The following is a 72,089-nucleotide window of genomic DNA, read 5'->3' as shown; positions in this document are numbered from 1 at the left end:
TTGAGTCAAAACTCCGGGATAAAATGAATAGTGGGGGATTTACTAAAACTTGAGCACACAGAATCCGATACAGCTGTGCATCCTAACCAATCAGCTTTTAAATTTTATTGGCAAAGTTTAATTGAACAAGCTAAATTTAGAAGCTGATTGGCTACCATGCACAGTTATAGTGAATCTCACCCATATTGTCTAAATCCATTGGTCATCTGTATTCTTTTTGAATCTCGGTGTGCTTTGTGCATTTCCTCCAGATCTGTGCAGTAATCCAGTGTGAGACTTCCTGTAATAAAGACCGCTCACTGCTGATCTCTCTCCTTGTGCAGGGGGACTGGTCTTGTCGCCGCCTCCTCCTGTAGTTTTTTTGTAGTAGGTGGAACCTACTGGGCCCCTCCCACAGCTCTGTTCTCTGCACAGGCTACATACAGCACAGTGATGATGTCACTGCTACTTTTACAAGGTAATATCTGGGTATGCACAGGCATTTCGAACACACTAGACATGTGCAATTTGTTTCATTCCAAAATAGTTTTTCTACGAAATTCAACAAATAAATTAACTCTGAATTATTAGAATTAACAAAAACCCATTTAATGAATTTTTCCAAAAGTTCGTAAATTCATAAACCCGAAAATTTGAAAATCTGAAATAGTAATAGTTATTATTATTAGTTAGTTATTAACTATTAAATTATAGGTATTGGAATTTCCTTTCAAATTTGGCTGTTTGTGAAAGTAACAAATACGAATTTATCCGAAGTTACGAATTATCCAAAATAACGAATGCCGCATTTAAATGAATAAAATAAATATATAACAAAAGAATAATAATAATAAATAATAATAATAAAACCTTTTTGTTATTATTATTATTTATTACTATTAATTTGTTACGTTCCATTCATTTAGATGCGGCATTCGATATTTCAGATAATTCGTAACTTCGGATAAATTCGTATTCGTTACTTTCACAAACAGCCAAATTTGAAAGGAAATTCCAATACCAATAATTTAATAGTTATTATTAGTTAGTTATTATTTCAGATTTTTTAATTTTCATTCTTTTGAATTTTCCAATTTCATGTTTTCAAATTTTTGGATTTCTGAATCTCCAAATTTTCAAATTACCGAAATTTCGATCATAACGAATGACCCGAAAAACGAAAAAAATAAATAAAACGAATGAAATGAAGATGAAAAGAACAGATTTTTCGGCAGTGCACATGTCTAGAACACACAATGTGGGGTTTGTATCCTTTGTGAATATTGAAGAATGGATGCAAATGAGTTTTTGTGCCCGGAGTTCAGCTTTAAGATTGCCCATGAATACAGAGACCTCATTCCCCTGTAGAGGTGGTCGGTGTCTGATGGGTTTGGTGGTGATTTTTCTCTGGAGATGGTCAGCGATGTCTTGGTGGAGTCACATGTTGCAGTTCAGACACTTTTTGGTGACTTTATCAGCTGATAAGAAATGTTCATACATCAGCGATTCTACAAGTACAGAGGTTGCTACATTTCCCTCCCCCACCAACAACAGTTGGTGACACAAATACGTGTGACACTTACATACCTCCCAACTTTTTGAGATGGGAATGAGGGACACCTATCAGCAAAAGTATGCAGATATAGGACACACCCCTTGCCACGCCCCGTTAAAGGAGAATTGTACAAAAAAAATTGGTTAAACCCACAAGTGCTTTTTTTACCACTACAATTCCTTTATATTGGCTTTTGGAATTTACAAATGTAGCAATTTAGTAATCAGATGAAAGGTTTAGCGCTGGAAAACACTTTTTGATACTTAAAAAGTACATTTTCTATACAACTAATATAGATCAGACCTAAATGAGGGACAAATGAGGAGGAATGAGGGACAGAGGGACATTGCTCCAAATCAGGGACAGTCCCTTGAAATCCGGGACAGTTGGGAGCTATGCACTTAAGGTTCAGTTCACATTGGAGAGATCTGACATCTCAAATCGCATTGACAAGTCGCACCCAATTGCCAGCAATGCAGAGGTGGTCAGAGGATGCGGACATGCAGGGCAGGACTTAGGGTGGTGGGGGCCCCTGGGCTTGAGTCACTTTCGGGCCCTACCTTCTATACATTACTTTAAATAGAACAAAATGTTGACTGGTACCGTAGACAGTGTTACATGTTAAAAAAACGTAATAATCTATTTATATGACCACTGATTGAAGCTTGGAAAATGTGACACTGATGACAGATGACACTAATATGTGGCACTGATGACACGTGGCACTGATGACAGATGGCACTAATACGTGGCATTGATGACACATGGCACTAATACGTGGCACTGATGACATGTGACACTGATAACAGATGGCACGTGACACTGACAGGTGGCACTGATGACAGATGGCACTGATACGTGGCACTGATGACAGGTGGAACTGGGGACAGGTGGCACTGATAGGTGGCATTGGGGATAGATGGCACTGGGGACAGATGGCAATGGGGACATTTGGCACTGATAGGTGGCACTGGGGTTAGATGGCGATGGGGACATTTGGCACTGATAGCTGGCACTGGGAACAGATGGCACTGGGGACAGATGGCGATGGGCACATTTGGCACTGATAGGTGGCACTGGGGACAGATGGCACTATGTTGTGTAGTGTAACTGTAACTAGTGTGAGTGTTCACTCACCGCTGCAGCACGGAAGCTCTCCCTCCTCACACGCTATCTGTGTGTGAGAAGGGAGAGCCGGTGATGAGAGATGATCTCATATGTTTACATATGAGATCACCTCTCATTGGACACTCCGATCGAGTGCTAAATGGCCGCTGTGATTGGCCATTTAGCATGATCTGTGATTGGCTGTGTCCAAGGGACACAGCCAACACAGAACTTCCCTGATGCGCGATCACGGTGGCATGCAGAGGGGAAGTAAACAGGAGGACGTCCAGGGACGCCTTCCCGGCAATTGGTGTCCGCGCTGTAGCGCGGGGCCCATCGGCTTGAGCCAAGTCAAGCCTAATAGTAAGTCTGACCCTGCGGGCATGGTACAGAGATGGTCAGAGGATGCGTACAATACAGAGGAGGTGGTCAGAGGACACCGACATGGTACAGAGGTGGCCAGAGAATGTGGACATGGTACAGAGGTGGTCAGAGGATGTGGACATGGTACAGAGGTGGTCAGAGGATGCGAACATGGTACAGAGGAGGTTGTCAGAGGATGCGGACATGGTACAGAGGTGGTTGGAGGATGTGGACATGGTACAGAGGTGGTCAGGAGATGTGGACATGATACAGAGTTGGTCAGAGGATGCGAACATGGTACAGAGGAGGTTGTCAGAGGATGCGGACATGGTACAGAGGAGGTTGTCAGAGGATGCGGACATGGTACAGAGGTGGTTAGAGGATGTGGACATGGTACAGAGGTGGTCAGAGGATGTGGACATGGTACAGAGGTGGTCAGAGGATGCGAACATGGTACAGAGGAAGTTGTCAGAGGATGCGGACATGGTACACAGGAGGTTGTCAGAGGATGCGGACATGGTACAGAGGTGGTCAGGGGATGTGAACATGATACAGAGGTGGTCAGAGGATTCGCACAGAATACAGAGGTGGTCAGAGGATGCGCACATGATACAGAGGTGGTCAGAGGATGAGCACATGATACAGAGGTGGTCAGAGGATGAGCACATGATGCAGAGGTAGTCAGAGGATGCGCACATGATACAGAGGTGGTCAGAGGATGAGCACATGATACAGAGGTGGTCAGAGGATGCAGACAGGATACAGAAGAGGTGGTCAGAGGATGTGGACATGGTACAGAGGTGGTCAGAGGATGTGGCAATGGTACAGAGGTGGTCAGAGGATGTGGACATGATACAGAGGTGGTCAGAGGATGTGGGCATGATACAGAGGTGGTCAGAGGTAGGGATGAGCCCGATGTTCGAGTCGAACGTAAGTTCGACTCGAACATCGGGTGTTTGCCTGTTCGCCGAATAGCGAACAATTTGGGGTGTTCGCGGCAAATTCAAAAGCCGGAGAACACCCTTTAAAAGTCTATGGGAGAAATCAAAAGTGCTAATTTTAAAGGCTTATATGCATGGTATTGTCATAAAAAGTGTTTGGGGACCCGGGTCCTGCCCCAGGGGACATGTATCAATGCAAAAAAATGTTTAAAAACGCCTGTTTTTTCGGGAGCAGTGATTTTAATAATGCTTAAAGTGAAACAATAAAAGTGAAATATTCCTTTAAATTTCATACCTGGGGGTTGTCTATAGTATGCCTGTAAAGGGGCGCATTTGTTTCATGTTTAGAACAGTCCCTGCACAAAATGACATTTCTAAAGGAAAAAAATTCATTTAAAACTACTCGTGGCTATAATGAATTGTCTGGACTCGGCAATACAGATAAAAGTTATTGAAAAAAATGGCATAGATTCCGCCCCAGTCCATTACCAGGCCCTTTGGGTCTGGTATGAATATTAAGGGGAACCCCGAACCAAAAATTTTAAATCAATTGCGTGGGGGTCCCCTCAAATTCCATAAAAGGGCCTTCAGATCTGGTATGGATTTAAGGGGAACCCCGTGCCAAATTTTTTTTTTAAAATGGCGTGGGGGTCCCCCCAAACATCCATACCAGACCTTTATCCAAGCATGCAACCTGGCAGGCGCAGAAAAAGAGGGGGGGACAAGAAAGCACCCCCCTCCTGAACCGTACCAGGTCACATGCCCTCAACATGGGGAGGGTGCTTTGGGGTAGCCCCCCAAAGCACCTTGTCCCCATGTTGATGGGGACAAGGGCCTCATCCCCACAACCCTTGCCCGGGCATCAGAGGGGGCGGGGCCATGCATTTACATACCCAGGTGGCCCCGCCCCCTCTGACGTTATGGGGAAGCCATTGGGAAGTCCCCGTGCATCAGAGGAGAGCGGGGTCACCCATTGACGTCACCGTGTGGCCCCGCCCTCAGTTATAAAATAACTGTCATCGTCGCTGAAGCGTCATATGGCGGGTGCCTCCTATGGAGGTGGATCTTTTTTATTTTATTTTTCGGTCCGTCGGAGGAGCCTCAGAAGAAGATGAATGGACTTTGTGGGACTTTTTTAATTTCTTTATTTTTTAATAAAGGACTTGTTTTTTTAATAACATTTTGACACTTTTTTGTGAAATGGTACGGGTACAATGTACCCAGTACCATTTCACACAGGGGGGAGGCTGGGATCTGGGGGTCCCCTTGTTAACGGGAGCTTCCAGATTCTTATAAGCCCCCCGCCCGCAGACCCCCACAACCACCGGGCAAGGGTTGTGGGAATGAGGCCCTTGTCCCCATCAACATGGGGACAAGGTGCTTTGGGGGGCTATCCCAAAGCACCCTCCCCATGTTGAGGGCATGTGGCCTGGTACAGTTCAGGAGGGGGGGCGCTCTCTTGCCCCCCTTTTCCTGCGGCCTGCCAGGTTGCGTGCTCAGATAAGGGTCTGGTATAGATTTTTTGGGGGGCCCCCATGCCATTTAAAAAAAAAAATTGGTGCAGGGTTCCCCTTAATATCCATACCAGACCTGAAGGGCCTGGTATGGAATTTGGGGGGACCCCCACGCAATTTTTTTTTTTTAATTTGGTTTGAGGTTCCCCTTAATATTCATACCAGACCCAAAGGGCCTAGTAATAGACTGGGGGGATCCCATGCCATTTTTTCAATGACTTTTATCTGTATTGCCGGGACCTGACAATTCATTATAGCCGCGAGTAGTTTTAAATTATTTTTTTTCCTTTAGAAATGTCATTTTGTGCAGGGACTGTTCTAAATACGGGAAAAATGTGCCACTTTACAGGCATACTATAGACACCCCCAGGTATGAAATTTAAAGGAATATTTAATTTTTATTGTTTCACTTTAAGCATTATTTAAATCACTGCTCCTGAAAAAACGTCTGTTTTTAAAACTATTTTTGCATTAATACATGACCCCTGGGGCAGGACCCGGGTCCCCAAACCCTTTTTATGGCAATAACTTGCATATTAAACCTTAAAATTAGCACTTTTGATTTTTCACGTTCATGTCACATAGACTGTAATGGTGTTTGAAAAAATGTTTTGCCTGTTCGCATGTTCTGCTGCGACTTGAACCGGGGGGGTTGTTTGGCTCATCCCTAGTCAGAGGATGCGGATAGGATACAGAAGAGGTGGTCAGAGGACACAGACATGGTGCAGAGGTGGTCAGGGGATGTGGACATGGTACAGAAGTGGTCAGAGGATGCGCACATGATACAGAGGTGGTCAGGGGATGCGGACATGATACAGAGGTGGTCAGAGGATGTGCACATGATGCAGAGGATGCGTACATGATGAAGAGGTGGTCAGAGGATGCGCACATGATACAGAGGTGGTCAGAGGATGCGCACATGATACAGAGGTGGACAGAGGATGCGCACATGATACAGAGGTGGTCAGAGGATGCGCACATGATGCAGAGGTGGTCAGAGGATGCGTACATGATACAGAGGTGGTCAGAGGATGCGCACATGATACAGAGGTGGTCAGAGGATGAGCACATGATGCAGAGGTAGTCAGAGGATGCGCACATGATACAGAGGTGGTCAGAGGATGCGCACATGATACAGAGGTGGTCAGAGGATGCGCACATGATACAGGAGATAGCAAGACAGATTGTGAACATGTCACCACTGCCATTCTTGCCTGATAACTGCTGCTTGTGGGCATCACAATAGATGGCAGCCAGCCAAGCAATGGATTGATGGATGCAGGCCAGGGGTCCAGTGATGGGAGTCTCCAGAGTCCACTCCAGCAGCCAAGGATGGATGGTGCAGGCAGGACACAGTGCTGTGGTGGTGGTGGGAATCCCTGACTCTGAACAAGCTCCTCCAGAGTCTAGCCATAGTGCGGCGCAGCGGCAGGCTGGGGTTCGGTCTCCTGCCTGCTCCTCTGATGAAGTGCTGAGATGCGGCATCCATTCAAAAATGGCGCCATTAGATCACATGCTCACTGCGCATGCGCACGCCCAAAAAAGGCCAAGTGTGTATGAGCCCGGCAGACTTTACAATGGCGCAGCCATATTTTTTACAGGCACCGCTGCCTGTAAAATTGGCTGAAATGTATGGCCTTCCTATAAATCTATGGGTGGTTGGCAACACTACATTGGAGCCCCCTATCTTACAAGAAGCCCCCTTCACATCAGAGGTCTCTCATCATGTCAGAGGTTTCCTCCATCACATTAGAGCTCACCCTCCTCATCCCATCAGAATGTTACTTAATGGGGAACCTGAGCCTGGGACAATGCACACAACCATGATGAAATTAACTTCACATCAGAGGTCCTCCCATAACATCAGAGCTTCCCCATCACATCAGAGGTCCCCTCATCACATCAGAGGTCCCCCAATCACATCAGAGGTCCCCCCATCACATCAGAGGTCCCCCCATGCCATCAGTGCCCCCCCATCACATCAGTGGTCCCCCCCATCACATCAGAAATCCACCATCACATCAGTGCCCCCCCATCACATCAGTGCCCCCCATCACATCAGAGTTCCCCCATCACATCAGAGCCCCCCCCAATCACATTAGAGGTCCCCTGAAATCCAATGTGAAATTGTGAAATCCAATTGGGTTTGCTACCGGTACAAAACTCCGTAATAAAATGAATAGTGGGGGATTTACTAAAACTGGAGCACACAGAATCCGGTGCAGCTGTGCATCGTAACCAATCAACTTCTAGATTTTTTTTTGGCAAAGTTTAATTGAACAAGCTGAACTTAGAAGCTGATTGGCTACCATGCACAGTTATAGTGAATCTCACCCATATTGTCTGAATCTAGCGGTCATGTGTCTTCTTCTTGAATCTCGTGATCTTTGTGTATTTCCTCCAGATCTGTGCAGTAATCCAGTGTGAGACTTCCTGTAATAAAGACCGCTCACTGCTGATCTCTCTACTTGTGCAGGAGGACTGGTCTTGTCTCCGCCCCCTCCTGTTGTTTTTTTGTAGTAGGTGGAGCCTACTGGGCCCCTCCCACATGATGTCACAGCTACTTTTACAAGGTAATATCTGGGTATGCACAGGCATTCTGAACACACTAGACATGTGCAATTTGTTTTGTTCCAAATTCATTTTTCAACGAAATTCAACAAATTTGTTAATTCGGAAATATTAGAATTAACAAAAACCCGTTTAACAAATTTTTCCGAAAATTCATAAATTTTAAAACCGAAATTTTGAAAATCCGAAATAATAACTCACTAATCGTAATAACTATTACTAACCATTAAATTATAGGTATTGGAATTTCCTTTCAAATTTGGCTGTTTGCGAAAGTAACGAATACAAATTTATCCGAAGTTATGAATTATCTGAAATAACGAATGGAACGTAAAAAATGAATAATAAAAATAAATAATAATAATAAAAACTTTTTATTATTATTATTATTTATCACTATTAATTTATTTTACGTTCCACTTGTTTAGATGCGCCATTCGTTATTTCAGATAATTTGTAACTTCGGATAAATTCGTATTCGTTACTTTCACAAACAGCCAAATTTGAAAGGAAATTGCAATACCTATAATTTAATAGTTAATAACTAACTAATAATAATAATAATAATAATAATAACTATTACTATTTCAGATTTTCAAATTATTATTATTATTATTATTAGTTAGTTATTATTTCAGATTTTCAGACTTTCGCTCTTTCAAATTTTCGAATTTCAGATTTTCGAATTTTCAAATTTTTGGATTTCTGAATTTCCAAATTTTCAAATTTCCGATCATAACAAATGACCTGCACATGTCTAGAACACACAATGTGGGGTTTGTATCCTTTGTGAATATTGAAGAATGGATGGAAATGAGTTTTTGTGCCCGGAGTTCAGCTTTAAGATTGCCCATGAATACAGAGACCTCATTCCCCTGTAGAGGTGGTCGGTGTCTGATGGGTTTGGTGGTGATTTTTCTCTGGAGATGGTCAGCGATGTCTTGGTGGAGTCACATGTTACAGTTCAGACACTTTTTGGTGACTTTATCAGCTGATAAGAAATGTTCATACATCAGCGATTCTACAAGGGCAGAGGTTGCTACATTTCCCTCCCCCACCAAAAATAGTTGGTGACACAAATACGTGTGACACTTACATACCTCCCAACTATTTGAGATGGGAATGAGGGACACCTATCAGCAAAAGTATGCAGGCATAGGACACGCCCCTTGCCACACCCCATTAAAGGAGAATTGTACAAAAAAAAAACAAGATTGGTTAAACCCACATGTGCTTTTTTTTACCACTACAATTCCTTTATATTGGCTTTTGGAATTTACAAATGTAGCAATTTAGAAATCAGATGAAAGGTTTAGCGCTGGAAAACACTTTTTGATACTTAACCACTTAAGGACCGAGCCTCTTTTTGAGATTTGTTGTTTACAAGTTAAAAATAGGTTTTTTTTTTGCTATAAAATTAATTAGAACCCCCAAACATTATACATTTTTTTTCTAACACCCTAGAGAATAAAATGGCGGTCGTTGCAATACTTTTTGTCACACCGTATTTGCGCCACGGTCTTAGAAGCGCACTTTTTTATGGAAAAAATACACTTTTTAAATTAAAAAATAAGACAACACTAAAGTTAGCCCATTTTTTTTTATATCGTGAAAGATAATGTTACGCTGAGTAAATTGATACCCAACATGTCACGCTTCAAAATTGCGCCCGCTCGTGGAATGGTGACAAAATTTTACCCATAAAAATCTCCATAGGCGACGTTTAAAAAAATTCTACAGGTTGCATGTTTTGAGTTACAGAGGAGGTCTAGGGCTAGAATTATTGCTCTTGCTCTACCGATTGCGGCGATACCTCACATGTGTGGTTTGAACACCGTTTTTATATGTGGGCGCTACTCACGTAGGCGTTCGCTTCTGCACGTGAGCTCGGCGGGATGGGGCGCGTTTAAAAATGTAAGATTTTTTTTTTCTTTTTTATTTTACCTTTTATTTTTTATTTTTACACTGTTCTTTTTTAAAAAAAATAGAAAAAAAGCATGACAGGACCTCTTAAATATGAGATCTGGGGGGGTCAAAAAGACATCAGATCTCATATTTACACTAAAATGCAATAAAAAAATAAAAAAATAAAATAAAAGTGTCATTTAAAATGTTTTTTTTTTTTTAAATGGTCCTTTAAGAGCTATGGGCGGAAGTGACGTTTTGAATTCGCTTCCGCCCTGCAATGATATGGAGACGGGTGGGGGCCATCTTTCCCCCTCACTCGTCTCCATGCCAAGGAAGGAGCAACATCCGATCGCCTCCGCCTCTACCGACGGCCCTGGTATGCGACGGAGGGCACCGGAGCGCGGCGGGAGGGGGCCCCTCTCCCGCCACCAATAAAAGTGATTCCGCAGCAAATACACCGCAGAGACCACTTTTATCTGAAAGCGGACCGCCGGCCGAAGAAGAGGATACCGGGGTTATGGCAGCTAGCTGCTGCAATAACAACGATATTCCTCTTCAAAGTAAGGACGTATATCGACGTGCGGCGCCCCGTAAGTGGCTAAAAAGTGCATTTTATATACATCTATATAGATCAGACCAAAATGAGGGACAAATGAGGAGGAAAGAGGGACATTGGTCCAAATCAGGGACAGTCCCTCGAAACCCGGGACAGTTGGGAGCTATGCACTTAAGGTTCAGTTCACATTGGAGAGATCTGACAGCTCAAATCGCATTGACAAGTTGCATTCTATTGCCAGCAATCGCACTGTTCAAATCGGTGTGACGCCGGCTTTGCAGTGCCGCATCGATTAGAAAAAGCAGTACATGCGCTACTTTTCAGGTGCGACTTGCATAGACATCCGCGCATGAAGCCGCATCAGATGTCCTGAAAGTCGCTCCCAAAGGCGCACGATCTCAAAGCCTCAGTCAATGTGAACGAGGGGCTTAACTGCTTGCCAACCGCCCGCCGTCTACTGTGACAAGGTGGCACGGCTGCGTGACTCAACGCACCTGTACGTCGTTTCGTGCACTAGCCCCGTGTGGGGCACGCACTCATTGGCCAGAGGCGGTAGCAAATCAGACGCAATGTCCGTCGGCCACCCGCGATCCTTTCCCACAGAGGCAGAACGGGGATCCGCCGATGTAAACAAGGCAGATCGCCGTTCTGACAGGGAGGACATAGAGATCTTGTGTTCCTGCTAAGCAGTAACAATGATCTCTGTGTTGTCCCAGTCAGCCCATCCCCCACACAGTTAGAAAACACTCCCAGGGAACACACTCAACCCTTTCATCGCCCCCTGGTGTTAAAGTGATTGTAAAGGTAATTTTTTTTTTTTAAATAACAAACATTATACTTACCTCCACTGTGCAGCTCGTTTTGCACAGAATGGCCCCGAACCTCCTCTTCTGGGGTCCCCCGGCAGATCTCACAGCTCCTCCCCACATCAGATAACCCCCTATGAGAGTAGTGCTTCCCCCGAGGGGGTTACCTTGCGGGCGCGCTCCTGAGTCCAGCATTCGGCGTCCATAGAGGCCCCCTCGGCACCTGTGTCATTGGTATGGATGGATGAAGAGATCTGGACAGCCGCACACCGGAATAAATTGTGTTCATCTTTATTTGTGAAACAGGATCATGGGGTACACAGGGCACCACTGTGGGTGGTACAGAGCAACAGCTGACGTGTTTCACACTTACATTAAGTGCTTACTCATAACTCAAGCTATGAGTAAGCACTTAATGTAAGTGTGAAACGCGTCAGCATACCTGCACTAGCAATTGCCAGCACCGGGGGCTCTCTCTTTTTGGCGGGAGCCAATGGCTGTGCTGCTATCAATCTATCCAATGAAGAGCAGAGAACCCCAGGCAGAGAGACAGCGCGTCCCCGCCGGGTCAAGTTCGAGGGCTCAGGTAAGTAAAACGGGGGGGGCTGGGGGACCGGTCACTGCCAGTTGTTTTTTCACCTTAATGCATAGGATGCATTAAGGCAGGCATGTCCAAAGTCCGGCCCATGGGCCAATTGCGGCCCGCGTTCCGGTTTCAAACAGCCCAACTGGTAATTTGGATATATTTTTTTTGTGGCCCCCAACAAATCCCTTAGCGCCACGGGGGCCACATAAGATATATACCCGTATTTATCTGTGACTCGGAGGGGGCGGGACGAGTGCCGACAGATTAAATACAGGAGAATCTCCTGTTTGCTCGGTGGCCTCTAATAGGAAGTCCTGCCTCCTGGGCTGGCATTGGACGACTCTTCTGTCTATCATAGGAGGAGGGACTTTGAATTAAAGAGGCCGTCAAGTAAACAGGAGATTCTCCTGTATGTAATCTACCTGCGCTCATCCCGCCCCCCTCCCTGTCCCCTCCGAGGCTGCAGATGGGCATGGATCAGGCTGCACTGATGGCAATGGTGAGGCTGAATTCATGGCAATGGTGAGGCTGCATTTATGTCAATGGTGAGGCTGCATTTATGTCAATGGTGAGGCTGCGTTCATGGCACTGGTGAGGCTGCGTTCATGGCACTGGTGAGGCGACATTCAAGGCACTTGTGAGGCTGCATTTATGTCAATGGTGAGGCTGCATTCAGAGGTTACATTCATGGCACTGGTGAGGCTGCATTCATGACAATGGTGAGGCTACATTCATGGCACTGGTGAGGCTACATTCATGGCACTGGTGAGGCTGAATTCATGGCAATGGTGAAGCTACATTCAAGGCAGTTGTGAGGCTGCATTTATGTCAATGGTGAGGCTGCATTTATGTCAATGGTGAGGCTACATTCATGGCACTGGTGAGGCTGCATTCATGGCAATGGTGAGGTGATATTCAAGGCACTTGTGAGGCTGAATTTATGTCAATGGTGAGGCTGCATTCAGAGGTTACATTCATGGCACTGGTGAGGCTGCATTCATGGCACTGATGAGGCTGAATTCATGGCAATGGTGAGGCTGCATTCATGGCAATGGTGAGGCTGCATTTATGTCAATGGTGAGGCTACACTCATGGCACTGGTGAGGCCTTATTCATGGCAATGGTGAGGCTGCATTCATGACACTGGTGAGGCTACATTCATTGCACTTGTGAGGCTACATTCATGGCACTGGTGAGGCTGCATTCATGGCAATAGTGAAGCTATATTCAAGGCACTTGCGAGGCTGCATTTATGTCAATGGTGAGGCTGCATTTATGTCAATGGTGAGGTTGCGTTCATGGCACTGGTGAGGCTGCATTCATGGCACTGGTGAGGCTGCATTCATGGCAATGGAGAGGCGACATTCAAGGCACTTGTGAGGCTGCATTTATGTCAATAGTGAGGCTGCATTCATGGCACTGGTGAGGCTGCATTCAGGCACTGGTGAGGCTGCAAGTTTTTTCCTGAAACTTCCCTCTTAAAGTGAAGGTTTGTGTTATATGCCGATAAATACGGTATATCCAAATAACACGCCCGACCTCATCCTTAGTCCTGAGCGGCGCTCGGGGATTCGTTGGGGGACACAAAATATATATATATCTCCAAATAACACGCCCGGCTCATCTCTTCACCACACACAGCCACAAAGACAGGAGGATTCTCGTTTGGCTGTGTATTTATTGCTCGGACAAACACACTTAGATCAAATTTTAATGGTTCAAAGAACGTCAGGCAGAATGGTCGGCCCTCACACACGTTCACTTCATCAAACTTGGACCTCTTTGAAAAAAGTTTGGACACCCCTGCATTAGGTTGAAAAAACACGAAGGTTTACAACCCCTTTAACCCCTTCCCTGCCAGTGTCATCAGTACAGTGACAGTGCATATTTTTAGCTCTGATCACTGTAATAATGTCACTGGTTCCCCAAAAAAGTGTCAGTTAGGTGTACGATTTGTCCGGTGCAATGTCGCAGTCCCACAAAAAAAAAATCGGTGATCGCCGCCATTACTAGTAAAAAAATATAATTGATACAAAATTTCATAAAAATAGTTTGTAGATGCTATAACTTGTATAACTTTTGCGCAAATCAATCAGTATACGCTTATTGGGATTTTTTTTTTACCAAAATTATGTAGAAGAATAAATATTGGTCTAAACTGATGAAGAAATTTGATTTTTTTGCAGTTTTTTATTTATAGTGTTTTATAGCAGAAAGTAAAAAATAGTGTTTGGGGTTTTTTTTACAAAATTGTCGCTCTTTTTTTGTTTATAGCGCAACAAATAAAAACAGCAGAAGTGATCAAATACCACCAAAAGAAGCTCTACCTGTAGGAAAAAAGGACGCCAATTTTGTTTGGGTGTAGCGTCGCACAACCGCGCAATTGTCAGTTAAAGAAACGCAGTGCAGAATCGCAAAAAATGGCCTGGTCGGGAAAGGGTATAAAATGTCCTAATGTGGTTAAAGGTGGTCAGGACTATTTTGGAGCTTTTCATCAGATTTAAAAATGCTGACAGAGACTCTGAGGTGTCAGAGAAGGCGAAGTGTACACAGTGTCCTTTAATTATCCCCCTCCCCCACTCCTCTGAGCGCAGCCTGCTGTGTAAATCACCCCCTCCCCCCCTCCGCCAGGCAATAGTCAGTGAGGCCCCACCTTGTTCTGTCCATCCTTTCTTCTAGAAGCTCCTCACAGGTCCTCCTCTTACACCCCATTCACACTTGTCATGCGACTTTGAAAATCAGAGTCACATGACAAGACGTACCCCATGTTTTCCAATGATAACCATTTAGGTGCGACTTTCATGCAACTTTTGAGGCTGAACATTGAAGTCTATGGCCCTCAAGTTGCTTGAAAGTCAAACCAAAGTAGTGGATCAACGACTGACTGTAAGGCTCTGTTTCCGCTACTGCAACCCCAAAGTTGCGTGATTTAGGCTCGGTTTCCACTAGTGCGACTTTTCATGTGAAGAGTCGCATGACAAGTCGTACCCCTATGATTTCCAATGAGTACCGTTCATATCTGTGCGACTTCAAGACGCAGCGACTTCAAAGTAGTCCCCGCACTACTTTGGTCCCACTTTGATGCGACTTGAGGTCCATAGACCTCAAGAATACACAGGCGTTGCTTCAAGTCGCGGCAAAAAATTGCGGTAAAAAAATTGCGGTAAAAATCACGCGACTTTGGGGGCGCAGTAGTGGAAACATGGCCTTACAGTGCAACTCTGCAATGCAATTTGTGATGCGATGTCATGCGACCGGTGAAAACCACATGAGAACAAGTCACACCGATGTCGGGACAAAGTAGTGCAAAAAACCTGATTTGGAGTCGCTGTGACTTGAGGCGCACCGATTAGAACGGGGACCATTGAAATACATGGGATTTTGACTTGTCATGCGACTTTTCACATGTGTCAAGTCGCACAACTCGCAGTAGTGGAAACAGAGCCTTAGGCTTTGTTTCCACTATTGCGTCGACAAAGTTGCGCGATTTTTGACCGCGACTTGAAGAAATGCCTGTGTATTCTTGAGGTCTATAGATCTCAAGTTGCATCAAAGTGGGACCAAAGTAGTGCAGGGACTACTGTGAAGTCGCACAGATATGAACGGTACTCATTGTAAATCATGGGGTACGACTTGTCATGCGACTCTTCAGTCCCAAATCGCATGAAAAGTCGCACTAGTGGAAACATAGCCTAAGTCAAACATATCTGATGGGTTTACTTCCTCTTTGTTTCCCTGCAAAGGTAAAGCATAGTAGCCCATTATGTGTCACTTAGAGTTGCTACCTCATCCCTTTAAACCCGAACAAATATTAATTACACGGGTTCTGAGGCTAATTGAATGCAGGGAAGGCACTAATTGAGTTTAATTACCACCTTAATCAGCCACAGAACCTGTGTAATTAGTGTGTGTCCGGGTTTAAAGTCTACAACCACTTTAAGGCGTCAGCAGACCAAGATATTTTAGACAGTTTCATGCTCCCAACTTTGTGGGGACAGTTTGGGGGACGGCCCCTTCCTGTTAAGAGTTCCCTTCACTGGAACTAAGGGGGCCAAGCCCAACCCCTGAAAAACAAACCCCCACACCATAATCCCCCCTCCACCAAATGGTTTGGACCAGTGCATTCAGGCACCAGGACACAACTTCTTCTTGCAATGGAGACCTGAATTAAAGGACAACTGTACTGTGGACATTTTGCCCTCTCTGGCTCCTCCCTCATCAACTTGCTATTTACATTGTTAACTACTTGACCTCCTGGAAGGCTCCAGTCACACTTGTACATTGTACGACTCCGTGAAGTTGAGCAGTTTTGAATTGCAACTTTGATGCAACTTTGGATGGGTGCGACTTGGATGTGACTAGAGTTGCCACCTCATCCCTTTAAACCCGAACACCTTTGAATTACACAGGTTCTAAGACTAATTTAATGCAGAAACGCCACCAAGTGAGTTTAATTACCACCTTAATCAGCCACAGAACCTGTGGAATTAATATGTGTTCAGGTTTAAAGGGATGAGGTGGCAAACCCTAGATGTGACTTGCCCCTCTGCAAAGTTGGACCCGCTGTTGTTGCATGTAAAACATTCAGGGTTTACTTCCTCTTTAAGAGTTCCCTTCACTGGAACTAAGGGGCCAAGCCCAACCCCTGAAAAACAACCCCCACACCATAATCCCCCCTCCACCAAATGATTTGGACCAGTGCGCAAAGCAAGGTCCATAAAGACATGGATGAGCGAATTTGGGGTGGAGGAAATTGACTGGCCTGCACAGAGTCCTGACTTCAACCCCATAGAACACCTTTGGGGTGAATTAGAGCGGAGACTGCGAGCCAGGCCTTCTCATCCAACATCAGTGCCTGACCTCACAAATGCTCTTCTGGAAGAATGGTCAAACATTCCCATAGACACACTCCTAAACCTTGTGGACGGTCTTCCCAGAAGAGTTGAAGCTGTTATAGCTGCAAATGGTGGGCCAACTCAATATTGAACCCTACGGACTAAGACTGGGATGTCATTAAAGTTCATGTGCGTGTAAAGGCAGGCGTCCCAATACTTTTGGTAATATAGTGTATATGAAAACAGATGTCGTCATCCCTTTAGTATTTACACTCGGAGCCTCGAGGAAGGTGCTGTGCCGATAAGCCTGAACTCCATTTATCTCCCCCGGCTGTATATTGCACAGGAATCCTTTATAGTACTATGTGTCCTTGGTTAAACTCTGGTGTAAAGTTCACCATACAATAATAAATATGAGATAAAGGGTAGTTGGGGTGAGTATGGGACAACATTGTCCATGGAGATTAGAAGGAAAAGCAACCCTTGTACTGTGCGCTCATTACATAGATATATAGTAGGTGAGGTCCAAAAAAGACACAAGTCCATCAAGTCCAACCTATGTGTGATTATATGTCAGTATTACATTGTATATCCCTGTATGTTGCAGTTGTTCAGGTGATTATCTAATAGTTTCTTGAAACTATCAATGCCCCCCGCTGAGACCACCGCCTGTGGAAGGGAATTCCACATCCTTGCCGCTCTTACAGTAAAGAACCCTCTACGTAGTTTAAGGTTAAACCTCTTTTCTTCTAATTTTAATGAGTGGCCATGTGTCTTATTAAACTCCCTTCTGAGAAAAAATGTTCTCCCTATTGTGGGGTCACCAGTACGGTATTTGTATATTGAAATCATATCCCCTCTCAAGCGTCTCTTCTCCAGAGAGAATAAGTTCAGAGCTCACAACCTTTCCTCATAACTAAGATCCTCCAGACCCTTTATTAGCTTTGTTGCCCTTCTTTGTACTCGCTCCATTTCCAGTACATCCTTCCTGAGGACTGGTGCCCAGAACTGGACTGCATACTCCAGGTGCGGCCGGACCAGAGTCTTGTAGAGCGAGAGAATTATCGTTTTATCTCTGGAGTTGATCCCCTTTTTAATGCCAATATTCTATTTGCTTTGTTAGCAGCAGCTTGGCATTGCTGAGCCTATCATCTACTAGGACCCCCAGGTCCTTTTCCATCCTAGATCCCCCCAGAGGTTCTCCCCCCAGTGTATAGATTGCATTCATATTTTGGCCACCCAAATGCATTACCCAGTGACTCTGCCCCTTATGACGTCACCGCCCCAGCATGCCCCGGGTGGTGACGTCATAAGGGGTGGGGTCACCAGGTGACATCACCCGGTGACCACGCCCCATGCCTTTATAAGTTGTTGCGCACCACGCACATGGCATTACAACGGGAGAGAGCTTCGTGTCAACATCGGAAGAAGAGAAGAGGGAAGAAGACAACGGAGAAGACCGGACCACCGCTAGCAACAGAGCAGGCAAAAGAGCAGAAGATAGCGGAGGAGCCCGGCAGAAGATACCGGAGAGCGGGAGAAGAACCGAAGAGAGAGCGGAGAAGAGGCCTGAGAGCGCGGAGAAGTCGAAAGAGACCCTCGGAGCTGCCTAATAAATTACTTTAAAAACCTGTCTAGTGTGTTTTTTTAATTGACACTTTTTCCCTCCAGATGAATGGGTAGGGGTACGATGTACCCCATACTCATTCACATAGGGTGGGGGCCGGGATCTGGGGCCCCCTTTATTAAAGGGGGCTCCTGGATTCCGATGAGCCCCCCGCACGCAGACCTCAAAAACCAACGGCCAGGGATGTCGGGAAGAGGCCCTTGTCCTCATTAACATGGGGACAAGGTGCTTTGGGGTGGGGGGGCCGCAGGGCACCCCCCTGCCCCAAAGCACCCACCCCCCCATGTTGAGGGTATGCAGCCTGGTACAGTTCAGGAGGGGGGCCTCGCTCGTCCCCACCCCTTTTCCTGACCGGCCGGGCTGTGTGCTTGGATAAGGGTCTGGTATGGATTTTGGGGGGACCCCCATGCCGTTTTTTTTTTGGCATAGGGGGTTCCCCTTAAAATCCATACCAGACCCAAGGGCCTGGTATGCTCTTGGAGGGGGAACCCATGCTGGTTTTTTAATTTAAAATTTGGTGTGGAGTTCCCCCTCAAGATCATCAGAGCACAAGTCGCATGCCAAAGTCGGATCATGCAAGACGGCGATCCGACTTTGATCCGACTTCAATGATAGTCAATGGGCTGAAGTAGGAACAAAGTCGGATCAAAGTAGTACAGGGAGCATTTTCAAAGTCGGACCGACTTGTGTTGGACCAGTTAAGACGGCTCCCATAGGGAAACATTAATTTTCACACGTCATGCGACATTATCTCCCGATGTCAGAGTGTTTGTCGTACCGGTGTGAACCCGGCCTGAGGGCAGGGACTGATGAATATATAATATATGGAAAGTGCTGCATAAATTGATTGTGCTATATAAGTTCCTGAAATAAATAAAATGTGTGCGAAAAATAAAATAAAGGATTAAAAAAAGATGAGGGGTTAAAGTTTAATTCCAGCCCAAAGTTTATTTGAGTTCTGGATGGAGTGGGGTAGGTTAGATCCACTGTCAGGTGGTTGTTGCCGGGCAGATTTCCTCCTATAGGCACACATTCATAAATTACCATAATGGATACAAAGGACACCATATAGTCTGCGCCGGGGCGTTGAAGTTCTTGGATGTTGCAATCACCGGCCAATGTGACCAGTCATGTGCAGGCTCCGGCGCTGGTGATTGGTGGGTGAAGCTGTTGACCAGTGGTGACCCCGCCCCTGTTTTTGTGTTTATAGCTGGGAGGAAGGATACAGAGTCACAATCTGCGGACTCATCGTTGTGATAACACTCAGATTGCAGAGGAGAGCAGGTAAGTGATCAGGAGGTCGGCCAGTGTGGGGGGTATAGATCTCCTTTGTATAGCACTTTGAGAAGATACCTCTAAAGCTGTTCTATAAAAGAAAGTTTATTATTAGATTCGATTATTTCTAGATTGTAAACTAACGAGCCGAGCCCTCCTGTATTGGTTTGTATTGTAAGTGTAATGTCTGCCCTCATGTTGTAAAGCGTTGTGTAAACTGTTGGCGCCATATAAATCCTGTATTATTATAATAATAATATTATACATGTACCCTGCTGGAGACAGTGTGGGGGAGGGGGGAGCACTCGGGAATAAAGAGATCTGTGTGTGTTGGGGGAGGGGTTCAGTAGAGGGAGAGATCAGACAATGGAGGGATCTGACTAATGCCGGCCATACATGAGTCGAATTCCGAATGGGTTTTCTTTTGGAAATCAGATATTTTATGATCTGATGATACCACCATTCTTTTCGAAATTCAACCAAACAAGCCTTCGATTTCTCCTCATGTTGTTACAGAAAATAATTTTTGTGGCCGGGAATCTTCTTCTCCTTCCAGGTCACAGCTCATGCAAAGGAGAGATCTGACGATATGGGGGAGGTCATCAGACGGAGAGACCTGAAGATATGGGGGAGGTCATCAGATGTAGAGATCTGAAGATATGGGGGAGGTCATCAGATGTAGAGACTTGACGATATGGGGGAGGTCATCAGACGTAGAGACCTGACGATATGGGGGAGATCATCAGATGTAGAGACCTGAAGATATGGGGGAGGTCATCAGATGTAGAGACTTTGACGATATGGGGGAGGTCATCAGATGTAGAGACCTGACGATATGGGGGAGGTCATCAGACGTAGAGACCTGACGATATGGGGGAGGTCATCAGACGTAGAGACCTGATGATATGGGGGAGGTCATCAGATGTAGAGACCTGATGATATGGGGGAGGTCATCAGACGTAGAGACCTGACGATATGGGGGAGGTCATCAAATGTAGAGACCTGACGATATGGGGGAGGTCATCAGACGTAGAGACCTGACGATATGGGGGAGGTCATCAGACGTAGAGACCTGACGATATGGGGGAGGTCATCAGACGTAGAGACCTGACAATATGGGGGAGGTCATCAGATGTAGAGACTTGACGATATGGGGGAGGTCATCAGACGTAGAGACCTGACGATATGGGGGAGGTCATCAGACGTAGAGACCTGATGATATGGGGGAGGTCATCAGATGTAGAGACTTGACGATATGGGGGAGGTCATCAGACGTAGAGACCTGACGATATGGGGGAGGTCATCAGATGGAGAGACCTGACGATATGGGGGGACAGATTGACTGACGGATCTGACAGTGGGGGGAGATTGGCAGATTTGGGGGGTAAAGGGGCAGATGGGGAGACCTGATGATGGGGGGGGGGGGGGCAGGGAGATCAGGAGGTCAGCCAGGACTGCAGTGTGGGGGATATAGATCTCCTTTGTATAGCTACCTCTAAAGGCGTTATATAAAATAAAGATTATTATTATTATTATAGAAGTACCTTGCTGGGGGCAGTGTGGGAGAGGGGGCTACTGGGGAATAAAGAGATCTGTGGGGGGATCAGGCAATGGAGTGATCTGACTAATGCCCGGTACACACGATGAGATTAACGGACAAATGATTGTCCCCTTTTTTTTTTGCATTCTAATCTCAGATCGAATCTGATGAGTTTACTAAAGTCACGAAAATTCTTGTATGAAAGAATAACAATTCGGAAGTGATGTCATGTGTTGTAATACATTTGTATTGCATTTTCAAATGACAGCTGTACTGATTAAACGAAAATTGTATGACATTTTTTGTTTTCGTGCATGTCTGATTAAATATCGGATGAACTGTCCTGATTGGCTTTTGAAAGCTCTGTACTAACGATCAGCTTATCGTACGATCGCTTCCAAATCTGCATTTTTTGTATGATTTTCTGATCGCGTGTATGGGGCATATGAAGAGAAGATCGGCAGATGGAGAGAGCTAACAATGGGAAGTGGGGGGGGGGGATCAGCAGATGGAGAGAGCTGATGGGCGGGGGGGAGATTGATATATTGGCAGATGACAGAGTGATTGGGCTTATATAAATATATCACTAAATAATAGTACTAAAGTACACAGGTTTGCTTTAAAGAAGAAATATTTTTTTCCTAAAGAGGAAATTTTTAATATATTACCCAGGGGGACCAGGTGCATATAGCAGATGCTGAGCAGAGTGGTTGGACAGCTAGCGCCCCAACACATCACTCCAAGCTGTCCAATCACGCTTCTAGCAAGAAGACGAATATGTAATGAGGACTGATTGGCAGCCTTTGTCCGTAGCTGCAGACGCATGCCGGGGAGCAGCACCGTCCTTCAGCTTCATTCGTAGATCAGCTCAATTAATAGAACAAGCTAAAGTTCTATCAGCTCTGTGGTGTAGTGTATGTTTACCGGCAGCCGCAGGTCTATCACACAACCCCGCACAGCAGGATGTCAGGATATTGGTTGATCTATAGTAATATGTTACTTGGTGGTAATATCTAGTGGGTGTCTTGGTGTACATGCTTGGACTCCAGTGGGGTATTGTAGATTGAGGTCTGTGGACCAGAACATACAACCTGAGGAGATATCCCTCATGCTCCCTGTGTATAATCACTCTTCATGTTGTCTCTTCAGGGATCGGATACTTATTTGAAGATGTTTTCAGTAATGCTATTCCTCGGCCTCGCCGTCCTGGCCACCTCCATCCCAATTGAGGACCCAGAAGATGGTGGGAAGCACTGGGTGGTCCTGGTGGCCGGCTCCAATGGTTGGGAAAACTATAGACATCAGGTGAGAGCTCCCGATATCACCTTCTCTCATCAGGGACTCAAGATAACAACACTAATTTTCAGATTTTGCAGATATATATGAACTGGCACATGTCAAAACTTACACTACAGACCGCCTTTCTTTTGCATAGAAAGGAAGAAAATCTATTGGCATATTAATTACAACTAATCCCCCCGATGCATAGATATGTATTAGGCGTCACGTATCGGCACTTTACTACAGACAGCCCCCCGATGCAAAGATATGTATGAAGTGTCATGTCTACTGGAAGGGTATATTTTTGCCTAATTCACAAAGTTCAGTAATAAGATTTTATATCAAGTAGCTAATATCACATGTCCAGGTAAGTTCTGCTCTGTTGGATAAGTAATTAGTAGGGATGCACCGAAACACTTTTATTTTTATTTTTTGCATACGCCGATACCAATTACTGATACCGGCCGGTGTTCTGCCGAGGAAGTTCCGCTCGGCGTATAAGTTCCCCCCTCTACTGCACCTGCGCAGTAGGTATTGGCGGAAATAGCCAAAGCAGAACAGCTGAAAATCAGCTGTACACGGCGCCTGTAAGAGGGCCCCTCGTGGGCTCACTTCGCTCGCCACGCTTCGGGCATGGCCTCGCTGCACTCGGCACTTTTAGATTCCCCCTCTAGGTCCACTTGGATGGTGGGGAAGGAACCTGGACCCAGAGCGCAGGCGCCGTGTACAGCTGATTGAAGCATTTGAGCTTCGGCTATCTCCGGCGGCTGAGCGTAGTATGTACTGCGCAGGCGCTGCGCCTGCGCAGTACAGGGGGGGAACTTATCCGCCGAGGGAACATTCTCGGCAAGACACCGGCAACTGTTTTGTTTACACTTCAGCTGTCAGCAATGATACAAAGTATTGAAAAGTTATTTACAAATGAAATACATTTATTTATTTTTAAATGTTGCAATTTTTTTTCAATGTGAAACATGTAAATATATGTTAAAGGTGTAAAAATATTAAAGAGCAAAGCAAACAAAAAAAAAAGGTTTAATTATTAATAGTTTATAAAGTGGAAGTAAACAAACGAAAAATCAGCAGGAATGTAATAATTAAAGGGAGAATAAGAATAAGTAGTTAATTAAGGCTGATTAGAGTAAATTAAGGGTTAACCATGTCAGCCCCGGAAGGTTTTACCCCATTAATGACCAGACCATTCTTTGTGATACGGCACTGCGTTACTTTAACTGACTATTGTGCGGTCGTGCGATGCTGTACCCAAATAAAATTGATGTCCCCCCCCCGCAAATAGAGCTTTCTTTTGGTGGTATTTGATCACCTCTGCAGTAATTTTTTGCGCTATCAACAAAAAAAATATTTTGAAAAAAAAAAACAATATTTTTTACTTTCTGCTATAATACATACCCAATAAAAATGTAAAAATCTAAATTTATTCAACCGCCCCTACTCCCCAGGGGAGTAGGCCCCTACACATAATTGACTACTCAACTGGCCCGGGAGGGCAAAAGTGTGAAATGCTTCAATACGCAAATACAGATTTCATTCCTGACGCCGAGACTTCGCACGAGCTTCAGTATGGGTGCAGTAGGCAGGACAGGGCAGAGCTGAGCACTGAAATGTAGGCACAGATTTCATCTCACACTTGCCTAGTTGGCTGCTTAACCACTTCCTGCCCATAGGACATCATGTGACCTTAGGTTGAAGTGGTGATATCTGGATGATGCCTGCAGCTACAGGCTGAATTTATTTTCAGCCTGTTATTCCCTCTATAGTAAAAGCCATCCTAATAGCTTTTACAGGCAGTGGGAAGGGACGACCCCCCCCGTAGCCCTCCGATGCCATAGATCTGGGGCAAGCTGCACCGTGACCAGGAATCCCAGGTTAGGTGGCTCACCTCATGCACAGTCGCTCCCCAAAGCAAAGATGGCCGCTGCTCCGGAGCTAGGCCAAAGCCGCAGCCTTTCCTAAGGCTGAGGCAGTGGCACGCTCCGCGGAGCGCATGTGTGCCGACCCGAACAAGCTGAACCGTTCGGATCATGGATCGGTGACGTGCCGTTGCACCCCTAATAGTTTGGGGAGGGCCCCTTCCTGTTCTAACATGACTGCTCACCAGTGCACAAAGCAAGGTCCATAAAGACATGGATGAGTGGGTTTGGGGTGGAGGAACTTGATTGGCCTGCACAGAGTCCTGACCTCAACCCCATAGAACATCTTTGGAATGTATTAGAGCGGAGACTGCGAGCCAGGCCTTCTCATCCAACATCACTGCCAGATCCCCACAATTGTGCTTCTGGAAGAATGGGCAAACATTCCCATAGACACACTCCTGAACCTTGTGGACGGCCTTCCCAGAAGAGTTGAAGCTGTTATAGCTGCAAAGGGCGGAGCCAACTCAATATTGAACCCTACAGACTAAGACTGGGGTGCCATTAAAGTTCATGTGCGTGTAAAGGCAGGTGTCCCAATACTTTTGACAAAGTTCCTGGGTTCTCCCGTTCCTCCGGGGAGCCCGGGAATGCAGGAAGCAGCTTGGCCATTGAGAGCAGGAGGAACTCCAGGGACATCCGTTCTCTTTTTCTTTATAATGTTGATAACATACAAATCCCTTTTATTTTTTTTGCATGTTTGGTATTTATTTACTTGACACAACCCAATCTTTTCTGTTTTACCAAAAAAATTTGGGTATAATGTGTTTTGTTTACACTAACATTCACTTTATTGTATTTTCTATATCCTGAAAATATGCATTTGATAAATGTCTGCATAAATATTTGTGCGACATAAAAAATGCAGCTCCGCACCATTTCATTCTCCAGGGTCTCTACTTTCAGAGAGTTTATTCTTTTTAGCGGGTTTACATAAAAAAAGATGCAAACTGTAACGTGTGCAAAATAAATCAATAATTTGCCCTGGTAGGCGAGTGGTTAAAGTGGAGTTCCACCCAAAAGTGGAACTTCCACTCATTAGATTCCTCCCCCCCTCCGGTGACACAGTTGGCACCTTTCAGGGGGGAGGGGGGTACAGATACCTGTATATTACAGGTATCTGTACCCACTTCCGGCGTAGATAGCCGCAGAATCTGCGGGTATTTACGCCACATCCTGTTCCCCCCCCGCTGCCTGCTGGGAAACACACGGGTCCCAGAGGCAGCAGGGACCATTCGTATTGCGCTGCGCGACTCGCGCATGCGCAGTAGGGAACCGGGAAGTGAAGCCGCACGGCTTCACTTCCTGATTCCCTTACCGAAGATGGAGGCGGCAGCACCCGAGGACGGAGAGACGCTTCGGCCTCGGGTGCCGACATCGCGGGCGCCCTGGACAGGTAAGTGTCCATGTTTTAAAAGTCAGCAGCTGCAGTATTTGTAGCTGCTGACTTTTAAAAAAATTTTTTTCGGTGCCGCTCCGCTTTAAGCTCTGGGGGAAGGGGGAGATCTTTGCCCCTCCCCCATGTTGTCCTTTCTATGGTCGGTGAATGATTGTTGGACTCTTTCTGCTATAACTGTATATAACATTTACCTCTGACGTTGTATTTCCAGGCTGATGTCTGCCACGCGTATCAAATAGTCAGGAAGAACGGCATCCCCGACGAGCAGATCGTGGTCATGATGTATGATGATATCGCGTATAATAGAAGGTAAGTGTTCTGTACTATAAAACTAGAGAACCGTCTGACTTTCTTCTTCATCTGGAGTTCCACTTTAATAAGTCCATAGAAGAGAATGTTGGTCGGTATTGGGATTGGCTCCCACTGCTGTCAATCACAGCCAATGAGGAGCGGGCGAGGGGCGGGGCCGAGCCGTGGCTCTGTTATTATGGGCACACAGAGCAGGGCTCAGGAGTGAGCATGCACCAGTGCCCCCATGGCAAGTGGCTTGCTATTGGGGGCACTGCTTATGGGGGAGGAGCCAGGAGTGCCAGCGGAGGACCTGTGAAGAAGGCCGGGGCCGCTCTGTGCAAAACCATTACACAGAGCAGGAAAATATGACCTTTGTCGACTTTTTTTATAAAGAAAAGCAAATTTTTAATAACCCTGTAACCCCTTGATTACCCCGAGATGTTAACTGCGTCCCAGCCAGTGTCATTAGTACAGTGACAGTGTCTAGTATGAGCACTGATCACTGTATTGGTATCACTGGTGATGTCAGTGGCAGTTAATCAGTCCCCCCCAGTCACCCGCATCTAATTTCTTGGGGGGGGGAATTGCCACGTTGCCCCCCCTGGATCCGCCCCTGCCCCAGTTTCAGTTAGTGTCAGATTGTCCGCCGCACTCTCACAGTCCCACTATAAATTTGGCCGTACATTATACAATTCTCTTGTTCAGTTTCCTTTAGATTTACTTTCAGCTATGTAGGGGAAGGGTCTCCCTGATTGTGTACAAATTGAAAGTGTTCAGGTTTGACCTCCTATTATATGGTTTTAGTAAATCTAAAGGAAAATTGTATAATTTATGGCCAGCCTAAGTCGCTGATCGCTGCCATGAGGCTCCATTCACACCTATGCAGTTTGCTTTTGAGTGTTTCTGCAGTGTTTTTTTCTTTCCCACGGTTTTAGTTTTGTGTTTCTTTTTTGGGGGGGGGGATTTGTTGTTGGGCAGATTTAAAATCTGCAAATCAAAGCAAAATTGTGGTAAAAATGCACTACATGCTTTTCTGCAGCTTCTCAATTGAAGTCTATTGAACCAAAAAAGCAAAAAAAAAAAAAAAGCACCGTTTTGCATTTAGAAAATCCCCGAACCTTTCCAAAAATGCAGAGGCACAAAAATGCATTGTTGTGAACGTGTTCCATAGGGACCCATGTTAAAACAAATGTTCTGCAAAAATATTCAATATGCACTTATTTGGGTTTTTTTTTTTTTTTTGCAGCAGAATATATTTTGACATTTATAAAGAAATTTTATTTTTTGTTAATTTTTCTTTTTATTGGATATGTTTTATGGCGGAAAGTAAAAAAAAAAAAAAAAAAATATGAGCGAGACTCTATGTCTCTCTCTATGTGAGATCCTTTTTTCTTTTGTTTACTTTTTCAAAAAATTTCTGTCTTTTTTTTTTTTTTTTTTCGTTTATATATTAAAAAAAACAAAACCCCAGAGGTGATCAAATACCACAGGCAGAAAGCTCTATTTGTTTAAAATAAAAATTTATACAAATTTCATTTGGATACAGCGTTGCATGACCATGCAATTACCAATTTAAAGTAGCGCAATGCTGAATAGCAAAAAAGTGCCTGGTCTAGACATGTGCACTGCCAAAAAAATTTGTCAGTATTCGTTGTGTGGTGTTTTTTTTTATTTTTTTTTTTCGGGTCATTTGTTATGATCGGAAATTTGGAAATTCGGACAAACTAATAATAAATCTTAAATTATAGGTATTGGAATTTCCTTTCAAATTTGGCTGTTAGTTAATGTAACGAGTACAAATTTATCCGAAGTTACAAATTATCGGAAATAACGAATGCCGCATCTAAACGAATGGAACGTAACAAATTAACAACAATGAAAAGACAGTATTATTATTTATTAATTCATTAGGTTCCATTGATTTAGATGTTGCATTTGTTATTTCGGATAATTCGTAACTTTGGATAAATTCGTATTTGTTTTGTATTCGTTACGTTCACTAACCGCCAAATTTGAAATGAAATTCCAATACCTATAATTTAATAGCTGGTAATAGTTATTATTAGTTAGTTATTATTCGGATTTTCGTTCTTATTTTCGTTCTTTTGAATATGCAAATTTTTCATTTTTGGAAAAATGAGTTCAATGTTTTTTCGTTAATTTTGAATATTTCTGAATTAACAAATTTGTCAAATTTCGTCAAACAACGAATTCGGAACGAAACAAATTGCGCATGTCTAGCCTAGTCATGAAGGAGGAGGGGGGGGGACCTTCCAGAGCCGAGGTGAATATGAACCAAATTCCATGTCGGGAATCTCATTGTTCCTAGAACAGGCCGCATGTGATTGGTTTGTGTGCATTCCCTGGGAGGGAAAAATGAAGGATACAGGATTGAGGATTCTTGGGGGAGGGGGGATTAATTTTTTTTTATTTATTTATTTTATTTTTTTATTTTAGGCAGTTGCACAAAACCAATGATTATTACAGAATTTAAAAAAGGTCACAGCATTTAAAACTTAACCTAACCTAAAAAAAATAGAATATATTACAACCTACCAATGTGATGGCTGTATTAGTTTTCTTCCCCCCTTTTTTTTTTTTTTTTTTTTTTCAGGCTTTTCCTTTTTACTTTATATTAACCAGTAAAACATTTGCTTCTGTAATGTGACAACATTCACTCACTTCCCTATATCCAGGGCCGCTGATAATCTTTCAACCAGTCCTGTAGCTAATGGGGCCTGGGCCCAGTACAAAACGGGGGGGGGGGCGGGGGGCAGCTTCATTATTTGTTTCTGCTTAAATGAATAAATGGATTTTACTAGACCACACCACCGCCCCTACATGCTTACCAGGGCTTAAATTCCATTTCCATGGGCCCCACCAGGTCAACAGAGGGGCCCAGGATGTGGGGGAATGGGAGGGAATTTATTTAAATTTTTTTTTTTTTTTTTGATGTAGGCAGATAAAGTCAGTCCTGCTGTTCTGCTGCACCCTGGGGGTGGGGGAGGGACGGTGTGCGGGTGGGGTGAAGGCGGGGATTGGGGGAAGCCAATCAGGAAGGCTGTACGGGGGCCCCATGATTTCTAACAGTGGCCCTGCCTATATCTATGGAGGAGCAGTGATGTCCTCCTAGGTTGAGCAAAATACATTTTAAAGTTATAAAGAAGTGTGAGCGGCATGCTAATAATATTCAATGTATTTTTGTGTCCAGGAATCCGACCGATGGAGTCATCATAAACCGGCCCAATGGGACAAACGTGTACCCCGGAGTACTGAAGGATTACACAAAGGAGGTGAGACTCACAATTTTGGTGCTGCAGTGGTTCCCAGCCACACTTCCCACTCGGGGTCAAGACTAGGGGGGCATCATAATAAAAAGGAATGTGCAGAGCAAAAGATGGAGATGGAATGGCAAGAATGCTTCTCTGACATTCGTATAATTTATTTAATTTTTCTTCGGCACATCTGCAAACACGTGCGTGAACACACCATGATTAGGAAGGTATAAGAGTCTATGGGGTTGATTTACTAAAGGCAAATAAAGGCAAATGGACTGGGCACTTTGCAGTTGCTCCCCTATAAGGGCAGTTGCTCCAGAGCTTAGTAAATGAGCAGAAGCTCTGCTGACTTCCATCATCCAATCATGTGCAAGCAAAATGCTGTGTTTTTTTTTTATTTTTTTTATTTTCTTGCACGTGATTGGGTATTGTTTGCAAAGTGAAGCTTTTCCTCATTTACTGGAGCGACTGCAAAGTGCACAGTTTATTTGCCTTTAGTAAATCAACCCCTTTGTGTCCGGTCCCCACATGAGTCTAATGCCTCGTACACGCGATCAGACTTTCCGACAACAAAACCGTGGAATTTTGTTCGAAGGTTGTTGGCTCCAACTTGTCTTGCATACACATGGCCACACAAATGTTGGCCAACAATTACGAATGTAGTGACGTACTACACGTATTACGTGGTTTTTCAGCTCTTTAGCGCCACCCTTTGGGCTCCTTCTGCTAATTTCGTGTTAGTAGAAGTTTGGTGAGTGTTGATTCGCGCTTTTCTTTTTGCGTTTTTCATTTAGCATTATTATTATTATTATTATTATTATTATTATTATTATTATTATTATTATTATTATTATTATTATTCTTGATATCACTTGAAAAAAAAGTCTTTGAAAATTTGTTTTCAATAACTCCATCAGTATCACCAGCAAAGCAGCTTCATTATTATCCCATTAAAGAAGAAGAGAATTGTGCGCTGCGTTTGTAGATTTCATAATTTGCCGCGTCACGAATGTTAATTCTCTATTACAAGCGCTAGTTTACAAGACCGACCGCTTCTGCTTCCGAGCATGCGTGAACTTTTGTGCGACGGACTTGTGTACACACGATCGGAAAGTCCGACAACAAAAGTTTGTTGGTGGAAAATTTGAGAACCTGCTAGCCAACATTTGTTGGCGGAAAGTCCGCCAACAAATGTTCGATGGAGCGTACACACGGTCGGACTTTCCGCCAACAAGCTCACATCCAACATTTCCCGTTGGAAAGGCCGATCGTGTGTACGTGGCATAAGGATTGACATGTGCGCAGATCAAAGATAATTTCATGTACCTTCCTAATCAAAAGGCACCCATGCAAGTGCAGATCTGCCACAGGGCTCTGCCAGGTCTGAAGGCACATATGTGCATTGTCCGGCCCATTAAAGATGGAGGAGTTAGGGGTGGGGGGTCTGCGGCTGCTCATTCTACTAGTGTATGGCCAGTATAAGCTTCCCAAAGGCATCATGGTGCAAAGGTGTGGTGTTTTTGTTTTTTTTTTTTTGTTTTTTTGTTTTTTTTATGGGGTAGGGGGTAAATAGTGGAGAATGATTAGAAAGACGGAGGGAGAAAGTCTAATAGGGGAGATTGAAGGAAAGGCGTGGGGGGGAGTCAGGATGTGGGGGGTAGAGGTGGTAAAAAGGGGAGAGAATACTGAGATTGTGGGGCCATTCATTATGGGGGGGTTGGGGCCGCAACAATTCCTTGCTATATTTTAAATAGAAAGTGGAAATCCTATCGGTATGGCCACCTTCCGCTAACCAATGAAGGTCTGGATTACTCAGAGCCATTTGGGCCTTTGGGAGACACCAAGGCCAACTCTTCTCGTGGTTTCTCTGTCTGAAGGAGCCATTGAAGATGAAAATGGTTTTACAAGGTCCGGCTATCCAGTCCCAAGTGTGACCTCTATTGCCATGCTGATGATCTCATTGTTCCTGCAACATGCTGCACATGATCCCCCCCGTGCATAGTCCTGTAAAAGGAAAGCTGAACTGGTGTCAGCCTTGAAAGTGAACACAAGCAGCTGATCCCCAGGCTTTTTCCTCCCACCATTAGACCAGTAATGGTCCTACTCTAGATTCTGGGGGACATATCCACCAAGACCCTTCACATTTGTAGAATTTGGGTTGCAGTGGGACCACAGGTACACTTTAGAGGGATGTTGTTGGGTTTCCAGTTCTGTTCCCAGCGGGAAGTCAATGCACCAGACCCAGATCTGTAGGTGGCATTAGGAATCTTCCATTACTTTCCTTTGTTCTATGTTATAGATCCTGGGAAGTAATTATGGAGAATTATTTAACCCTCCGTCATAGCCCTACTTAGATTTCCCTGTCAATATTCCAGCAAAGCTCAGAAAACTAGTTGGATCGCCATGAGAATTTAATATATTTTATTGAAGGACCTTTTATCCCGTGTTGCTGATGATGTGTCTGTTGTGTCTTTGTAGTTCGTCACTCCTAAAAACTTCCTGGCGGTTCTCCGAGGTGACGCGGAGGCGGTGAAGGGACAAGGATCCGGGAAGGTGCTTAGGAGGTTGGTGAATTATTATTCCTCAGTCCTTTGGATTGGGGTCACACATGAGATGGCTGCTGGGGTTGGAAGAGGGAATACGGGCTTCCTGTATGCATCTATGACCCATCCAACAAAGTTGTCCATACTTCTGAAATGTGATGTCCCCTGTTGCCCCTCTCGTTAAAGCTGAATTGCAGGCTTGGCAGTTTTTACATATTTGGACCAATGGAAGTATGTATGTTCCGTGCCTGTGGGATCTTCCTGGCAGCTGGAAGTTAATGTAGTAGACACTGTTACTACAGTATCCACTAGCTTCCAGGTCCTGTGCCAAGTGGCTGCCCTGCTGTCTCCTGAACACAGGAACACGGGCACCATTCAAAGAACCTCCTTTTCTTTCCTTTTTTATCAATTATTACAAAGAGTTCTCTGATTGGATGAGGTAGAAATCTAAACATTCCCCACCTCATCCAATCATAAAATGCTTTGCATTTATAGTAAAGTGAATGGCACCCGTGGCAAACAAGAGACCTCCTGTGTTCACAGGGCAGCCGCTCAGCACGGGACCCAGAGGCTAGTGGAGATCACTGTAGTGAAGTTGTATTGGCAGTGCCCGCTACAGTGATTTCCAGGTTCCAGGGGTCCTAGAGGTATGGTACATAAATGGTTACATTGGTCCAAGCTAGGCCAATGTCACTATATAAAAAATGTCATATCTGGAAATCAGATAAATCTTTAAAACGGAAATTCATTTTTAATAATCAAGGAAAACTCCCCCTCCATCCATGTCTCCATGCTTTTATTTTGCTGATAAATCACTTTGAAACCCCCCCTTAGCATTTCTAGTGGTGGCCATCTTAAGCAAGGCCAGATGATTCATGTGGGGCTTACTAACTGAAATCTACCTGCCCTTAGCTCAGGGATGCCAGAAAAGGAGGGCGTGCTTAGCTGAGAAAGACCCTCCTCCAGATAAAAGGGAAAAAAGATGCCCATGAAGACTCCTGGGACGTATGACCTCATTTTTGCCTAGGCCAGAAACCAGCAAGACTCTGGAGAAATGTAAAAAAAAATTTAAAAATGTAAATATAATGTGGCAACTCTGCTTCGAATAGTAACTCTGCACAGCTTTCAGCTATAACATGACATCACATAATTTGGGTAAGTCACTTTTTTTTCTGTTCTCTTGCAGTGGACCGAACGACCATGTCTTTGTCTTCTTTTCTGATCATGGAGCTCCGGGTTTGCTGGCCTTTCCCAATGACGATGTAAGAACCACCTCAAACCACCACCCCGCCATAGCCACTTCTACCGTTTCCCTACACCGAATCCCATTCTCTTTCATTTCTGCTGGGAGGAAAACCAAGGAAGACACTTTTTAAAGCTAAGACCCAGCTGCTGCTTCTCATAACCCTTTCATGTCCTCCTTATATTACTTCTAATAGAAGATCATAGTCTGCCCCTATACTGCCCTAGCCTGCCCCTATACTGCCCCAGCACGCCCCTTGGATTTGAACATAATGGTATGTCATCTAAATTTTGCATATGGATAAGGTGCTGTTCCATGTAAATCTGACTTCCTGATAAATTTAATTTTAGTTTTAATTATCATTATATAAAATAATGAATGTGGGGGCCTTTTGGTGGGATTATTATTATTATTATTATTATAATTATTATTAATATTATTTTTTTGGGGGGGGCCTTTTCATTGGACCCATCTTGTCTTGGGCCAGCCCTGTTGTGAAGCGTCCTTTGACATAATTCATACATTGTGTCTTTGTTTGTAGTAATCCTTAGACTTGTTGTTCTCCATTGCAGCTCCATGTTGAAGATTTGAACAAGACAATTCAATACATGCATGAAAACAAGATGTACAAAAAAGTAAGTGCCCGATGGTGTCCTAGGAAGTGGCCAGTTTTTATGATCTGCAATGGGGGGGTATTTACTAAAACTGGAGAGCACAGAATCTGGTGCAGCTGTGCCTGGGAGCCAATCAGCTTCTAAATTCAGCTTATTCAGTTAAGCTTTGATTAAAAAAAAAACAAAACTTGAACAGTGGTTCTCTACCTGGGGGTCAGGACCACCTCAGGGGGCAGAATGATAATTTGCCAGGGGTCACCGAATCCTGGGCTGTTCCTGAAGCCCGCACTGATCTCCTAGTCGTTTTGCGCCCGCCCAGCAGGGCTGTCCCTGGAGCTCGCGGCCGCCCACTCAGCCTCTTCGCAGCAAACCCACTCAGTTCACGCCATGGCTGGGGGGCAGAGACTAGAGGTCAGTTGACTGGTAAGAATGGGAAGTGGGAGGGGCTGGAGGAGACCCCATCTCCTGATTTCAGCATAGGTGTCACTGTTACGAGACACCGCAAAGTCGGAGACACAGTGGAGTCAGGAACACAGTGAGTAACACTACCTGTGATTACAGTTGCCATTAAAAGTCCCCACTACAGTTCTAAGATCAGCAGATGACCTTGTTCAAGAGCACCTAAGTTGGCTGATCCCAACTCCCCGCCAGCACGGCCACTGACCCCCACCTCCCCGCCAGCACGGCCACTGACCCCCAACTCCCCGCTGGCACGGCCACTGATCCAATTTCCCCCCCTACCAAAGAGTAAAAATAGAGAATACATAAAAAGGAGAGAACAAGAGGGGGAGGAACAAAGAAAGGAAGAGACAGAATAAGAGAACAAGAAAGACAGCTAGAGAGAGGGATGGGGAAAAAAAACAAAAATTTAGGATAGAGAGAGGTGAAAGGGATAGAAAAGAGAACAGAGTGGTACATCCTAAAATGTACCATAAGGGGTTTTAATACTGTACGAGTGGAAGGGACTCAGGGAACGCTAAAAGTCCATGGGTTAAGGGCGCAAATTACTTGTCTTGCCTTGGGTGCTGACAATCCACGCTACGAAAATAATTTTACTGTTAGGGGTCCCCACAACTTGGGAAATTTTATCAAGGGTTTACAGTACTAGAAAGGTTGAGAACCACTGACCTAGAAGCTGATTTCTGCACTAAATGTTGAACTCTCCGGGTTTAGTAAATCTCCCCCAATGTATCGGTGTGCTGAGTCTTCTATAGCAGAACCTGTTGGAGTGACATGGAGATATTTCTCTTACAGATGGTTTTGTACATTGAGGCCTGTGAGTCCGGCTCGATGATGAATCACCTACCTAACAACATCGATGGTAAGTGCGGCTGGCAGGGCCGTTTGAAGGAATTTGGGGGCCCCAAGCAAAATGGACATGGAGGCCCCCCCCCCCGCACGCAAAGCCTACAGGAATCACAGCATAGCGATACAGTTGAAGTATGTATTAAAGCTTTTTGCAAAAATTTACAAAGCAGAGAAAAGACTCTACAGTAGAGTGTACTGTAGAATCTTTTCTCTGCTTTGTACATTTTTGCAAAAAGCTTTAATAAATATTACCTGATTAAAAAAAGAAGCAATAAGATGGAAATGGGATGGTAAAGAAAGAAAATGGAAAGAAAGCTATGGTAATCGTTTTTATTATGGTTAGCAAACTACTATATTTTTATTACTAAATGGGTCTTGATGACTGCCTCCCCCCACTGTGTTGTTCTTTTTAACTCTCCCTCCCTACCGCGTACCGCGCGCAGGAGATTCAGTTTTCTGTTCCTGGCCGGCCGGACTGACAGGAAGCGAGCACTCGGTTTGTGCACACTTCCTGTCAGTCCGGCCGGGAACAGGAAACTGAATCTCCTGTACCGCGCAGACTGCAGGAGGAAGGAGGAGGAGCTCGGCTACGCTCAGGGCCATCTTTAATGTTGATTGGGCCCTGGGCAAACATTTTTTTGGGGCCCCCCCCTCCATTCTGAGACAAAATCAGTTTACTGCAGCAGATCACGCAGCGATTGCAATTGTTTGCCAGAGGTTACATTCTACAATAGGATAGAATATAAAATAAAGCAATAGTGATATATATATATATATATATATATATATATATATATATATATATATATAATTTTTTTTTTTCTATGCTTTTCTTTTCTATTATATTCTATAAGTCCTTTCAATTCAAATTCATGCTATACGAAATTCGAATTTCGGAACATGGCTTCTGAAGTTCGAATTTCGTATAGAATGAATTCGAATTCGAATAATAGATAGTAATAATAACTACTAATATTTAGTAATTACTAATAATAGACTAGAAAAACAATAGAACAGAATAAAAAAAATTTCTATTCTTTTCTATCATTTTATATTCTATTCTGATCTTTTCTATTCAATTTTGATTTCAGTCTATATGAAATTTGAATTTCGAAGATGTTATATAATTTTTTCTATTCTGTTCCATTGTTTTTCTATGCTATTCTTTTCTATTCTATTCTAAACTTTTCTATAAGAATTTGAATTCATTCTATGCGAATTTCGAAAGATGGCTTCTGGCTTCTGAAATTTCCAAATTTCGCATACAATGAATTTGAATTTGAATAGAAAAGATTAGAATAGAAAATAATAGAAAAGAATAGACTAGAAAAACAATAGAACAGGACAGAATATAATATAATATAATATATATATTTTATTCTATTCTGTTGTTTTTCTAGTCTATTCTTTTCTATACTGTTCTAATGTTTTCTATTCAAATTCATTTTATACGAAATTCGAATTTCGTAAGATATAGAAGAAAAAATCCGATGGATTCTGTTGTCGGAATGTCCAATCAATGTCCGATCGTATGTACAGGGCAAAACAGTTAAGCAAATTTGAAAGGAAATTCCAATACCTTTAATTGTTTATAGTTTTTTTTATTAATAAATAATAATAACTATAATAATAATCACTAATTTAATTATACTAGATATTATGAAAAATGAAATGACCTGAATCTAATCGTTTTGTTAAATCGGTTGAATCGTTTTACGTTCTTTCGGGTTTTTCGTTCTTTCGGAATGTCGTTCTTTCCGAGAATTAATTTTCGTATGCATTCACCAAGAGTCTTTCGTTCATTCGGATGCTTACTAACGAACGTGCCAATTTTCACCCGCAAACGAATTTGGAACGAAACGAATTGCACATGTCTATTACAGAATCTTACTTCGAGAATAGTAAACTAATTTACAGCTTTTAGACGATCCCTCAAAACCCCTCTCTTCAGAGAAGCCTCCCCTACCCACACCTAACAACTGTTTTTTTTAATTTTCTCCATCAGCTCATCCCCCACAGTTATTACCTTTTTTGTTTCCACTTGACCCTCCCTTCTAGATTGTAAGCTCTAAGGAGCCGGGCTCTCTGATTCCTCCTGTATTGATTTGTATTGTAAGTGTAATGTCTGCCCTCATGTTGTAAAGCGCTGCGCAAACTGTTGGCGCAATATAAATCCTGTATAATAATAATAATAATAATATAGGAAAATATAGGATTGTCACAGCAGTCAGGAATTCTGAAGCTTTTATTATAAAATGATTAACATATATTGCAAATTTTGCCTAATGCCGTGTACACACGGCCGGACTTTTCGACCGGACTGGCCCAACGGAACAAATCTGTCGGACAATTAGACCGTGTGTGGGCTTCATCGGACCTGCAGCGGACCTTTTCTGTCGGAAATCTGACGCACTTTAGATTTGAAACATGTTTCAAATCCTTCCGACGGACTCGAGTCCGGACAAAAAATCCGGTCGTCTGTATGCTAGTCCGACGGACGAAAAACGATGCTAGGGCAGCTATTGGCTACTGGCTATCAACTTTCTTATTATAGTCTGGTCGTACGTCATCACGTACGAATCTGTCGGACTTTGGTGTGATCGTGAGTAGGCAAGTCCGTTCGTTACAGAGTCAGTCGAAAGTCCATCAGACCTTTGATGCCGAAAAGTCCGCCCGTGTGTACACGGCATAACACTTCTGTTTTGTGTATACAAACATGTAATGTATGGGAAATTATTTATACTGTATAACGGACTGTGACCTGCTGTGTGTCTGAAAATCCTTCCCCAGGACAGATATTGTGAAGTATGGATCATTATCTCTTCTATATTTACATCTTCACATTATATTTTGTAGTTTACGCCACAACAGCCTCCAACCCTCATGAGTCCTCCTATGCCTGTTATCAAGATGACAAGCTAAACACATTTCTTGGTGATCTGTACAGCGTCAGCTGGATGGAGGATTCAGACATGGTGAGTTTTTTTTGTTCTGTACACTCATTAAAATGTCTCAATTTACACCACCAGCTCATCAAGTATCTGGAATAAGAACTGTATGAGCTGTCCAACGGCAGCCAATCAGCTTCAGTGTTTCTAAAGACCATCGGGCATAGATCATAAATTCAGAATATATAATAGAATGTAATCTAGATTGAAACAGAATAACTGCTTAAGTTTCTAATTGTTTATCAATCGAAGATACAAGACACCGTGCCTATGGGACCATAGTCAGCTTGGCTGACAAGCCTCCCCCAGCTCAGCTCAGCACAGTTTGACTGACAGTGGCTCCTAGCAGGAGGCTCCTAGGCTGTGCTTAGTGAATGTAACCACTCCCCCTGCACATGTAACCACTCCCCCTGCACATGTAACCACTCCCCCTGCACATGTACCTAGGGTTGCACCGATAACCCCTTTTTTAAGACCGAGTACAAGTACCGATACTTTTTATAATGTCATGTGACAGTGGCACTAATATGCAGCACTGATGGGGTGTGGACTGTGTCAGTAGTTTTTATTTATTTTTTTTCTAATGCTTTTTATATAATTAATTAAAAAAAAAAAAAAAAAAAATTATATATATATATATATATATATATATATATATATAATTTATTATTATTATTTTACAATGCCTTCTTCTTTTGGGGAAGTGTTGTTTGTTTGTTTGTGTTTTCAATTGTGAAAAAAAAAAAAAAAAAAAAAAAGTGTAACTAAACCCAGTAATATGAAAACCGTTCATTTGCCCACAGCTTATAAACCTTTTTACATAAAAATATTCCTACTATATACTTATTTATTTATTCTATTTATTGCTGATCTGTATACCACAGTCACATGATAAACTGCAGAGTTTCTCCACTGCTGAGAGTTCAGGTAGGAGGAGATTTCCCCTGCAGCCTGTATACACACCCACATGTATGATGTCAATATCATGTGACCTGACTATCTCTGAGAACAAGTAACTGTTCTCTCCAGCAGAAAAGACACAACTGAGCATGTGCAGGTTGGCTATTGCCTGTGTGTTAGCTGGCCTTCCCAAACTAGACTTTGCAGGAGGGGAAGGATCTGTGCATACAGGATAAAACAGCCTTTTTACACAGTGCAGAGGATTAACCCCTTAAGATCCACAGTGAGTATAACAAGCATGCTATGCTGCATATACGGACTGATTTTACTGTTGTGGGTTTAAACAGACCCCTGACATGTCCCCTTTGAGGCCACTTTTGAGACAGGGACTGAGGACACAGATTCCCCAGTTCCTTTCTCAGCTGCACTGAAGATGAATGGACAGGAGACAGAGGCCCCTCCCCCGATGCTCAGTTACAAATGGACAGTCGTGATCACTGACTCTGTTCTTTGTATAAAGGAAGGAGCCGGTAAATTACATATTTACTGGCTGCTTCATCTGCTCTCCATCCTGACAGATCTGGGACAAGGGAGGGGGTGCCGGAGGCGGACATCGGTGAGCTGGAGGAGGACTCGGGGGACAGTCGGGGTTAATTGGTGCAGCGGTGGGGATCAGTTACAAGCATCGATCTCCCTGTATAGCTTTCAATGAAGCAGCTGATGGCCACGGGAGGGAGAGGAGGAGAAGTGGCTGTACAGGGAGATCGGTGCTTGTAACTGGTCCCCACCGCCACACCGATCACCCACAGCTGTCCTCCGGGTCCTCCCCTGGCTCCGGTGTCCTACCTCCTGCTGGGAGGTATAAGATTAGGCGTCGGATCATTTTCATGAGTACAAGTACTCGTGCAAATCCTTGGCATCAGCACTGATATGACACTAGTATTGGTATCGGTGCAACCCTATATATAACCATGCCCCCTGCACATGTTACCATTCCTCACACATATAACCACACCCCCAGGTCAGTTTGATTAACAGCAGCTCCCAGCAATATCCTTGCTGTCACAACAGCAGCTGTACTTGGTGATAGTATCCTCGACCCCTGCACATGTAACCACACCCCCTGCTTGGTTTGATTGACAGCAACTTCTCCCAGTAGGCGCGCTGTCATAACAGCAGCAGTTTTTAGTAATGTAACCACACCCCCTTCATGTGTAACCACGCCCCCAGCTCAGTATGATTGATAGTGGCATCGAGCGGGAGCCGTGCTGTGAGAACAGGTGCTACCCCTAGTTAATGTAACCACGCCCCCTGCACATTTGACCACACCTCCTGCTTAGTTTGGTTGGAAACTTCTCTCAGGAGGCTCGCTGTCATAAAGGCAGCAGTGTCCAGTACATGTAACCACACCCCCTTCACATGTAACCACACCCCCAGCTCAGTATGATTGACAGTGTCTTCGAGCCGTGCTGTCACAACAGGAGCTGCCCCTAGTTAATGTAACCACGCCCCCTGCACATGTGACCACGCCCGCTGCACATGGAAGGAATATTAGAAGGAATGCCCATTGCTGTCACCTGACCCCTAAACAAAAGTGTAATTTATAATAAATCGCCGCCATTTCTATGATTATTGCTTAGTGATGACGCGTTGCATTGTTTTCTATAGATATGATGAAGTGTTTTCTGTTCTATGACTTCATATAAGATATAATGTTTCTATTCTAGGAGGATCTGTCACAGGAGACATTACATAAACAGTTTTTATTGGTCAAGCAACGCACTAATATGAGTCATGTGATGCAGTACGGGAACCGGGTGAGTGATGGAGACATTCATTGTTGGGTGGAGCTCTACACACGTGTACATTGTAGTCGTCTACAGAAATCTCTTCTGGGATTTATCTTTAATATTTTACCAACAATGTTACTTTGTATACTTTGTGTGCACAAGGTTGCAGCAAATGCTATCCATATACTTCTTTATTAAAATGCTTAACTTACGCAGTCTTACCCGAAGGCCTCGATGCGCAAAAAGAAAAGGAGATTGACATTAAAAAACCTTAAGAGAACCAACTGTAACGACACCCCGAGTATGAAAGGGTTTAAAGTCGTTTAGGACATTCCATACCCAAACACAAAGGCAGCTACCGAACACTTTAATCAGCCGAACAAGGAACCCATACAAAAAATTCTTCCCCAAGTACGAGACAAGGCTCTGTCTTGAGGTTCAAGCTGGAATGAAACTTTATTCAAACACATGCTATACAGATCCCACTTCAAAACGCTTCCCCCCACCCTTGGAAAACAGGGCGGGTTAAACTGTCCAATGACAATGGACACACAGGTCAGGTGTGTATAACTTCTCATCAGTAAACAGTCTTAACAGGGGGCTGCTGGAGGAATCCCCCTCCCTCTTTCCTCATAGCAAGACACTTAGACATCCCATAATAGTTGAGGCAGACAGCCACAACAGACAATAGAATACAGTCACACCCCAACCATCACAGCAAATAGTACACAACATAATGAGACAGCACACATTATGTATACATATATACAGCATTGAGTCTGACTAGCACAGATCATAGTGGGGTTCTCATCCACCTTGTGCCCCTATTGGTGACTCCCGTCATAATGGCATATCCAGGGTCCCCAGAGTCTGTGTTTCTTGGGGGACATGGACCTGAATCTAAAGTAACACCACCTCCAGGGTCCCCAGGCATACAGCTCAGAACGAGCACCATTCCTCCAAATGCCAGGGCCCATAATCAGTAGGCAAGAGGCTAGCATTCAGTCCCCTCCAAAAGCCTCTGTCCCGGCTAGGTCTGTCACATTTCTCCATTTTCGGCAGGAGACTAACACAGGAGGAGACTCCAGACGGGTTGACTCCGAAGTTATCAGTAGTTCCAGTCCTCTAATGCTGGTATCCACCCAGTACCCCGTATAAATTGTTCCAAACAGTCTTCACTCTGTGTTTCCTCCAAACGCCACTCCCATTCACTCCCAAAGTCAGGGTCCCTGGACAGCCTCCAATACAACAATCCCAGGCCATCATAGTCAAAGCCTTCCGTGGGGCTGTCATCCGCTGACCACGGGCACTCTTGGGCTACATACCACCGGAGGGCTCTGTAGCTCTCGTCCAACCGCATCTCTGCCCGGATATTCCTGCTTAACTCAGCTGTCCACTCCTGCTTTGGCTGTTCCCACAATAACAGCATTCGTACTTCATACTGCGACCAGTACCTTACATGAATGGAGGGGAGAAATTTTCCCTGGTGTCACTGCTCGAGAGCTAGTGCTTTCTTCCAGAGTTCGCAGTGGATAGAATCAGACCATCCAGGGCCGATCCTACCCAGGGTGCGAAGGGTGCTTTGCACCCAGGCGCCTGCAGAGGTGGGGGCGCCGAAGAGCCAGACTTCTCCCCTCCCTCCTTCTCTCCTTGTGAGTGTCCGTCCAGAACTCCAGTGTGAGCGTAGGGCAGCCCGTCCAGCCTGGCAGTGCTCGGGGGAAGGGCGCTCCTCTTCCTGACATGAGGGTTCTAGTCAGTGGATGCTGATGTGCTGGAATAAATTCCTCACACTGGGATCCCACACTGTCTCTACCAACTCCAGTTGGAATGCCTCCCCCTCCCATCTCTATCTCGGGCTGCACGGAGAGAGAACTGAGGTGAGTCAGTGTGCTGTGTGTAGGAATGGCATCCCCTACACACCTTTAGATGTGCTCTGGGCTGCCCCTGCTAGGAGATGTTTTATGGAATGATAGATTACATAGGATACACAGACCCTGTCCCTTCCTGCACCTCAGTAGTTCATTTACAGATGTGATGTTTAATGAGATGTACTAAGAGCCCTTTCACACTGACAGTGCAGGGGCATCGGTGGTAATGCGCTGCTACTTTTAGTGGCGTTTTACCGTCACTTTAGAGGTACATTTAACCCCCACTAAAGGATTCAAAGGCGCAACTGCTGAGGCGCTTTGCCGGCGCTGCCCATTGATTTCAATGAGCAAGGGCGCTTTAGTAGTGGTGTATACACCGCTCCTAAAGCACCTCAAAGAAGCTACTTGCAGCAATTTTTTGGACGTCCTGCCAGTGCTCTGCTCCAGTGTGAAAGCATTCGGGCTCTCACAGTGGGATTGCAGATAAGGCTTTTTCCGGGTGCTATTTTTAACACTAAAGCACCTGAAAAACGCCTCCAGTGTGAAAGGGGTCTAATGGACCATCTCCTGTACTATGTCTGCAGTAAGGATGAGCTCCGGCGTGTTCGCAAGCTGCACGTGCCGAGCCCGCCAGGAACTGGGCACTGCACAGCGCTAATCACAAGCAGTGAGACATTTCCTAAGGTGCGGCTGCAGAGATCGAGAAATGTCTCACTGCTTGTGATTAGCGCAGCGCATTGCCGACTTCCTGGCGCGTGCAGCTTGCGAACACGCCGGAGCTCATCCTTAGTCTGCAGTCTCTGACCATCTCCGGTATTATGTCTGCAGTCTCTGATCATCTCCTGTACTATGTCTGCAGTCTCTGATCATCTCCTGTATTATGTCTGCAGTCTCTGACCATCTCCTGTACTATGTCTGCAGTCTCTAACCGTCTCCTATATAATGTCTGCAGTCTCTGACCATCTCCTGTACTATGTCTGCAGTCTCTGACCATCTCCTGTACTATGTCTGCAGTCTCTGACCATCTCCTGTACTATGTCTGCAGTCTCTGACCATCTCCTGTACTATGTCTGCAGTCTCTGACCATCTCCTGTACTATGTCTGCAGTCTCTAACGTCTCCTATATAATGTCTGCAGTCTCTGACCATCTCCTGTACTATGTCTGCAGTCTCTGACCATCTCCTGTATTATGTCTGCAGTCTCTGACCATCTCCTGTATTATGTCTGCAGTCTCTGACCATCTCCTGTATTATGTCTGCAGTCTCTGATCATCTCCTGTATTATGTCTGCAGTCTCTGATCATCTCCTGTACTATGTCTGCAGTCTCTGATCATCTCCTGTACTATGTCTGCAGTCTCTGACCATTTCCTGTACTATGTCTGCAGTCTCTGATCATCTCCTGTACTATGTCTGTAGTCTCTGATCATCTCCTGTACTATGTCTGCAGTCTCTGATCATCTCCTGTATGATGTCTGTAGCATTTTTGGGGGCTTTTTCTAACAGACTCTCTAACAGAAGCGCTATCTGTCTCCATCAGAGAGGCCCCCCTCCAGGTCCCAATAAAGTACTCTTGCTTCTCTTCCTGTAATTTGTTTATTGTACCTGTAAGGATCCCAGGGTAATGAAGACTTCGTGGTGGAGCTGCCATAGAAATATTTGTAAAGGGGAGGAGTTACTAAAATGACCACGCCCATGTGGGGGCGCCAGAAATATTTCTGCACCCAGGCGCCTGTGACCCTAGGATCAGCCCTGAGACCATCCCAGCAGGACCTGCTCTGATACTGGTCCTATGTGCTGTATCTGCATCTCTCGCAACTTCCTTCTGAATTCCTCTTCCATGGCGGCTGGTTCCTGTACCTCTCCTCTCCTTTCAGTTGGTGCTGCTGTGACTTTTGCTGCTGCAGCACCTCTTTGCTGTAGCCAATTTGCATCCACAGCCGCTATAACTAGGTCTATGATCTCCGCTGTAGGGTTAGGACCATAATGTGCCAGCCTTATGTTAACAGCCCGATCAAAACTTGCCTCTTCTTGTGTCCTGCTTGTTATGGTGGGCCTTTCAGTTATGTTGGGTCTTTCGGCTCTATCCATTTCGACTAGTTCTGCGATAGTGTCCCTCTTCTTACGGTTGTTGTTGGTTCTCCAGTAAGTCCTTGAGGGAAGAGCATTTTAGCCATTCATACTGTGCTTCCATTGGCCTGTGTCCTCTTTTAGCTGTCCTTCTGGGCTGTGGGAATCATCCCGCTGCTTGCCACCAGTTGTAACGACACCCAGAGAATGAAAGGAGTTAAAGTCGTTTGGGTATGGAATGTCCTAAACACAAAGGCAGCTACCGAACACTTCCATCAGCTGAACCAGGAACCCATGTAACTTCTCATCAGTAAACAGTCTTAACAGGGGGCTGCTGGAGGAATCCCCCTCCCTCTTTCCTCATAGCAAGACACAGCCATCCCATAATAGTTGAGGCAGACAGCCACAATAGACAATAGAATACAGTCACACCCCAAACATCACAGCAAATCGTACACAACATAATGAGACAGCACACATTATATATACAGCATTGAGTCTGACTAGCACAGATCATAGTGGGGTTCTCATTCATCTTGTGCCCCTATTAGTGATTCCCGTCACAATGCCATATCCAGGGTCCCCAGAGTCTGTGTGTCTTGGGGGACATGGACCTTAACCTAATATACCACCTCCAGGGTCCCCAGGCATACAGCTCACAACGAGCACCGTTCCCCCAAATGCCAGGGCCCATAATCGGTAGGCAAGAGGCTGGCATTCAGTCCCCTCCAAAAGCCTCTGTCCCGGCTAGGTCTGTCCCACCAACAAACCAGCATAGCAAGATACAAAATAAAAGCTAGGGCCTCTGTCCATTACACCCCAATTAAAAATTAGGTGACTCCAAAAGCTTGTACAAAAAGTACGGTTTTCAATTTCTTTCGAAATTTCAAAAATTCATTCTCAAGTCTCAGTTTCAGAGGCAAGGAGTTCCAAATTTCAGCTCCTCCGTACTTCACTCGTTCTCCCTTTGCATGTTTCCTTTTTAATTCTGGAATCTTTAGTATGGCCAAGTTCGTCGATCTCAAGGATCGGGTAGGCACATACTTGACAAATTTTTCCTTCAGATACTCTGGGCCATATCCATGCAATGCCTTATGGACAAGACATCCGGTTTTAAACAGAACCCGTTCTTTCACGGGCAGCCAGTGCAGGGCTTTAAGGGATGGAGTGATGTGGTCACGGCGACCAACACCTGTCAGTAACCTTGCTGTGGCATTCTGAATCAACTGGAGCTTGTAGATGGTACAAGCAGGCAAACCCAATACAGGGCATTACAGTAGTCCAATCGACTGCTGATAATGGCATTGACCATGGCGATCTTGTCAGAGTCTGCGATATAGCGAAAAGTCGACCTCAGGAGTCTCAGGTAGAAGTGACATGAACTCACCACCTGATTTACCTGAGGGTGCAGGTTATGCTTCCTCCTTAGTAATGCTGCACAGTGGTTGTGTTACAGATCCTCTAGCTTAATGCAAATGTTTCATTGTGCTGATTGGCTGAAAAACAATACGCTCTGTGTGACTTTTTTTTTTTTTTTTATCTTAGCAATGATGTTGTATATATCCAGGCATTACTCAGATTTATCCCAATACCTCCCTTTTCCCATCTAGATCCGCTCCCGGCTTTATTTATTTTCTTCCCTTTCTCCTGTATCCGGATATCACATGTATTCCTCTCTGCAATGTCTTTGTTAGGCTTGTGAGATTCATACATGGGCAGCTTCTAGGCCCCCCGGTGCCCAACCTGCAGCCTGGGGGCCACATTCAGCCATTTGACACTTTTTGTGCAGCCCCCCCCCCCAGCGTGGGCTCCTGCAGACATTAATCTGTATTTCCCTGTTATAGCCGTGATCTCTAACAGTCTTGTGTAATGTCTCCAGTCTATGACTCTCTTGAAGCATATCATTAGTCTCCAACAATGTGAATAGTCTCTGACCATCTCCTGTGGTAGGTCTGCAGTCTCTGACCATCTCCTGTAGTATGTCTGCAGTCTCTGACCATCTCCTGTATTATGTCTGCAGTCTCTGATCATCTCCTGTAGTATGTCTGCAGTCTCTGACCATCTCCTGTAGTATGTCTGCAGTCTCTGACCATCTCCTGTATTATGTCTGCAGTCTCTGATCATCTCCTGTAGTATGTCTGCAGTCTCTGACAATCTCTTGTATTATATGCGGCTCTTTGGTGATGTCGAGGGGCCACACTTGAGAAAGTTGACCACCACTGTTCTAGGCAGTTTAACATATGTGTGTGTGGAGAGGGATGGGGGACGGGTGGAGTTCGGTAGTCCAGCAGGAAGGGGCGACAATACCGCTTGGGAACTCGGAGGCGCTGTGTTGTCAACTCATGACATTTAAAGGGGGAATATGTCCATGTATTGCAGAGATGTATTGTGTGGTGTGTGTGTTTTTTTTTTTAACACTTTAAGTGGTCAGTCCTATCAGAAACTAAGGACACTTAATGGGGGGAGGTAAGCCTATATATCCAAAGAGACTTTGTTATTGATATTCTGTATCTTGTTGCTTTTTCCTTCTCAGACTATTTCTAAGATGAAGGTGCGTCAGTTCCAGGGTAGCGGTAAAAAAGTCACCCCTCCAATGACCCTGGAGCCCATACACAACCTGGACCTGACCCCCAGCCCAGAGGTGCCCATGGCCATCCTCAAGAGCAAGCTCCTAGCTACTAATGATGCTGCCGAGGCCCTGGATATACTGAGCAGGATTAAGGCGCTACAGGAGGTGAGAGGAGCCGGCTGCTGATACAAAACAATAAATATAAGATTTTATTTTCTATTTTATAGCTCAACTGCAAATATATAAAAAACTAAAAAATGAGTCCTGTTGTGCATTAATTAAAAAAAAAATTCTATTTTTTTTTAAACCAGCATTTTCTGCTAGAAAATTAGAACCTCCAAACATATTCTATTTTCTGAAATCAGAGACCCTAGGGAATAAAATGGTGGGTGTTGCAGTTTTTTTATGTTGCAGGATATTTGTGCAGCCGTTTATCAAACACGTATTTTCAGGAACAAATATGTTAAAATTAATTTTGGCACACACACACACACACACTATAATATCCATTTTTCTTTTTGGTAAAATATAAAATTGGGTTAAGATGTGTAAATACCCAAAATGTCAAGATTTTAAATTTTTCATAGGTGACGCTTTAAAAGCCTTAATAGGTTATCAGTGTAGATTATTTGTGAATAATGACCCTAGAATTATTGCTCCCGCTCATTCGCAGCAATACCTCACATGTCACGTGCCGGAACTATGTGTGTGTTTGTATTAGCGGGGTGATGGGAATGTTTTTTTTAATTTTTTTTATTATTATTAATAATTTTTTTTCCCATATAACTTTATTGCTATCACAAAGGAGCTAACTAACCAGTTCCCTATATGATGGCATTGACAGTGGACAGGTACTCTTTATGAAGACATCAGGGGTGTATTGGACCCCCATTGTCTCCCCTGCCCTCCGATGCAGCTAGTCAAGCACAGATTGTGCAACTGTAAAAGTGATTGGCGGGCTGTAAAAAATTATACCAAGCTCATGGCTGCAGCTATGAACTTGTTTTAACCACTTCAAGTCTGGAAAATACAGTTAGTATAAATACTTAAATCTTCTTATTGGCTTCATGCATTCCTCTGCTTGTGCCAGGCAGGTTGTACGGCATTGAACAGTGCTGTCAGTCTAACATTGGACACTTGCTGGGGGGGCAGAATGGTGGCGTCATCCATACGGTGGTGCCCCATCATTGTCCAATCAGGATGGCGGGTCTGTGACCAAGCTGTGTTGCTTATCAACAATAGAGAAGTGTGGTCACTGACCGAGGTACCTCCAAGCTCCTCTGATTTTCCACATCTGGTCCTTCTATCAAACCAATATATCATAGCCGGCCCTCACATCCATCCCTCTTTTGTCTTCCCTCCAGGCCAAAGCCTTGATCGAGGAATCTGTAAAGAAGATTGTTTCTTTGGTGACGGAATCCGATGAGATGACAGAAGAGATTTTCACCGATCGGCTGGATATTAACGATCGCTCCTGTTACCGTGAGGCCGTTGAGCATTTCAAGAAGCGGTGCTTCAACTGGCACAACCCCCTGGTAAGTCCCGGTCATTATCGTTATCACAGCCTCAATCTGCTGCTTCTCTTGGGGGTGTCACAGGGGGGATCAATTCACTAAAGAATATCTCATGAGATAATTGAATCAGGTGACACATTTTTTTTCCAATTATCTCACGAAATGCTGAAAATGTCAATTCACTTGTCACCTTGTGAGTTACTTCCTTCACAAACCAAAGACATGAGGAAAAGAACTCGTAAAACTGCGTTATCGTCAATTCACAAAGGAAAAAAATGAATAAATGGATGAGTTAAGTCCTGGTCCAGGCATGAGGTATTGAAGGAATGTAAAAAAAATAAAAGCCAGTTTGGGGGAGTCTCTGCCTCTTTGGATCAGTTTCTTAACAGTAATGCGTAGAAACCTAAATATTGAAAAACGCAAAATTATCGGGAATGATTTACTTAAAGCATAACTGAAGGCAGTTTTGGATAGGGTGGAGATGGATTAGAACCCCTGCTTTCTGTGTCCAAGTTAGGGAGAATAAAGTGATTGTAAAGTTTTGTTTCCCCCCCCCCATAAAAATAGCAAACCATGTTATACTTGTCTGTTGCAGTGGATTTGCACAGAGCAGCTCGGCTCCTCCTCTTCTCGGGTCCCTCATCTGTGATCCTGGCCCCTCCCTCCTGTTCAGTGCCCCCACAGCAAGCTGCTTGCCATGGGGCACCCGAGCCGAGTCACAGCTTCCTGTGTCCATTTAGACACGGATCCCTGACCCGGCCCCGCCCCCCCTCTCCCCTGATTGGCAATTGACAATTATACAGCAATCAATGCTAAAAAAAAGGCACTGGTTACTGTGTAAATATCACTGGCAGGGAAGGGGTTAACACGAGGGGGCGATCAAGGGGTTAACTGTGTTCCCTGACTGTGTGTTCTAACTGTGGGGGAGGGGACTGACTAGAGGGGATGACATGATCGTGGGATGATCGTGGTTCCTAGCTATTAGGGAACTCACGATCTGCCTCTCCTCAAAGAACAGAGATTTGTGTGTTTACACACACGTCCCTGTTCTGCCTCTCGAAACCCACGATCATCGCGACCGCCGGCCATGAGCATCGACACCCCCGCAATGCAGTGGGCACACGTGCCTGCTATCCCACTTAAAGGAGCCGATGTACAGCTATGATGGTTCGTGGGATCATGCTGCCTGCGGCAGTATAATGACGGGGGCTGTGGTTAATAAAAAAAAAAAAGAAATAATATTTTTTTTTTACTTGACAGGTTACTTGAAAATTGACTTCATCTGCAGATTGAAGTTCATCCCTTTGATCTGTAGATGAAGAAACAGAAGGATACAAAAAGAATCAATGTTTCTTTTTATCTTTCTGTTTCCGTGGCTGAGCAATGTTGTTGATAAACGTTGCCCGGGACTTTGTTTACACTTCAGCTGTCAACAGGGGAATCCCACTGACAGCTGAATGAGGCAAAGGCTGTTAAGGACGCGGCAGCCCCGTTTCTTATCAGCCGATTTACGTTTTTATTTTCTACATTTCAGCTGTCAGTGGGGGAATCCCGCTGACAGCTGAAAGAACTGAGCCTGAAACTGTAGGTTTCAGGTATAGGAGCATTTGCACGAGTACTGATACCCATACAAATGCTTGGTATCGGCACTGATATTGGTATTGTGCAACCCTAGTATAGACATCTGATATCCAGGATAATGCTTTCATTGTGTAACAATTTTTTTTTCCTAAATGGTTCTGTGTTATCGGTGATATGAGACCTGACTGTGTATTTGTCATTGCAGTATGAGTTCTCCATGAGGCGGCTGTACACTCTGGTGAACCTCTGTGAATCCGGATTTCCACCAGAGAGGTAACCATCTCTGCCTTTCCTTGTAGTAATGTTAATTGTCGTCTATATATCTGCTCCGTCTCCTTCGCCCTGCGACTCTTCTGAAAAAGCAACAATGGCAGCCACTCTGTTTGAAATTGGCATAAAGAAAAGGTGCACATGGGCAGGACAATATGCAGACCTGTACAAGGGGGTCCCCAGCACACTTTCTGTTACCTAGTAAGCTGATGTCTAAGTTCCTGGTGTGTTGCTGTCACCCCTCCTCCCTCCATGGACGCCCAACAACGCAGCTAGCAGGGAGACGGCTTTGACAGACGGCGCTTCTCTCCGCCTTACTTAACTAGTGATGGCGCCGATCTGCGATTTTTTTTTTTTTTTTTTTTTTTTTTATTTTTTTTTTTTATCGGGACTGGGGACATTATGGCGGACACATCGGACACTTTTGACACATTTTTGGGACCATTGGCATTTATTCAGCGATCAGTGCTAAAAAAAAATGCACTGATTACTGTAAAAATGTCACTGGCAGGGAAGGGGTTAACACTAGGGGGCGATCAAAGCACTATGTAAACTGTTGGTGCTATATAAATCTTGTATAATAATAACTGTGTTCCCTCTCTGTGTTCTAACTGAAGGGGGGAGGGGACTGTGTAGGGGAGATGACAGATCGCTGTTCATACTTTGTAGGAACACACAATCTGTCTCTTCTCCCCTCACAGAACCGTAAACTGTGTGTTTACACACACAGATCCCAGTTCTCGGTGTGTAACCAGCGATCACGGGAGCCCAGCGGTGATCCCGACCGCTGGGCACTCGCATTGGCTCCGGGGGTGAGCAGCGGGCACCCCTAGTGGCCATGGGGCGAAGCAACATTACATAATGTTTCGCCCAGCCGTGCCATTCTGCTGCAGTAAAACTGCGCCGGCTGGTCGGCAAGTGGTTAAAGGATAAGTTCACCTTTGGGAACATGTTGCATGTTCCACCAGATTTTAGGATGGAATATGTAACCTGTTCCCAAAGCTGCAGCCGCCGCTCGCTGCTCCCCACCCCCCCTCCCCCCTGGCAGCAGTATGGGGAGAGGTTTCCCTTACTAGCTGTCACTTTTTGAAAATGGCCTGGTCATGTGGGGCTCCGCCCACACTGCCACGTCACAGCTCTGCGTGTGAATGAACTAGAAGCCCCGACATCCACATAGCGGCTGTCCGCTTGTAGTTCTCAATGCACTACCACGGTGCTGTTGAGCGCTCCGGGAGTTCATTGAGTCTTCATGTCAGGGAGTATCGGCTCACCCCCTATGGGATGTACGGACACACAGATACACTGACCATGTGCTGGAGAACTGCAAAGCATCAGGGGATCTGATGATCACTAGTGCAAGGCTTTACAGGCTTCTGCAAAAATAAATGAGAAAATACACATTTTTTTTACCTACAAAAAGATGGTTATTTATTCTTTTTTTTTTTTAGAAAGGGGAACTTATCCTTTAAGTGCACCACAGGGAGCAAGATGTCAGCTCTTAAGTAAAGCTCTTTAGGTTTGGAGATCAGGCTGGACTGACTTACTCATCTGAGGGTCTGTGAGTGGGTGATGGTGGAGGTGGGTTGGAAGACTTCTCTCCCAAGGATTTCAGCCCAACTTACCAGAAGGCAGGTGGTAAGCCTTTTTGTGGGCTGCTACCTCTGGGTATGGCCTCGGGGTCGTTTCTCCATATACTTGTAAAGGTAGGTAAAAGGAGTGCCCAATATCCAATGGGATGCAAACTGAAAGGTTTTACTTGTTTTATTGACAGTAGCTACAAGTGATCAAGCCAATGCTTTTCGGGGAACAGAGACCCTGTCAGAAACCATGAAATCAGGCCGAGACAGAAGTACAGTTAAATCACACTTGTTTAATAATAAAAGTAAAAAGAACAAACATAGTCAAAACATAGCCAAAGTTCAGTAACTGGAACGGATAGTCAGCCAAGCCAGAAGTCAGGGATCAATGTAGTGGAACAGCAAACAGGATCTGGAGCCAGAAGGGATGTCAGCAAAGCAAGTCTTATGCCGCGTATACACGGTCGGACTTTTCGGCTACAAAAGTCTGACAGCCCGTCCGACAGACTTTTGGCGGACTTGCGGCATGCTTTCTAACGAACGGACTTGCCTGCATACGATCACACAAAAGTCCGACGGATTCGTACGTGATGACGTACACCGGACTAAAATGAGGAAGTTGATAGCCAGTAGCCAATAGCTGCCCTAGCGTGGGTTTTTGTCCGTCGGACTAGCATCAGACGAGCGGATTTCTGGGTCCGGCGTAGTTACGACGTAAAGATTTGAAGCATGTTTCAAATCTAAAGTCTGTCAGATTTGCGGCTGAAAAAGTCCGCTGAAAGTCCGGGGAAGCCCACACACGATCGGATTGTCAGCCGGCTTTGGTCCGTTGGACTTTTGTAGACGAAAAGTCCGACCGTGTGTACGCAGCATTAAACAGGATCGCAGGAGAAAGTTTCTGTGATGTTGACCAAGGTGAAGGCAGAGATCCTCTGGACTGGACAGCTTAAGTAGGCAGGACTGACAAGCAGGATATGATCAACAGCTGAGTAACTGTGAAGAGATTTTACATAGTATTTAAAAAATAAAAACAGCAGAAGCGAAAGAAACCAAAACACTAAAAATGGATAAAAGGAGTTTATTTTTCTCTGATAGCCCTAAAGAAGGGGGGGGGGAGTTTCTGTTCCCACGAAACGCGTTGGCTTGATCACTTTTCGCTACTTTCAATAAATCGATTACAAATTCACCTTTCAGTTTGCATCTCATTAGATATCGGGCGCTCCTTTGTACCTATCCTTATAAACTCGCAATCAAGTTGACTTATAGTTACGTCTTTAGGTTGCACTATTGATGCTCTCATTGGGTAGAATAGAACTACATGACGCCGAGGTGCTTTGCAATTTCTACATATATTTGCTGAGAGGTCTGTTTGTAAAATGGCAACAGATATGACCGGTCTTTGCTCATTGGAACATTTGCTGTGTATATAACGGCCCTTTTTATCAGTTGTGGGTCCAGATTGATGAGCAGCTTCCATTTTTCCTGCCTTGCCCTGTTATATAATATTTAGTATTTTGGAGACCTGCTGACACTATTTTGTGTTTTTACAGCATCACCCGTGCTATGGATGACGTCTGCCAAGGTCTTAACTGACACGACTGGCAACATCGAGTGTTCCAGCAGAGGGCAGTAGAGGGGCACTGGTGCTGATTAATCCTCTCTACCACAGCCTGAAGCTTCTACCTCAATCCTGAACTACTCTGACCGTTTTTGCCTTCAACATCACAACTCTTTGGTACAAACCTCAACCTTCATTTACAAAGCCAAGTCCATCTAAGACTGTGTTGGCTGTTGGACCTGAAAAGCTTGAGCGAGGCCCTGATCTGTACATCCAAAACGAGGAGCATGTGTGTGACCTCCACACCCCTCTCAGTGCCCAAGAGGGTCAGGAACTCCCCCCTGGGAAGTCAAGGCCTGCCCCCTAGAGGCCACCAAACAACATAAATCACAAGACTTGAAGAGTGGTGACAACTCTTGAGATGCTGCTTGACCAAAGCGAAGGGTGGAAATTGACTCGGACTACCTCTGGCCAGTTTTAATGTCTGACTTGAGTTTGATCACATTTTTTATTTTAGGGAAATTACCACAAACTGAAAATGTAGCTTTTAACTTATTAGAATGCAGATTTTACATTTTGTATCACTAGAATGTGTTTGTTTTAATTGCAGAGAATGTTTTAGTGTTTTTTTTTTTCTCAAAGACTGTGAATCTGTCACTCAGGTAACAAATTGTGGAAGTCAATATTCTTGTATAGCTATAGTACATACCACAGACTGCTGCCTTTATACTTGAAATGTGGTTCTTATTAAAGGGTAACTCCACTTTTGTGGGGAAAAAAAACACAAATAAAGAAAAAATGATACAGCATATACAATTGTAACGCACAATATATTGTAACTAAATGTTATTAAAAATGACCTTTCCTTTTCAATCTGCAGCCGCTGTAATTTTCTTAAAATGCTATATGGCTACAGTGCCTTGAAAAAGTATTCATACCCTCTTTTCCACATTTTGTAATGTTACAACAAAAAAAGTGTATGTATGTATTTTATGTGATAGAGCAACACAAAGTGGCACATAATTGTGAAGTGGAAGCAACACATACATACACTTATTTTTTTTTCAGGTCCGGAGAATTTCAGGTTTTTGACTACTGCCCACCTCTCCCACTTTCCACCCCTGAATCCCCCCCTGGTGTTTGTTTAAAACATACCCCCTATGCATTCCACTTTTCCTGCAGTCATCAAGCTCAACATTTCTCATTCTTTTTACAGTCACGGCGCATTTTAAGAATATGGAAAATCTTGAGGCATCCCCAGTCTACAATGTACAAAATGTAAATGAGTCTGGGATGATGCTTATAACCTCCATGATAAAATTAACTTTACATTAGAGCCCCCTATCTCATCAGAAGTGCCCTTCACATCAAAGGTCCCCCATCATGTCAGAGGTTCCTCCGTCACATCAGGTTTCCATCACATTAGAGCTCCACTCATTACATCAAGGTCCCCCCCATCACATCAGAATGTGTCTTAACAATGGGGAACCTGAGCCTGGGGCAATGCACACAACCATGATGAAATTAACTTCACATCAGAGGTCTCCCCATCACATCAGAGGTCTCCCCATCACATCAGAGGTCTCCCTAGAGCAGGGATATGCAATTAGCGGACTTCCAGCTGTTGCAGAACTACAGGTCCCATGAGGCATAGCAAGACTCTGACAACCAAAGCATGACACCCAGAGGCAGAGGCATCATGGGACTTAGTTTTGCAACAGCTGGAGGTCTGCTAATGGCATATCCCTGCCCTAGAACATCAGAGGTCCTCCCATCACATCAGAGGTCTTTCCATTACATCAGAGGTCCTCATATGACATCAAAGGTCCTCCCATCTCATCAGAGGTCTTTCCATTACATCAACGGTCCTCCCATCACATCAGCGGTTTCTCCATCACATTAGAGGTCCCCCCATCGCATTAGAGGCCTCCCATCACATCAAAGGTTCTCCCATCACATCAGAGGTCCCCCCCATCGCATTAGAGGCCCCCCATCACATCAAAGCTCCTCCCATCACATCAGCGGTCCCCCATCACGTCAGAGCCCCCCATCACATCAGAGGTCCTCCCATTACACCAGATGTGCCCCATCACATCAGAGGTCCCTCCATCACATCATAGGTGTCCCTTCAAGTCAGAGCTCACCTCCATCACATCAAAGGTTGCCCTTGTATGTTACTCCCCCATTATATCACTGAATCTCCTCAACACATCAGAGCCCCCTCACATCACGACGTCCCTTAAATCTAAGAGCCACTCCATTACACAGTCCCCTCATCACAGAGCCCCCCCCTCATTACACAGTCCCCCAGAATCACATTTTGTTTTTTCTGGATGGCCTGATATCTGGGTTGTAAATGTCAATTATCCAGCTATATCAACACAATGATATTCCTGATACCGTGATGATGTCACTGCTACTTTTACAAGGTAATATCTGGGTATGCACAGGCATTTGGAACACACAAAGTAGGTTTGTATCCTTTGTGGCTATTGAGGAATTTAAGATTGCCCATGAATACAGAGACCTCATTCCCCTGTAGAGGTGGTCGGTGTCTGCTGGGTTTGGTGGTGATTTTTCTCTGGAGATGGTCAGCGGTGTCTTGGTTAGGGATGAGCTTCGAGTTCGACTTGAACATTGGCTGTTCACAAGTTCGCCGAACAGTGAACAATTTGGGGTATTCGCGGCAAATTCGAATGCCACGGAACACCCTTTAAAAGTCTATGGTTGAAATCAAAAGTGCTAATTTTAAAGGCTTATATGCAAGTTATTGTCATAAAAAATGTTTGGGGACCCGGGTCTTGCCCCAGGGGACATGGATCAATGCAAAAAAAAGTTTTAAAAACGTCCGTTTTTTCAGGAGCAGTGATTTTAATAATGCTTAAAGTCAAACAATAAAAGTGTAATATTCCTTTAAATTTCGTAGCTGGGGGGTGTCTATAGTATGCCTGTAAAGGGGCGCATGTTTCCCATGTTTAGAACAGTCTGACAGCAAAATGACATTTCAAAGGAAAAAAGCCATTTAAAACTACTCGCGGCTATTAATGCATTCCCGGTCCGACAATACACATAGAAGTTCATTGATAAAAACGGCATGGGAATTCCCCACAGGGGAACTCCGAACCAAAATTTTAAAAAAAAATGACGTGGGGGTCCCCCTAAATTCCATACCAGACCCTTCAGGTCTGGTATGGATTTTAAGGGGAACCCCGTGCCAAAAAAAAAAATAAAACGGTGTGGGGCCCCCCAAAAATCCATACCAGACCCTTATCCGAGCACACAACCTGGCAGGTCGCAGGAAAAGAGGGGGGGACGAGAGAGCGCCCCCCCCCTCCTGAAGCGTACTTGGCCACATGCCCTCAACATTGGGAGGGTGCTTTGGGGTAGCCCCCAAAACACCTTATCCCCATGTTGATGAGGACAAGGGCCTCATCCCCACAACCCTGGCCGGTGGTTGTGGGGGTCTGCGGGCGAGGGGCTTATCAGAATCTGGAAGCCCCCTTTAACAAGGGGACCCCCAGATCCCGGCCCCCCGCTGTGTGAAATGGTAAGGGGGTATTACCATTTCACTAAAAAACTCAAAAATGTTAAAAATGACAAGAGACAGTTTTTGACAATTCCTTTATTTAAATGCTTCTTTCTTCTATCTTCCTTCATCTTCTTCTTCTGGTTCTTCTGGTTCTTCCTCCGGCGTTCTCGTCCAGCATCTCCTCCGCGGCGTCTTCTATCTACTTCTCCTCGGGCCACTCAGCACCCATGGCATGAGGGGAGGCTCCCGCTCTTCTCTTCATCTTCTTCTCTTCTTCATCTTCTTCTTCATCTTCTTCTCTTCTTCTCCGGGCCGCTCCGCATCCATGCTGGCATGGAGGGAGGCTCCCGCTGTGTGACGGCGTCTCCTCTTCTGACGGTTCTTAAATAACGGGGGCGGGGCCCCCCTCTGACGCACGGTGACTTGTCGGGACTTCCCTGTGGCATTCCCCGTGACATCACAGGGAAGTCCTGTCAAGTCACCGTGTGTCAGAGGGGGGTGGGGTCACCGGGTGGCCCGCCCCCCATTATTTAAGAACCATCAGACGAGGAGACGCCGTCACACAGCGGGAGCCTCCCTCCATGCCGGCATGGATGCGGAGCGGCCCTGAGAAGAAGATGAAGAAGAGAAGAAGATGAAGCAGAGAAGAAGATGAAGAGAAGAGCGGGAGCCTCCCCCATGCCATGGGTGTGGAGCAGCCCGAGGAGAAGAAGATAGAAGACGCCGCAGAGGAGATGCTGGACGAGAACACCGGAGGAAGAACCAGAAGAGCCAGAAGAACCAGAAGAAGAAGAAGAAGATGAAGGAAGATAGAAGAAAGAAGCATTGAAATAAAGGAATTGTCAAAAACTGTCTCTTGTCATTTTTAACATTCTTGACAGTTTTTTTAGTGAAATGGTAGGGGTACAAAATACCCCCTTACCATTTCATACAGGGGGGGTCGGGATCTGGGGGTCCCCTTGTTAAAGGGGGCTTCCAGATTCCGATAAGCCCCCCGCCCGCAGACCCCCACAACCACCGGCCAGGGTTGTGGGGATGAGGCCCTTGTCCTCATCAACATGGGGACAAGGTGTTTTGGGGGGCTACCCCAAAGCACCCTCCCAATGTTGAGGGCATGTGGCCTGGTACAGTTCAGGAGGGGGGGCGCTCTCTCATCCCCCTCTCTTTTCCTGCGGCTTGCCAGGTTGCGTGCTCGGATAAGGGTCTGGTATGGATTCTTGGGGGGACCCCATGCCATTTTTTTTTTGGCGCGGGGTTCCCCTTAAAATCAGGTCTGGTATGGAATTTAGGGGGACCACCACGTCTTTTTTTACAAATTTTGGCCGGGGTTCCCCTTAATATCCATACCAGACCTGAAGGGCCTGGTATGGAATTTAGGGGGACCCCCATGTCATTTTTTTTTTAAATTTTGGTTTGGGGTTCCCCTGTGGGGAATTCCCATGCCGTTTTTATCAATGAACTTCTATGTGTATTGTCGGACCGGCATTCCTAGATTGTAAGCTCTAACGAGCAGGGCCCTCTGATTCCTCCTGTATTGAATTGTATTGTACTTGTACTGTCTGCCCTAATGTTGTTGTAAAGCGCTGCGTAAACTGTCGGCGCTATATAAATCCTGTATAATAATAATAATAATGATGTGTATTGTCAGACCGGCAATGCATTAATAGCCGCGAGTAGTTTTAAATGGCTTTTTTCCTTTGAAATGTCATTTTGCTGTCAGACTGTTCTAAACACGGGAAACATGCGCCCCTTTACAGGCATACTATAGACACCCCCCAGCTATGAAATTTAAAGGGATATTACACTTTTATTGTTTGACTTTAAGCATTATTAAAATCACTGCTCCTAAAAAAACTGCCGTTTTTAAAAGTTTTTTTTGCATTGATCCATGTCCCCTGGGACAGGTCCCGGGTCCCCAAACACTTTTTATGACAATAACTTGCATATAAGCCTTTAAAATTAGCACTTTTGATTATTCATGTTCGTGTCCCATAGACTTTAACGGTGTTCGCATATTCGAACAAACTTTTTTCCTGTTTGCATGTTCTGGCGCGAACCGAACAGGGGGGTGTTCGGCTCATCCCTAGTCTTGGTGGAGTCACATGTTGCAGTTCAGACACTTTTTGGTGACTTTATCAGCTGATAAGAAATGTTCATACATCAGCGATTCTACAAGTCCAGAGATTGCTAAATTTACTGCCCATAACAACAACAGTCCCCCTGGATATCAGGTGACACAATACGTGTGAAACTTTACGCTCGGTTCACACTGCCGCCACTTGGGAGTTCAAAGTCGCATGATGAGTCACACCCCATTAACTGCAATAGAACCGTTCTAATCTGTGCGACTCGAGTTGCAGCAACTTAGAAAAAGGTTCCTGCACTACTTTGGAGCGACTTCATCACGACTCGCATTGACTTCTGTTAACCTTTTCAGCCCCGGAAGGTTTTACCTCCTTCATGACCAGGCCATTTTCTTTGCGATATGGCACTGCGTTACTTTAAATTACAATTGCACGGCCGTTCGACGCTGTACTCAAATAAAATTGATGTCCTTTTTTTCCCACAAATAGAGCGTTCTTTTGGTGGTATTTGATCACCTCCTGCGGTTTTTGGTTTTTGCACTATAAACAAAAAAAGACCAACAAGTTTTGAAAAAGAAAAACAATATTTTTTACTTTCTGCTATAAAATACATCCAAATAAAAAAATTTAAAAATCGAATTTCTTCACCAATTTAGGCAGATATGTATTCTTCTACATATTTTTGCTAAAAAAAAAAAGTAAATATTGATTGGTTTGCGCAAAAGTTGTAACGTCTACAAACTATGGGATTTGGTTTATGGCATTTTTATTTATTTCGGGGTTTTTTTAAACTAGTAACGGCGGCAATCAGCGATTTTTAGCAGGACTGCGACATTGTGGCAGACCAGTCGGACACCTAACCGACACTTTTGACACTTTTTTGGGAACCAGTGACATTATTACAGTGATCAGTGCTAAAAATATGCACTGTCACTGTACTAATGACACTGGCTGGGAAGGGGTTAACACCAGGGGCGATCAAAGGGTTAACTGTGTGCCTAGAGAGTGCCTTCTAACTGTGTGGGGGATGGACTCATTGGATCAACAGATAGATCCGTGTTCCTGCTTGGCGGGAACACAAGATCTCTCTGTTCATCCCTGACAGGATGACCACCTGCCTTGGTAACATCGGCAGACCGGCCATCCTATCTCTATGGGGAGCGATCGGGAGTGGTCGGCGGACATCGTGTCCGGCGGACCAGCTGATTGGCTCCCCCTCTGGCCAATCAACGTGTCTGCGCCCGCTGGCTATTACACTAAATGACGTACAGGTATGTCCGTTCACGCAATAAAGCCGACCTGCTGCAGTATATGTTTTGCGGCCGGTTGGCAAGTGGTTCATGAAGTCGCAAGCAAGCCACAATAAAGTCACGTGAAAATGGCCTGGCAGAGTCGCACCTTAAGTTGCGTGACTTTCCGTCGCAACAGTGTAAACCAAGCCTAAGGACTCATGTACAAAGGATGTTTTTGCAGCTGCTTTTAGGGGCGACTGACGGTATTAAGAGCAATCATCTAAATCTGTAAGTGTTGTCTTTTTTATATATATTTACTCTATATATTTTTTATATATATCTACTCTATATCTACTCTGCATCCAGTGTAGCCTATATCTAGTGCATTCCGTGGTGTACAATTGCTAATACAGTGCAGGCGGTGTACACAGTATCTAATACAGTTTCTACTACACTTCTGGTGGTGTACACAGTATACAATACAGTGCAGCCGTTGTACACTTTCTAATACACTTCAGGCGGTGTACACAGTACACAATACAGTGCAGTGTGCTGTGAAAAGAAAATATCCCCATCATGTCCGGAAGGCCACCAAGGAGAGGCAGACGCTCACAGGCCACTAAAAGAGGACAAGCAGCCTCTGTGTCTACAGTCAACAGCGCTGGTCATTGGACATGGTGCATCCTCTGCAGGTGGCCGTGGGGCATGCTTGTCCTTTTTTGCTGCTGCTGGCCGTGTTATTGAGCCACAATATGCAGAAGCCTTGGTGGAGTGGATAACGAGCCGCCCTCATCCTCCTCATCCTCTGTCACCTCGGCTCAGAGTAGTTTGTCTTCCAACGCAGCTGCCAAAGTGGCCTATTCCACTGGCTCCTTGTCCACAGTCACTCCTTCCATAGCCTCACCATCATGCACAAAGTATTCCCCAGAATTTGAAGGCTCCGATGTTGGTTCCCAGGTTGAGGAAGAGAGTAACGTGAGCCTAGAGAGAGGGGGTGCCACAGAAGGACAAGAAACTGGCAGTCATGTTTCACAGCAGGGCTCGTTCCTGCACCCAACAAGAGCATCTGTGAGGGGTTACAGTGTTGAGGCACCACCACCACCACCCAAGGCCCAATTTTTCTGCCCCTGTGTAACAGGGGCATGTAATTACAATTCTTGATCTAATATTTTACAGCAGGGCCCGTTCCTGTGCTCAACAAGAGTAACTGTGAGGGCTTACAGTGTTCTGGCACCACCAACACCTGAGGCCCAATTTTCTGCAGAGTATATAGGGCAGGCTGTATAGTATATATAACTGCTGTTCAGAGTATATGGTGCCTGGGGGACCCCACACCATTTTTAAAAAAAATTGGGTGCAGGGTTCCCATTATTATCCATCACAGACCTGAAGGGCCTGGTATGGATTTTAGGGGGACATCCACGCCATTTTTTCTTGATATAATATATAACAATTTGTATTTTTGGTATTTCGTATCTATATTGCCGGGTTCCGACAATACATTACAGCCGGGAGCAGTTTTAAATTTACTTTTACTTTTATTTTTTCCTTTAGAAATGTAATTTTGCTGTGGCACTGTTATAAACACGGGATGCGCTACTTTACAGGCATACTAAGGACACCCCCTAAGGCACGATATTTAACGGAATATTTCACTTGAAGCATTATTAAAATCACTGTTCCCGAAAAAAAACGTCAGTTTTTAAAACTTTTTTTGCATTGACTTGGGGCAGGACCCGGGTCCCCAAACACTTTTTATGGCAATAACTTGCATTTAAGCCTTTAAAATTAGCACTTTTGATTTTTCAAATTCGCGTTGCATAGACTTTAAAGGTGTTCACGTGTTCGAACAAGTTTTTTGCCTGTTCGCATGTTCTGCTGCGAATCGAACATGGGGGGTGTTTGGCTCATCCCTATAGACTACCTGACATGTTGGACCTACTTTTAGTTTAATGTGACTGGCAACTTTCCCTCCCCTTTTTTATCTGAAATGATAGATGATGGAAATTGGAGCACTCACATAATACACTAATACCTTTCCATTGAGCCTGTTAGATTTCCCGCCCTGGTGGTCCTCCCATGGGCCGGCGTGACTTTACTCACACTCATTCATCGCATTCATGTACTTGTCAGGGCTCAGCCCTTCCTTCTCAGAGCTCTGTGTCCAGCTGATGGTAATTGCCAAAGACTCTTCCTTCAACAGTGACTCGTCTGGTCTTCATTTCCTGCTCGTCAGCTAGAGCTGCTAGTTATATAAACTCCTTGGATCAGATCTTCTGTGCCTTTGCCTTTGGTCAAAATATCTGGACTCTCTCTGCTGTGTTTTCATGTGAAAGACTTTTGCTTGGCTGACTTCCCTTCTGGTTCCTGATCCTGATTGATGCACCCGACTTTGCTGATCTCTGGACTCCTACTTCTCTGGCCTGTTCTGACTACCCGTCCTGGTTACCGAACTCTGGCTATGTTTTGACTACGTTTTCTCTGTTTATACCATTTTATTAAATAGTGTGATTTTTACTGCACTTCTGTCTCAGTCTGAATAATGGTTCCTAACAGTACTGTTCTGAAGCTATATTGAATGACAATTTTTTGGAAGTGTTTTCTTAGTGTCCAGTTGTACTTTTACATGAGATTTGAGGTCCTGAGGAAGCAGATCATCCATGAAACGCGTCGACTCACACATCATAATCTCAGAGGATGATCATTCCATACATCCTCTACTTCCCTAAATGGAAGACAATTGGTAAACTTGAAGTCTATGTATTAATGGTATGTTTTCAATATGAGGTTTTAATGGAATGTAATAAAGATATGTGTATTTTTTAATATATTTTCTTGTGTACATCTGCCATTGGAGGGGTATTTAAAGTCCCATTTCATTTATTTTTGTACTCATATAACCAATTATGATCATCATTGGGCAGCACAGTGGTGTAGTGGTTAGCACTTTCACCCAGCAGCAAAAAGGGTCACTGGTTCGAATCCCAACCACGACACCATCTGCCTGGAGTTTGCATGTTGTCCCTGTGCCTGCATGGGTTTCCTCCGGGTACTCCGGTTTCCTCCCACACTCTAAAGACATGCTGTTAGGTCCTGTCTAAAAAAAAAATGGCCCTAGTATATGTATGAATGTGAGTTAGGGACCTTAGATTGTAAGCTCCTTGAGGGTAGGGACAGATGTGAATGTACAATGTATATGTAAAGTGCTGCGCAAATTGACAGTGCTATATAAGTACCTGAAATAAATAAATGATACATTTTTTAAAATTAGAATTTGGATCCTGTTGTTGAATGTTAAATGTTGTTTTGCAGTAAACGATGATGGTGTATTTCAGGGGTAGGCAACCGCGGCTCTCCAGCTGTCTTGAAACTACAAGTCCCATGAGACATTGCAAGACCCTAACAATCACAGGCATGACTCCTAGAGGCAAAGGCATGATGGGATTTGTAGTTTCACTACAGTTCGAGTGCCACGGTTGCCAACCCCTGGTGTATTTGATCAGTTTTGATAACCAGGGACACAACTTGGAAATCCAGGACTATCTATGGGTCATCAGCACTGTTTGCCTACCACAGTTTTTGTTGTGTTTTTCTAGTCGTAACATGTTGTACTCTTTTTCAGTCACAAGGGGGCAGCAAAACACCTCTTCTTGTCATAATTTTGTTTTATGCAATACCACCTGTAATAATAAAATGAGATTATACAATAAATGTGATTATTTTCTTGTGTAGCTTTTAGCTTTGAATAGATTTTACTTCTTATTGTGGTGATGTCAGATCGGAATTTTGAAGCCTCCTTCTCAAAAATTTAAACTGAAATGTCCTACTTTATCTCCAGATAATAAAAAATCCAACACATGAGTATTATTATTATTATTATTATTATACAGGATTTATATAGAGTTGACAGTTTACACAGCGCTTTACAACATGAGGGCAGACAGTACAGTCACAATAAAGTTTAATACAGGAGGAATCAGAGGGCCCTGCTCCTTAGAGCTTACAATCTAAGAGAGAGGGTCAAGTGATAAAAAAGGTAATACCTATGGCAGGGAGGGGGGGAGATGGAGAAAATAAAAGTACAGGGAGTAGTATGTCCCTTTAAAGTAAACCAGGGCTGTCCTCCATAGGGGTCAAAGTTACAGGTTTGTTTTAATCCGCAACCCTACCTAGAAACACATACATACCTTTGTCTTTAGGGCCGGTCCACTGAGCGTGTTAAGCAAGAACTTCAGGTTTTTGACTACTGCCCACCCTTCCAACTCTCCACCTCACCCCCCAAGCCCCCCTCATGTGTTTGTTTAAAACATACCCCCTATGCATTCCACCTTTCCTGTAGTCATCAAGCTCAGCATTTCTGATCCTTTTTTCAGTCACGGCACATTTTAAAAATATAGAAAATCCTGAGGCACCCCTATTCTACAATGTACAAAATGTAAATGTTACTTGTCATTGGAAAACCTGAGTCTGGGACGATGCTTATAACCTCCTTGAGGAAATTAACTTTACATCAAGCCCCCTTTCACATCAGAGATCCTCGCATCACATTAGAGCTCCCCTCATTACATCAAGGTTCCCCACCATCACATCAGAAAATTACTTACCAATAGGGAACCTGAGCCTGGGGCAATGCACGCAACCATGATGAAATTAACTTCACATTAGAGGTCCTCCAGTCACATCAGAGGTCTCCCTATCACATCAGAGGTCCTCCCATCACATCAGAGCTTCCCCTATCACAATAGAGATTCCCCCATCACATCAAAGGTTCCCCATCACATCCAAGGTTCCCCATCACATAAAAGATCCACCCATCACATCAGAGATTCCCCCATCACATCAGAGATTCCACCCATCACATCAAAGGACCACCTATCACATCAGAGGTCCACCCATCACATCAGAGGTTCACCTATCACAATAGAGATTCGCTCATCACATCAAAGGCTCCCCATCACATCCAAGGTCCACCCGTCACATCAGAGGTTCCTCCATCGCATCAAAGATTCCCCCATCACATCAGAGATTCCCCCATCGCATCAGAGGTCCCCCATCACAATAGAGATTCCTCCATCACATCAAAGGTCCCCCATCACATCAGAGGTTCCTCCATCAATTTAGAGGCCCTCCCATCACATCAGAGATTCCCCCATCACATCAGAGATTACCCCATCACATCAGAGGTTCACCCATCACATCAGATGTCTACCCATCACATCAGAGTTCCCCGTCACATAAGACATTCTCCCTTCAAATCAAAGATCCCCCCATTACATCAGATTACATCCCTGTCCCTGCTGAAGAAAGCATCCCCACAACATGATGCTGCCACCACCATGTTTCACGGTGGGGATGGTGTGTTCAGGGTGATGTGCAGTGTTAGTTTTCCACCACACATAGCGTTTTGCTTTTAGGCCAAAAAGTTCAAATTTGCTCTCATCTGACCAGAACACCTTCTTCCACATGTTTGCTGCGTCCCCCACATGGCTTCCCCAAATTGCAAATGGGGTCTTTTTATGGCTTTCTTCTTGCCACTCTTCTATAAAGGCCAGATTTGTGGAGTGCACGACTAATAGTTGTCCTGTGGACAGATTCTCCCACCTGAGCTGTGGATCTCTGCAGGTCCTCCAGAGTTACCATGGACCGCTTGGCTTCTTCTCTGATGAATGTTCTCCTTGTCCGGCCGGTCAGTTTAGGTGGACGGCCATGTCTTGGTAGGTTTGCAGTTGTGCCATACTCTTTCCATTTTTGGATGATGAATTGAACAGTACTCCGTGAGATGTTCAAAGCTTGGGATATTTTTTTATACCCTAACCCTGCTTTAAACTTCTCCAAATCTTAAGCCCTGGCCTGTCTGGTGTGTTCCTTGGCCTTCATGATGCTGTTTGTTCTCTAAGGTTCTCTAACAAACCTCTGAGGGCTTCACAGAACAGCTGTATGTATACTAACATTCAATTATACACAGGTGGACTCTATTTACTAATTAGGTGACTTCTGAAGGTAATTGGTTCCACTAGATTTCAGTTAGGGTTATCAGGGTAAAGGGGGCTGAATACAAATGCATGCCACACTTTTCACATATTTATTTGTAAAAAATTCTAAAAAACATTTATCATTTTCCTTCCACTTCACAATTATGTGCCACTTTGTGTTGGTCTATCACATAAAATCCCAATAAAATACATTTATGTTTTTGGTTGTAACATGTCAAAATGTGGAACATTTCAAGGGGTATGAATATTTTTTCAAGGCACTTTTCATGCACTACTTTGGTTTGACTTTCAAGCAACTTGAGGGCCATAGACTTCAATGTTAAGCCTCAAAAGTTGCATGAAAGTCAGACCTGAATGTTTTACATGCAACAACAGCGGGTCCAACTTTGCAGAGGGACAAGTCACATCCAAGTCGCACCCATCCAAATTTGCATCAAAGCTGCTCTCCAAAAAATCGCTCAACTTTACAGAGTCGTACAAGTGTGACTGGAGCCTTCCAGGAGGTCAAGTAGTTAATAATGTAAATAGCAAGTTGATGAGGGAGCAGCCAGGGAAGGCAAAATGTCCACAGTACAGTTGTCCTTTAACCACTTCCAGCCCAAGGACATCATACATACTTGCCAACTGTCCCAGATTTGGACTTGGGCCCAATTCCCGAATTTCTGGTGTCCCGGGAAATGTCCCGAGAAATCTGGTTCCTCATGATTCACCACCGCCGCTAGAGGTCCGCGGCCGGCGGAGACAATGTTTCCGCCTTCCCCCATTTTGATGAAGTTCAGGAAGGTGGCTGGGGGGGGCTAGATGGAGCTCCTGCATCGCCACCCACCCTCCGCCCCGCCTCACCCCGCCTACCCCCCACCCCTTTCCATATCAGACTGGCAGCAGGGCGGTAGGCGGGGTGAGGCGGAGCGGGGCGGAGGGTGGGCGGTGATGCAGGAGCTCCATCTAGCCCCCCCAGCTGTCTTCCTGTCTGATATGGAAAGGGGCGGGGGTTCTAGTCATGCTGCGGACACGTGACTACTAGGACACCTCTGAGGTGGGGGGGCACATCACTGTGGGACTCCTGATGTGAGGGGGGGCTCCTTTGGGGACACACACCTGATGCAAGAGGGGCTCCACTGGGGACACCTGATGTGAGGGGGGCTCCACTGGGGACACCTAATGTGAGGAGGGCTCTGCCGGGGACACCTAATGTGAGGGGGGGCTCTGGCGGGGACACCTGATGTGAGGGGGGCTCTGCCGGGGACACCTGATGTGAGGGGGAGCTCCGCTGGGGACACGTGATGTGAGGGGGAGCTCCGCTGGGGACACCTGATGTGAGGGGGAGCTCCGCCGGGGACACCTGATGTGAGGGGGAGCTCCGCCAGGGACACCTGATGTGAGGGGGGCTCCGCCGGGGACTCCTGGTGTGAGGGGGGGCTCCGCCGGGGACACCTGATGTGAGGGGGGGCTCCGCCGGGGACTCCTGGTGTGAGGGGGGGCTCCGCCGGGGACACCTGATGTGAGGGGGGCTCTGCTGGGGACTCCTGGTGTGAGAGGGGCTCTGCTAGGGACATCTGATGTAAGGGTTGCTCCGCTGGGGGCACCTGATGCAAGGACGGACTCTGCTGGGACATCTGACGCAAGGACAGACGGCTGGTGGCAGGCGACGTGGCTAGTGACACGCTCAGGGATCCCACTGATTCTGCATTATGGTGAGTTGAATGATTTCATTTTATATTACAATGTAATAATAGAAATAATGCACTTCAATCATCCTGACACCATAACAACCATGGTGCCGGGATGATTGAAGTGCTAACACCAGGTGTTTGGAGTATCTTTATCTGCTTATTGTTAAACTTTCTAGAATACACATATTTTTATTGTGTAGGATCTGGGGCTGCTGTCCCATCATTTCCCTCTCCCCCTCTAATCCCTCTCCCCTCTCTCCCTCTCCATCCCTCATTCATCTCAGACTCTAACCACACCCTCTTGAGCCACGCCCATTTAACCCACGCCCACTATGTCGCGTAAATCACGCCCATTCTTCGCCGCACTTGTATATTTTCCTAAGCCACGCCTACAAACGAATGCCCCGCCCATTAATTATTGTATGGCTCCTCCTACAGCCACAAAAGTGTCCCACATTTTTTTTACATTGTTGTCAACTATGCATCATATGACATCCTGGACTTTGAATGGAGCTATTTACCCACTTGATTGCTTTTACAGGCGGCGGAGGACGTCCCCCACCTTCAGCTGCCCTCCAATGCTTCTCCAAGCTCGCCTATGCGATCAGGGAGCCGGAAATTAGTCCACCAGTGTTGGTGGTGGTTTACCATAGAGCTGACTGTGGACCAGATGGTCTTATAGACCCCAGATCTCTCTGTAAAGAGGACCTGCCATGCCCTATTCCTATTACAAAGGAATAAAAGTGGTCAAAAAAATTTAAAAAATCCTTCGTAAAGGGAAAGTGTAAAAATAAAAAAATTAAATAAACAATAACATTTAAAAAAATGCCCCCATCCCCTCATACTCGCACGCAGAAGTGAATGCATACGAAGGTCGCGCCCGCATATGTAAATGGAGTTCAAAATGGAGTTCAAACCACATATATATATATCATGTTTGGGGGTTCTGAGTAATTTTCTAGCAAAAACAACTTTGAATGACAATTGCGCGGTCATGTAACACTGTACCCAAACAACATTTTTATAATTTTCTACCCACAAATAGAGCTTTCATTTGGTGGTATTTGATCACCTCTGTGTTTTTTATTTTTTGATAAACAAACTAAAAAAGACCTAAATTTTTGAAAAAAAAAAAGTTTTTCTTATTTTTTGTCATAAAATTTTGTTTTCCCCTTCACTGACGGGCACTAATGAGGCGGCACTGATGAGGCGGCACTGATGGGCACTGATGAGTTGGCAGTGATGAAGTGGCACTGATGGGCACCAATAAGCAGCACTATGTAGCACTGATGGGCACTAATAGGCGGCACTGATGGACACTGACAGGCGACACACTGACAGGCGGCATTGATGGGCACTGACAGGCGGCTGTTATGGGCACTGACAGGCGGGTGTGATGGGCACTGACAGGCGGCACTGATTGGCACTGATAGGTGGTACTGATTGGCACTGACAGGTGGCACTGATGGGCAGCACTGATGAGGTACTGATGTGTTAGTTACAGGTGTTACTGGTGGGCTCTGCTTGGCACTGTGGTGGGCACTGATTGGCACTGTGGTGGGCACTTGAAGGGTGTTTTATTGGTGTAATGCTGGGCACTGATTGGTAGTGTTTTTTTGCACATCTGAGGAGGCTGTGCTGATAATCAATGTGCTGACTATAGGTGAGCATTGCTTGGCTGGACAGGTAGAAGCTGGACAGGTTGAGAGCAGAAAATGTGCAGCACTGGGCGGCTTTAAAGTATTAAAATTCTTGCATAATCAGAACTAATCACCTCTATCTAATTTATTTATGTGACTGATATTTTTTGCTGTTCCATATTTCCTATTTTTGTATATCCTTCAGACTGGGGACTGTGCACTCTGTAGGCAAGTCATGAATTTATAGACACTTTGTAATTTCTTGTCTTCTAAGGCGTTATTCAAAATGGCAAGCTCATGGCTGCTGCTGATATTGATGTCTACAGTCACCTGGGGGGGGGGGGGCCTTTATGGTATACAGTGGGGAAAATAATTGACACCCTGCAGATTTTGTACGTTTGTCCACTTAGAAAGAATTGAAGGGTCTATAATTTTTATCATAGGTGTATTTTAAATGATCAAGATGGAATATTAACCAAGAATGCAGAAAAAACACATAAAACAAATGTTACAAATTGAGTTGCAGTTGTTTGATCCCCAAGCCAAACATGACTGAGTACTTGGTGGAGAAACCCTTGTTGGCAAGCACAGAGGTCAGATGTTTCCTGTAGGTGGTGACCAGGTTTGAACACATCTCAGGAGGGATTTTGGTCCACTCTTCTTTACAGATCTTCTCTAAATCCTTAGGGTTTCTTGGCTGTCTCTTGCTAAGTCGAAGTTTCAGCTCCCTCAATAAATTTTCCATAGGATTAAGGTCTGGAGACTGGTGAGGCCACTCCATGACCTTAATGTGCTTCTTCTTTATTGCCTTGGCGGTATGTTTTGGGTCATTGTCATGCTGGAAGACCCATCCAGGACCCAACTTCAGTGTTCTGGCTGAGGGAATAAAGTTCTCATCCAAGATCTTACAATACATGGCCCCGTCCATTGGCCCCTCGATATGGCAAAGTCAGTCTGTATTTTTAGCAGAGAAACAGCCCCAAAGCATCATGTTTCCACCTCCGTGCTTGACTGTAGGGCTGGTGTTAAATCTTAGACATTCGTACGAATCCGAAATACGAATTTTTATGCATACGAATTCTGTACGAAATACGAAATTTCGTTTACGAATTTCGGATCCAAATTCATAACGAACATTCGTAATTGTTACGAAAAGTTAAAAACCCAGGAACTCAGCACAGGGATGGAGGGAACCCCTCATAATGGGCACAGTAGGTGTACAGACCCGGGAACTCAGCACAGGGATGGAGGGAACCCCTCATAATGGGCACAGTAGGTGTACAGACCCGGGAAATCAGCACAGGGATGGTGGGAACCCCTCATAATGGACACAGTGGGTGTACAGACCTGGGAACTCGGTACAGGGATGGTGAGAACCCTATGGGAATTTCTATGCTTACGAATTTTATACGAAATAGGACATTTTGTTAACGAATTTCGAAATTTTGGATCCAAACAGAAACGTGACTGGTGTTTTGTTCAGCAATCAGAGGAAGTCAGCACAGCACAGGGATGGTGAGAACCCCTCATAATGGGCACAGCGGGTGTACAGACCCGGGAACTCAGCACAGGGATGGTGGGAACCCTATGAGAATTTCTATGCTTACAAAATACGAAATTTCGTCAACGAATTTCGGAATTTCGGATCCAAGTTCCATTACAACAGAAACGTGACTGGTGTTTTGTTCACCAATCAGAGGAAGTCAGCACAGCACAGGGATGGTGGGAACCCCTCATAATGATAAATTTATCATAATGAACTTTAGTTTTTTTGAGAAAAGTTTACGAATCTAACGAAAATTCGTATTTCGTACGAATCCGAATTGAATTTCGGGCAGGAATTACGAAATACAAATTAATTTTTGTACGAAAAGAAATGGAACGAAACAAATTTATTGATGGCGTACATGTCTAAAATCTATCCCCTATTTTGTAGACGCTATAACTTTTGCGCAAAACAATCAATATACGCTTATTGCGATATTTTTTTTTTACCAAAAATATGTAGAAGAATACATATCGACCTAAACTGAGGGAAAAAAATGTTTTATATATTTTTGAGGGATAATTTTTATAGCAAAAAGTAAAAAATATTGCTTTTTGCTACTAGATGTACGGGCGCCGCCCCCCCATCCATGCGCCCGCCCCTTTCAGGATGCCAGATGCATGGATTCCTATGGCAGGGGTGGGTGGGGGTGGTATTTTTTGATGCACCTGATTAGAGCCAGAGGCTCTAATAGGTTTC

General features: G+C 44.8%; 1 protein-coding gene across 1 annotated transcript; it reads left to right on the top strand.

Moving 5' to 3' along the window:
* Positions 1 to 19,525: 19,525 nt before the first annotated feature.
* Positions 19,526 to 54,566, top strand: LOC141117615 (legumain-like). Its single transcript, XM_073610550.1, has 14 exons — positions 19,526 to 19,632; positions 22,313 to 22,468; positions 25,986 to 26,083; positions 29,277 to 29,358; positions 31,822 to 31,907; positions 33,073 to 33,148; positions 33,702 to 33,764; positions 34,998 to 35,064; positions 37,908 to 38,026; positions 40,627 to 40,716; positions 47,158 to 47,358; positions 48,558 to 48,728; positions 50,494 to 50,561; positions 53,686 to 54,566. The coding sequence occupies exons 2-14, from the start codon at positions 22,334 to 22,336 to the stop codon at positions 53,726 to 53,728; spliced, it is 1,299 nt and encodes a 432-aa protein (XP_073466651.1). The 5' UTR covers positions 19,526 to 19,632; positions 22,313 to 22,333; the 3' UTR covers positions 53,729 to 54,566.
* Positions 54,567 to 72,089: the final 17,523 nt, after the last annotated feature.

This window comes from Aquarana catesbeiana, linkage group LG13 (assembly GCF_042186555.1).
Source record: "Aquarana catesbeiana isolate 2022-GZ linkage group LG13, ASM4218655v1, whole genome shotgun sequence".
Taxonomy (NCBI): domain Eukaryota; kingdom Metazoa; phylum Chordata; class Amphibia; order Anura; family Ranidae; genus Aquarana; species Aquarana catesbeiana.
The sequence above is the reverse complement of the archived record's forward strand: the minus strand, read 5'-3'. Positions and strand labels throughout refer to the sequence as shown.

What these genes read in the sequence shown, in the direction of transcription:
- LOC141117615 (XM_073610550.1), top strand. Translation starts at nt 22,334, where the DNA reads ATGTTTTCAGTAATGCTATTCCTCGGCCTCGCCGTCCTGGCCACCTCC. An exon ending in GATATCGCGTATAATAGAAG is followed by an intron (nt 26,084 to 29,276) that starts GTAAGTGTTCTG and finishes TTTTGTGTCCAG; the next exon opens with GAATCCGACCGATGGAGTCA. An exon ending in TCCGGATTTCCACCAGAGAG is followed by an intron (nt 50,562 to 53,685) that starts GTAACCATCTCT and finishes GTGTTTTTACAG; the next exon opens with CATCACCCGTGCTATGGATG.